At 43.4% G+C, this 59,469-nt stretch overlaps 1 protein-coding gene and 1 non-coding gene across 2 annotated transcripts; both read right to left on the bottom strand.

Moving 5' to 3' along the window:
- Positions 1 to 10,996: 10,996 nt before the first annotated feature.
- Positions 10,997 to 54,338, bottom strand: Elavl1 (ELAV like RNA binding protein 1). The gene is made up of 6 exons (XM_075970954.1): positions 54,210 to 54,338; positions 38,820 to 39,007; positions 28,294 to 28,397; positions 23,180 to 23,333; positions 18,016 to 18,241; positions 10,997 to 12,555 (listed from the first exon to the last, which is right to left on the bottom strand). Exons 2-6 carry the CDS (start codon positions 38,989 to 38,991, stop codon positions 12,231 to 12,233), a joined length of 981 nt encoding a protein of 326 aa, XP_075827069.1. The 5' UTR covers positions 38,992 to 39,007; positions 54,210 to 54,338; the 3' UTR covers positions 10,997 to 12,230.
- Positions 48,059 to 48,229, bottom strand: LOC142842870 (U1 spliceosomal RNA). Its single transcript, XR_012909524.1, has one exon. It is a non-coding gene; the product is annotated as a U1 spliceosomal RNA (small nuclear RNA).
- Positions 54,339 to 59,469: the final 5,131 nt, after the last annotated feature.

The following is a 59,469-nucleotide window of genomic DNA, read 5'->3' as shown; positions in this document are numbered from 1 at the left end:
ACCACCGCCCAGCTTGGAACTAGTTCTTGTAGACCAGGCCGGCCTCACACTCACAGAGATCTGCCTGCCTCTGCCTTCTGAGTGCTGGATATGTGTGAACATTTTACTGCCTGTATGTCTGTGCATGCCTGGTGCCAGAGGTCAGAAGAGGTATCAGTTCCTCTAGAACTAGAGTTATAGACAGTTGTGAGCTGCCATGTGGATGCAGGGAATTGAACCTAGGCTCTCTGCAAAAGCAGCCAGTGCTATTAACTGCTGAGCCATCTCTCTAGCCCTGACTCACATGTTTGAATATGTAGCCCCTAGTTAGTGAACTTATTTGAGGGAGAATCAGGAAGTGCGGTCTTGTTGGAGGTGTCACTAGGGGCTTGAGGCTTCAAAGCCTTCCATCTCCAGTGTGCTCTGTCTTGGTTTGTAGTTCAAGATGTAAGCTCTCAGCTATTCCTGCTATCATGCCATCATGGACTCTAACCCTTTGGAACCATAAGCCCAATTAAACACTTTTTCTTATAAGTTGCCTTAGTCATAGTAATAGAAAATTGGCTAAATATAGCTAGCCTGGGATACATGTAACACTGTCTCAAAAAACTAACAGAAAAGAACAAATAAAAGGGGGGAAAAGGCCACAAAATAGAAGAACGCCAGGAGACCGGACAAGACTGTTCAATGGACTGAAAGGGTACCTGGAAAATCTTGAAAAAGGCAAATATTTACCAAAGCCAGGTGAGAACTATAGCTGTTGCCTTTGCTTTGGCAGTTTAGAGTCCTTGGGGAGATGGCTACATTTATAAATAGTTGCCCTGAAAGTATGAGGATCTGACTTCAGATACCCAGCACCAATGTAAAAACCACACTGGGAAGTGAAAACAGCAGGATCCCTGGGGCTTGCTGGCCTGCCAGCACAGCTGGATTGTGGAGCTCCCAGCTCTGTCTGAAAATACAAAGTGAAGGCCTGGAGAGACGACAAGCACGTGCTCTTCCAGAGGACCTGAGTTGGATCCCCAGCACCCATATCAGGTGGCCCACAGCTGTGTTCCTAGGGATCTGACACCCTTTACTGGCCTCTGTGGGAACATGCGAGGCACATACATGGCATTCACTTATACATACACACAAATGACAAATAAACAAGTTTTAGACAGAGGTAAAAAGCAACTGAGAAAACATCAACACTGACCGCTGACCTCAACATGTTCACACACACTCACGCATGCGCACTTGTATGCACAAGTACACAAATTCTCCCCCTCCATAAAAAGAAAGAAAGAAAGAAAAAGAAGTGACAGCCAGGTATGGTAGTGCATGCCTTTAATCCCGGCACTCAGGAGATAAAGACAGGCAGATCTCCGTGAATTTTGGGCTAGCCTGGTCTACAAGGCAAGTTCTAGGACAACCAGGGCTACACAGAGAAACCCTGTATCAAAAACAAACAAGCAAAACACAAAGAAGTGCTTGGGGAGATGAACCTATAGGGTTTGGGTTGGATAGTGAGATAGATGTCAGACGGCAGTGTGTTGAGATTTCATTCCACATAAGGGGTCTGGATCCAGCTCGTGCTAACTCTTGAGTCAGAAGGCAAATGTTCCACAATTCTGAAGGCAGCTTTCAAACATAGCTGATATTGAATGATGAGTTACAGGGACAAATGGATTACATTAACACAAAATTAACATACAGCAAAGCCTCACTTCATTCTCTTACCACATTACTATTATTTTGCCCTTGAGGTTGTTGACATAGTCATGGGTTACAAAAAAACAACAGACCACAAATGAGATTCCATTTCCCACTCTCATAAAGGCTCACAGAACTTCATATATCATGTTTTCCTCCTTCCTTGATTGCAGGTTTTGTTTTTTTTTTTTTTTTGTTCATGAGATAGGACCTTACTATGAACTCCAGGCAGGCTCATCAACCAAGTTATTACTACCTGGGTGCAACTTTTCACAAGCTCTTTTCAAAAAATTTATTATGTAGATGGGTGTTTTGCCTGCATGCATATCTAGGCAACATGTGCATGCAGTACCCGAAGAGTCCTGAAGAGTTACAGGCAGCTGTGAGCCGCCCTGTGAGTGCCGGGAATTGAACCTGGGTCCTCTGAAAGAGCAACTAGTGCTCTTAACCACTAAGCAATCTCTCCAACCCAAAGAAATGGTGGATAGTTTTCTTTTCCTTCCTTCCTTCTTCTTCTTTATGCTTGCTTTGTGCATGTATGCTTTTATATCAGAAGAGGGCATCAGATTCCATCTGTTGTGAGGAATCATGTAGTTGCTGGGAATTGAACTCAGCCAGTGCTCTTAACTGCTGAGCCATCTCTTCAGACCCGATACACAAGCTTCTTGGCTTTGCATTCAGAGGCCAAGTAAATGACACTGTTTCACAGCATCTATGTTTGTTCTTTCTTTCTTTTTTAATGTGTGTGTCTGTAACATGAATGCAGAAGTCACCTGATGTAGAAATTGGGAACTGAACTCAGGTCTTCTGGAACAACAACCAAAAGTTCTTGACCACTTCCCCTCAGGTGCATTCCATTGATAAAGATGCTTAACAATGCAAGATGCATTTTCATCAGTCTATTGCATTGCTTCTTTTCTCCACCCCTCTCCATCCCTCCCTTTCTCTGTGAAGCAAGATCTCCTGCAGCTCAGATTGGCCTTGAATTTGCTACACAGCCAAGGCTCCACATATTGTACCTGCATTTTCGAAGTTCTATACTGTGTACTGTCCATCTCTTACCGATGCCAGCTTTGATGATGCCCTGTCAATAGCGACACCAGCTAAGGTGGGTGTGTTTACATCACAGGAAATAGCAACTACTACAAGTCAGGTGCTTTGGGGCTTATCTGAAGAGTCACTGATTGAATCTTTAATCAGAAAAGCAATGCGAGGGAAGAGGGAAAGTGAATACAGATCTTTAGAGGATGATGATGACAGCTGGGGAACCAGAGAGAGGAGTGTGTGGGTGCCATACCTTTTTACTCAACATTTTTTAGAAACAAAGTCAGATGGTGTAGCAGTGTAGCCCTGGCTGGCTTGGAATTCACTTTGTAGACCAGGGTGTCTAGAAATCCCCTAGTGTGGGGATTAAAGGCACGGTCCACCATGCCCAACATTTTTTTTTTTTTTTTGGTTTTTCGAGAGAGGGTTTCTCTGTAGCTTTAGAGGTTGTCCTGGAACTAGCTCTTGTAGACCAGGCTGGCCTCGAACCATGCCCAACATTTCCCCCTCAACTTTTAACTTTGTGCTTGCCTCTGCCTTAGGTAGCCTAGATTGGCCTTTCAATATATAAGAGGATGACCTTGAACTTGGACTGTCTTGCCTCTACCTCTTGGGTACTGGGTTTATAGGTTTACACCACTAAGACCAATGGAACCCAGGGCTTCATGCATGTCAGATGAACATACTACTGACTGAACTCCACCTCCAAATCCTAACTCCTATTTAAAATTTCTCTTACATTTATTTAGCCCCCTCCCCCCGCGCCTTCATTTGTGTAAAAGGCAAATGTTTCCCTCAGTGCACCTGTAGAGGATCAGAGGACAACCCAGGTGGTCAATGTTTGCTTGCTTGTGCCTTTTGTCCTGAGCCATTTCATATATGTATATATTATTTATAAGTTAGAGACTTAGAGAACTTGTTATTAGTCCAGGCTGGGCTTAAACTTGAAGCTATACCTCTGCCTCAGCCTCCAAAGTACTGCAATTACAGATGTGAGGCCCACCTTGGCTTTGCATAATTTCAAAACTGCAAGAACAATTTAATGACCACTAATCAAACCGTCTTAGCCTCTGGAGTGCCGCATTGTAAATAAGTGTGTGGAGATCAGTGGGCAGCCTTGTGGAGCTGGCTCTCTTCTACCATGTGGGTTCTGGGACTCAGGTTGTCATGCTTGGTAGCAGGTACTTTTACCCACTCAGACATCTTGCCAGCCCAGAATTTGTGTTGTGTGAAGCTATTCATAACAACTTTACAACTACTTGTTCCATCAGCAGGGAAACTAATCAGTGGGCTCCCAGACTCTCCCATTCATTCATGTCATCACAGCTGGCTGACCTCTCTAAGCATTGCAATAATCCCATGAGGTACTTAATATTATTATTCCCATTATACTTTTAAAACTAGGGCTGGAGATATGGATCAGTGGAAATAAGTCCCATTCCCAGCACCCACAAAGCAGTTCACCATTGTAACTTCAGGCCCAGGGGAATTTGACACTCTCTTCTGACCCCCATAGGCACCTGCAGGCAAAGTGCACATAAATAAATCTAAAAACCATTTTATTTTATTTTTTTAAAATTTATTTTATTTATTTATCATGCATACAATATTCTGTGTGTATGCCTGCAGGCCAGAAGAGGGCACCAGACCTCTTTACAGATGGTTGTGAGCCACCATGTGGTTGCCGGGAATTGAACTCAGGACCTTTGGAAGAGCAGGCAATGCTCTTAACCACTGAGCCATCTCTCCAGCCCCTAAAAACCATTTTAAAAAGCATTATATTTTCTCTGTGAGTGGAAGTCAGATGACAATTTACAGGGTTGGTTCATTCTTTGCACAACATGCCTCCCGGGGATTGAACTAAGGTCAGGAGGCTTGGCATCAAGTACTTTTACCCACTCAGACATCTTGCTGGAACAACAATTTAGGCTTACTGGGCAGAAGAGATGGATCAAAGGTTCAAGGGCACTTGGTCTTGTAGTAGGCTTGGGTTCAGTTCCCAGCACTCACAATCATCTTTAACTCCAGTCACAAGAGATCTGACACTCTCTTCTAGACTCCATGGGCACTGGGAATTCATTTGGCACAAAGACGTTCATATAGGTAAAACACTTCTAACACCAAAAATAATCTATGAAATTGAAAAAACCTGTTTACAATATATCAAATGCTGCATTCACTTTGTGTTAAATTATATTAGTCTTTTGAATTGTTTCACTCTGGAGCAGGGACCATGCTAACCTCTCCTCATTCTTGTTCTAATTTTAGTGTAGGTGCTGCTGAACCCAGCACCCAGCCAGACTTCTCACAGAATTCGGCATTGATAAATGGGTGTTGTTTTGAGCCACTAAAGACATGGTAATTGGTTACAAAGAAATAGAAAACAGGTTGGGGATGTAGTGACGTATTGGTTCAGGGCAGGAAGCCTTGGGTTCATCTCAGCATGGAACAGGCAAGAAAAATGTGTGGCAGTGTAGGAAGGCCACCTGAGTTCAATCTCAGGGCTCAGTCCCTGGGACCCACGTGGTGGAAGGAGAACCTAATTCATAAATTATCCTCTGATCTCCACCTCCCCACCTTAAAAAAAAAACGACTTCACAACATAAATCCTGGAGTCCTAATTTGGAACTGGTTTCAGGGTCATAAAACAAACATGTCAACTGGGACCATTGTTTCCACAGCCAGTTATTTTTTTTTTTTAAGATTTATTATGTATACAGTGTTCTGCCTGTATGTATCCCTGCATGCAGAAGAGGGCACCAGATCTCATTACAGATTGAACTCAGGACCTCTGGAAGGGCAGTCTATGCTCTTAACCTGAGTCATCTCTCCAGCCCCAGCCAGGTATTTTTTTTTTTATTATGTATACAATATTTTGTCTGTGTGTATGCTGCAGGCCAGAAGAGGGCACCAGATCCCATTACAGATGGTTGTGAGCCACCATGTGGTTGCTGGGAATTGAACTCAGGACCTTTGGAAGAGCAGGCAATGCTCTTAACCTCTGAGCCATCTCTCCAGCCCCCCAGCCCGGTATTCTTAAGAATTTAACTTTCCCACCCTTTTCAGTTTCTGTATCTCTGGATATCTTCAACTGACCATTTGTGTTTCCTTCTTGCTTACTAGGTATGTGGATTTCCTCTATACTTTTCTACATGACCAGAACCAAAGTTGTTGAGAATCTACCATCTGTACCTCAGAGTGGGCTTTTTTATTTTGAAGACAAAGTATTACTAAGTAACCCTGGTTGGCCTGGAACTATATAGACCAGACTGGCCTCTTCCCCCAGCCTTTTAATATATGTCTATATAACCCTGGATGTCTTAGAACGATGCCTGGCTTTTTTTTTTTATCTCAATTGTGTATGAGCATGTCTTTCATGGGAGCAGAGGCCAATTTGTGGGAGTGGGTTTTCCTTCCATGTGGATTCTAGGAATTGAGCTCAGGTTACCAGTCTTAGCAAGCACCTTTACACACTGTCGTCTCACCAGCTCAGAAAGTCCTCTTCCTTGAGTTTTGGGAGTCTGAACTGCAGAGGTACTTACTCTCAGGTGCCCTAGCATCTTCTTTGAGCCCATGCATTCTGTTTATCTAACCAAGTCCCCTGTGTGTGACAACCCTGCAGCCTTCCTGAATGTAGCCATGCTTTTTATGTGTATCTGAGTTTCTTGAGGCCTTTCAGTCCCTTGGTGGTTGTGGCATTTCCCTTTGGGTAAACTTGGGTTTCATCCCCCCTAGTCCAGCCCCTTCTAAACTTGCCTGTAGCCAACCCACAAGGTCTCTCTCCAGGAGGCCCACCCCGGCAAGAAACAACCTTCATGTGTATTCCACCAAACAAGCTTCCCACACCAACTCTCCACTCTTGAGTTTGTTCAACTGGGGAGGGTCTTCAACAGGCTTTTCTCAGTCTTCTTCCCAGTTCTCCAAGATACAATTTCTTTTTTGTTTTTTTTGAGACAGGGTTTCTCTGTGCAACAACCCTGGCTATCCTGGATTTTGCTTTGTAGACCAGGCTGGTCTCAAACTCCCAGAGATCCTCTTGCCTCTGCTCCACCCTCCATATTGAGTGCTGGGATTAACAGCATGCATAACCACCACCTGGCTACAATTTCTTTTCCAGACTTTAGATCCTTAACTCCAGAAAGCAGTACCCACCCCCAAACTCTGGAGGGCTTGGAGGTAATAAGGTCTCTCATATCCCAGCCTAGCGTTAAATCTGCTATGTAGTCAAGGTTGACCTTGTGCTACTGGTCCTCCTGTCTCTGCTTCTCAAGTATTTGGATTACAGCTCCACACTACCAGACTTGCTTTTTGTGGCACCAATCCAGAGGTCAGATCTTAGTGCAATCTAGACACTCTATCCAAAGAGCCACATCTCCAACCCACATGAGAGTCTGTGCTCCCAATCACATAGTAAGATGGAGAGTTACACTTGCTTTCCTGTCCCCAAAGGAAACCGAGTCCCACTCCATCCCATGGCTCAAACGTGGCCATGTTCAACCCAAAAGTACGGGGAAGAGGTATTGACCATCAGGGCCCTGGGGTTCCTCGTGAGGAAGAAACACCTGGGTAGAAATGAGAGGGTGACGAAGAGACAGATACACATCATACCTGAGGTGTCCATGGGCTCCCTCTCTGCTAGGTCAAGGCTGTGGCCTGGTGCTGTCTCACGAAGGGAAAAAGTCACCTGGCACTTTATCCAGCTTTGGAATGCTGACAAGTCACACATGATCACCCCTACACCGTCGCATCTCAACGATCCCACTTCATTTATTACCAAAATATCACAGAATTCCAGTCACTGGTAACATACAGTGTTTAACACAAACCTGACACCTGCGAAGAACTGAGTATTCGGACAAACTGATTTCATTTGGAATCATCAGTTAACGCCCCATACCTCCAAAATACGCTTTTGAAGAGCCTTGGAAACTGAATTAAAATGTCTACACAGCTATGAACAATTGTTTAATAAAACTTTTTTCATGTTTCCATTACATGTAAATATATCAATTTGGCATCTCTATAAAAACTCTGAAAATGGTGCAAAAGTTTCATTCTCTTTGAGAAAGCCATTGACAAAAAATATTCACACGTCACTAAAATTTCGAAAAATGGTTCTTTCAAAGCTTCATTAATCTGAAATCTTCTGGATTATCAAAATCTAGGTTTGCTTCTTCTTCCTAAAACACTGAAGAACATTTATTCACAAGGATTTAAAGTAGTGGGGAAAAAGGCAAACTGGGAGAAGGGAAACAGGTAAGGGCTTTGTCCCTACCTTTTTCTGAAAATTACTTTTAAAGGCTAGTTACATAAACATCCTCAAAAGAACACAATGGGATTCACTTTATTGTTGACTTTGGACAGCAGTGTCAGACTTTATTGAAAACAAACCCATTTAAAAACAAAGTTAAAATGAAAAAAAAAAGGTACCTGAAAAATAAATTATTTCATATAAAACAAATCAATAACTTAAAACATACTAATATACAAAAATGTCTAGCCATCTAGTGTACAACACGGGAATCAGCTGGTAGAAGCCCTCCCCTCCCCCAAAGCAAGCCACTGTGAGGGAAAACAGCATGTGGGAAGAAAGGTGGCCTCCACCAACCAACCAGCCTTCTCTTCTGGGGGAGGGGGAACAGAAAAGCACAGTCCTCTCAAAGTCTCCATCAGCCTAATGTGGATACTTGGCAGCTGGTGAATTACAAGTAATAAATAAATAAATAATAAATATTTTCATGACTGAGAAAAAGAAATTGAACCACATCAGCAAAAGGTTAGGGAAAAATGTAATACAATCATTATTAAAGGTCAAAGGCAGGTGTGGGAAGTGGGAAGTCCTTATCTAGGATGGAAATGCATACTCTATTGCTCCCCTAAGAATGTGTCAAATCATCAATGTCATTCAACAATATGCGTTCATGACTTTGGGGTGTTCTAGGGAAGTTGGAAAACAGAATTCCTGACCTCTTGAGTGTGATAAACCCCAGCTACCTCAGGTTCCAGTAGGTGAGGCAGTTCCTGGGAAGATGGGAAGGGATGGAGAAGGCAGAGGCCCCTTTCAACTTATTCATATTGTCTTTCATCCAATAGAGGAAAGCTGGCTGCACAAAGCATCAAGAGATAAAATTGAGCTGAATCATGCTAACTGGAAGAGCTGTTATTTCAACTTTGATTCCCAAATATAACACCAGACTGGAGTAGGTCACATCCTTTCAACATGTTATGTTATAGACAAATGGCTTTTGTTTGGAGGCAAAGCTGGGCAGATAACTGCCACTGTCTTGGAGGTTCATCTATTTCTCTGACCCAGCAGGATTCCCCTCAAATCTCAGCTGGGAGACTTATCATAGCCCCTTATAGCCAGGAGGTCCAGTACCCAGCTGTGTAAGGTTCCTGAACTGTTTACTGCCAAGCACAGACTCTTTAAAGGTTAAGGCAATTGCAAAGAAGACAGAACCCACTCATTACAGTGGCATCACCCCTTACCTCCCACCCCAGGGAAGTCTGCTTCTCAGTCAAGCAAGATGGTGAGCTGAGCAGAGCAACTAAGTATGGGGAGGAGGGACATACAGTCACAGTACTGCAACCAGAGGCACAGCCAAGATGGCTTGGTACATTACCTAGAAAAGTTTCAGTTAGGGGAGAGAATCACACCAGGAAGAAAACAGGTAACCCAACTAGAAGTAGGATGGCGGCTCAACAGATAGATAACCCACTACCAGGGTCAATCATACAGGTCAAGAGAACTCAGTCAAAGCCTCTTTGGTATTGGCTGAACCATATTTCTGGTGAATGAACATTACCTACTCTGTATTTTTTTTTAAACATCAGATTACCAAACAAAAGGAATGCCCTTATCCTGCTCAATAAAAACAGGATGGATTTCTGTGAAAAAGAAAAATTAAGAAGTTTCTTGGGTAGTAACTTTTTCTCCATTGCTGGGATGGAACTCAGAGTTTCCTTTATGCTCTGCAAGCACTTTAATCACATACACCTCTGGATTCTGGGATGTCCCCTTTCTAGAAAGCCTATACAAGCCATCATGAACTCTGAGATGAGGCCCAGCACCTAGTCCCTTCATACACTGAAAACTGCTTTCAGGAATGCCTTTTCAAAGCTAACTCCTTCTAGACACTGACAAAGAAAGCCTGTCAAGAAATGCACCGGCTTTTATCTAGAACGCTGTTCAGACAGTGGAGACTACACACAATTCCACTCAACTTGAGGCCACCTGCAGAAGCTGGTATGATTTTCCCCTTCCCTCTGCTTCCGGTCGGAATGATCACTATGGAGTAAACAGGTGTTTGTGGGGTGGAGATGGTAGTGACTGAGGTGCTGGCTCTGAGCACCAGGTGCTTTAAAGACACAGTCCCTTTCAGGCCTGGGACACCTGCTATGGCTGTAGGAGTGAGGACGAAGCAGGGAAGGGTCAGATGGGGAATCCCACCTTCACTCAGAAGAATGTTGGCCTGAGAAACTGGAAATGCTTATTTTACCAGAACATTTTGGTACTATGGGGAGGAGCACTCTGTAGCAACAGAGCAGGTGACCCCTCTCTTTTTTTGGTCAGATCTGGGCAAATGGGCCTTTGGTTCTTGGCTTCAGGTTCTACAGGCTGGGAATTCTGGGAAGGAGTGAGTAGCACTTGGCTCCTGTCAGGTGGGACAAAGCCCTGGTACATGAGGCAATGTCATCAATGGTGGGGAACACTATAGGGAAGACAGGGAAAGGAGGCACAGAGAGGGGATAGGCAGCCTCAAATTGTCCAAGGGTTTCTGACACGATGACATGCTTTAGAGATGGCTGTGCTTGTTGCTCAGTTTTTCACTTAAATAAATGAAACAAAATAGCTAAATACGCAAATAAGTAAACAAATATATAAATGATGCCGTCATATCATGATATGATATCAAAAACTAAGTACTAGCCTGCTGTTACACACTCCAGGCTCACATCAAAGTGAAGAGCTGCCAGTTAACCGGGCTAGCCTGTTCTCATTCTCTCCACATGCTATTAAAAATCAGACCACGGTTCTGAGGGGTGCAGGGGTCAGGCCTTATCTGCTCCGAAGGCCTTCCCTCTGACTTTTCCTACCAGCTCCCGAGTTAAGAACCATTGATCCGCAGCTGTGTTTCTACACCTTAGATCCAGAAATGCTTTTTAAATTTTCAGGCAAATGTTTAAGGTCTGACAGACTCCTCCCTGAATGCTGGGCTGTCTGTGCCTTCCCTAGCCAAAAAAGAAAGAAAAGGTAAAACAAAAAACAAAACAAAACTCGAGCAAAACAAAATCAAATTTAATGGTCTTAAATGCAAAAGTAAAAACAAACAAAAAACACAAAAAAGCAAAAGAAAATTAACAGAACAGAACCCCAAACGTCAAGGCAGTTATGAAGAGAACTTTGAGGGTTAATCCTTAAAACTACAAATCAAAGGTTTTTGTTAATAGATAACTGGCAAGAAGTACTTTTCTGCTGAGTGTCCATACAAAAGCAAAATTTCAAAACAAAATCTAAGATTGGAAAAAGTCTAGTGCTCACAAGGAGGGATGCGAAAAATACAATGCTCAAATGTTTCTGTGTCATTAAAAACAGAGCTGTCATTGTGCATTCAAGATAGGTTAAATGGTCTTGGAAACTCGAGAGGTTGCATGAACAACAGTATTTGATGTGTGGGCACCATGCATGCAATGTGTGGACAGACACTCAGGATGTCAGAGGAGTGGGACATCTTCAGGCATGCCTGGAGCTCAGGTCTGACTCTGGAATATACTGGAGCTGCCCTGAAACTCTTTGGTCCGTTCTCATTGGTGCCTGGGCTTATAAAACACCTTTGTGTCCTCTGGAGGGCCTGGCCAAGCCCAACATGTGGAACCCATTATCCTCCCTGGGGAGGGTCCATAGAGTATGGGCCCTGCTGCTGCTGCTCCCAACACCATAGAGCCAGGATTGAGTGGACAGGAGGCAGCAGTGGGACCTGCTGGGGAGGGCAAATTTTCTGTCAACTAAAGCAGAAATTGCTTAAAATGGTGAGGCAGTTGAGAAAACACACTCTCCATCTGTCTAACATCTTTAGGTTAAGAACTAAAACTAAGAAGAAGAAAAAAAGATTTTTGTTTCGTTTTAAATCTGGTCTGTGGAGACATCAAATGAAACAGGTGTTAGACAGTCTTAGAAGTTAAAGCATGCTTCAGTTCCACCACCATCCAGAGGGACTGGTTAGTCAATGCAGTCTATTTAGGTTTCGGTTTAATATATACTTTAAAGGAAATAACTTAAGGAACTTAAAATTGGTCTAACATTTGTGGGATTTCAAGCATTTGAACATGTTGGTTGCATCCCAGAGTATAAAAACCTTTTGCACTTCTCATTTAGACTAAGACAAACACTTGTGAAAATTGGCGCAAAATGAGTTGTACACTAACAAAAAAGTTTCAACTTCTTCACTCTTAATTATCTATTCCGTACAAAAAAAGAAAAAAAGAAAAGAAAAAAGAAAAGCATGAGCGAGTTATTTGTGGGACTTGTTGGTTTTGAAGGAAACCTGTAAAATTTTGTCCCCCAGGCGGTAGCCGTTCAGACTTGCTATGGCCATTGCAGCTTCTTCATAGTTTGTCATGGTCACAAAACCAAACCCTTTGCACTTGTTGGTGTTGAAATCACGAATCACTTTCACATTGGTGACTGCACCAAAGGGACCAAACATCTGCCAGAGGATCCCCTCATCAGCGTCTTGCCCAAGGTTGTAGATGAAGATGCACCAGCCCGAGGAAGCATTGCCGGGGACATTGACACCAGAAATCCCACTCATGTGATCTACACCCATAGGGGAGAACCTAGCAAACAGAGAGCACACGTTCAGGTCAAGGTTAAGGCCAATAGTGTATCTGCACAGGAGGGGTAAGAGGGAGAAAGGACGGGCAGGCCGGGATGATGGTGCATTGATGTAAGGATACTGGGCCTCTCACTGCTCTACACAGCCAGCTCTTCCTCTAAGTTACAGATGCTCAAGGCTGGGGTACCACGAGAGTCAAAATGACTTAAAAACTTATTAGCTGTGTAAGGTAACAATGTTCACTGTGATATTTTCTCCTTTATTATCTTCTTGTCCCATCTTCTCTCAGATCCCGCCTTCTTCCCAAATAGCTCCTTCTACTTTCATATAATTCATCTGAATTTGTGCACTTAAGAGAAAACATACACTGTCTGCACCTTTGGGTAACTCTCGAAAGGAATCTTGCAAAACAGTGGTGGGGCAGGACCCGTTCTGTTAGGGTCTGACTCTGAGGTACCCAGCTACTGCCATTTGACAGTAGCACCACTTCTCCTGCTATATGTGTGCAGCATATGTGGGGTGCCTTTAGTTGTTTCTGAGACTTTCCCCATTTTACTTTAGTTTTTGTGTGCTGGGAAAGGAACTGAAGGTGGGCACTGACCACAAGTCCAATCCCGTATCCCACATTGAAATTCTGTCAGTTTCTTCCACCTGCTCCAGTGCAGCGGACAGCACCCTTTGTGTATACAGTAGTCCATGTAGGGGAGAAAGGACACTCCCTGACTTCCCCAAGTTTAGTCCCTTTTCATTGCTTTCTTGTCCTTTGTTTTTTCTATTTTTTCTTTCTCCCCAAGACAGGTTTTCTGTGTGTAACTCCTGGTTGTCCTGGAACTTACTCTATAGACCAGGTTGGCCTTGAACTCAGATTTGCTTCTGCTTCCTGGGTGCTGGGATTAAAGGTATGTGTCACCACCTCCAGTTTTAGTTCCTTCTCATAGTGATACTTCTGCCTGAGGGGTCAAAGTCCTGTAGAGGACACAATAATTCCTTTCCCCTAGCTCTGAACTGGCTCAAACCACCCCACAAGGGTCAGGTCAAGCTACCGAGGCCTATGAACTCAGTAGATAGAGGAGTATCAGTAACTTGACAAACACAGTGAGTTTTTCCCACAGTGAAACATCCACCACCACACCCATTCACATACCTACCTCCTCCCTCATCTCCCCACCATGCCCTCTATTTTTCTATTTCATTTATGTATTTATGTATGTATGTATTTATTTATTTCAAGATAGGGTTTCTCTATAGTTTTGGAGCCTGTCCTGGAACTCTGCTCTGTAGAGCAGGATGGCCTCAAACTCACAGAGATCCACTTGCCTGTGAGTGCTGGGATTAAAGGCGTGTGCCACCTCCATCCCATCTATTTTTCCATTTCTTTTGGGCAACAGGTATCTTACTCTACAGCTCACACTGGCTCAGGATTCGTGGTCCTCTTGCCTCAGCCTGAGTGTTAGGACAACAGGCATGTACACTATTCCTGGCCATGGTGAACTGCTAAAAAATGTGGAGAACATGTAGCTGCAGTGATAAGATTAAGGAGAATAATAAAGAGTAAGCTCTGTTGCCCTCTGTAGGTATTTTTGGAAGAAATAAACAAACAAAAAAACCATCCCCACAAACAGCTGGAGGGAAAGCTTAGGAATGTTTGAGGACATAGATATCTCTGGAGCAGCATACAACCAAAGAATCATCACCTGCTCCAAAATGATACCAGACTCTGCGCTGTGGGACCCCATGTGATAAAAGAAGGCTTCAGAGCTAGTTTTAATGTGGTGAGAAAAAACCAAAATACAGTATTTGTTTCGGTTTTAAAAACTGTGAGAACTGGTTTCAATAGCCAGCAGTAGAATGTTGCAATGGTCAGATGGCCTTCTGTGGTTCAGAGGCAGTCTTAATGCAGAAAGACTATGGTATTGTTGATGTGGGTGGTAGGATGGTACCCAGGTGCCTCTAACACACTAAGTTGAGTTGGCTTTTAATGAGAACTAGAAAATTGCACTGACTGTGGTTCCAAGTCACCTAGATTTTCACGTGGCAACTACAGTGGGCCTTTTATATCTATCGGTTCTCCATATGCATTTCATTTTGTTGTTAATTTTGTTTTTTTGTTTTTCAAGACAGGGTTTCTCTGTAGCTTTGGAGCCTGTCCTGGAAACTAGATCTTATAGATCAGGCTGGCCTCAAACTTAAAAGAGATCTGCCTGCTTCTGTCTCCAGAGTGCTGGGATTAAAGGCATAGGCCACCACTGCCCAACTTGTTAATTTTGAGACAGGGTCTCACTATATGTAGATTTAGCTGACCTGGAACTCACCACTATGTAGAACAGGCCTGGTTCGAACTCACAGAAAGCTATCTGTTCTGTTTCCTGAGTACTGGAACTAAGTACATGCCAGCAAACATAGGGCCCCCCGCCCCAAGCATGGTCTAATGTAGCCCAAGCTGGCCTCTGACTCCCTAGGTAACTAAGGATAATCCTGAACTTCAGATCCTTTTGCCTCCACCTTCCAAGTGCTAGAATGACAGGTTTGTACTAAAACACCTAGTTTATGTGGTGCCGGGAATGGAACCCAGGGCTTCATACATACTGGGTAAGCATTCTTCCAATCAAATGATGTCTTTAGCATTCACATCTGCAACTCAACCAATTCTGAATCAAAAAAGATAATTGGAGCCGGGCGGTGGTGGCGCATGCCTTTAATCCCAGCATTCGGGCAGAGGGAGGCAGATCTCTGTGAGTTCAAGGCCAACCTGGTCTACTAGAGCTAGTTCCGGGACAGGCACCAAAGCTACACAGACACCGTGTCTAGAAAAACAAAACAAACAAACAAATAAACAAAAAAGACTTGAGAGGTCCTTGGGCTACAGAGATGGCTCAGAGGTTAAGAGCACTGACTGCTCTTCCAGAGGTCCTGAGTTCAATTCCCAGCAACCACATGGTGGCCCACAACCATCAGTACTGAGATCTGGCGCCCTCCTTTGGCGTGCAGGCATATATCAAGGCAGAATGCTGTATACATAATAAATAAATAAATCTTAACACCGCTCTATTTTATATCTTGGATGATTCTGAAATGTGAGATAGGGATGTGAGGTGGTGTCCTAGAACCAGTCCTCTAATGAACCCCAAAAAATGACTATATACTGAAAACACCTAGGGGACTAGTTTACTGTCTTAAGATTCTCCTGCCTCAGCATTCCCAGTCCTGGGATTTCAGATATGCATCTCTAGCTGAGAGCTTTTGGACACAAATACCCATCTTCCTCATTCTCAATTCTTAAGGAGATCACCCTCATCGTCTCTGATGGACAAAGAATCCTGTCCTGTCTGCCTGCTCTCTGTCCACCTGGGCCTGTCTTCCTTTCCTTATCTCTGTCCCATCCAAACCCTGTTCCTCTAGCATCCTCTGGTCTCGTCCCTGAGCAGCTCTTCATGTTACTGTCTTAGTAACATGTTACTTAGGTGGAACCGCTCCACTGGCTTTAGATTCCTGAAATGGCCTGATTCTTTCCACATGCCTCCCCAGCCTGCTTTTAAACCAGGAGGTAGAGGCAGGTCAGCTTTGGAACCAGAGCCAGGCTGAGGACTCTACATGGCTATACTATGAAAATAATCTTCTCCAAGACAGCTTCTGTAGAAAGAGCAGGATCTACTCAGCCCCAATGCTTAAAACAAAAATGAGAAATCTATAGAGTGAAGCAGAAAAAAAAAAACCAAAACACAACTTTATCCACCTAAGTCAAGCTTTTGACACCCTGACAAAAATGAAGAAAATGGCACTTAAATTTGATTTTTTTTCATTGCTCCTAACGCAGTATTAACACTCTGAACTGATTCTAAGCTGGTTTTGTTCTAGCTGAGTCTGGCAACTGACAATATTTTAGTAGAAGACAAAAGAATTGAGGAAAGCAGCCTTTCTTTAGGTCAGGGCCTTTAAGCAGCAGACACCTAATACTCAGCTATAAATATGACCAAGCAGCTTCAATATAGTACGGCAGCTCCTGCACATCACAAACAGGATGCAGCAGCAGCAGCAGATTCATTTGCCAGAATTCAAGAGGTGGAGGCAGAAGGATCAGAAGTTTAAGGCTATTCTTTTTCTCTCCCCCGCCCCCCAAGTTTCTGTGTAGCTACTGCAGTTATTGAACTCACTCAGTAGATCAGGCTAGCCTTCAACTCAGAGAGTGCTTGGAATTAATGGCATGCTCCACCAGGCCTGGCTCTAGGCCATTCTTATCCATTAGCTACATGGTGAGTTCTAGGCCATCTTGGCCTATATTAAACCCTGTCTAAAAAGGAAAGAAAAAATGGACAAGGAAGTCGCACAATAAAGGCTTGCCTTAAAGTCAGTGATCAAATGTATGAAACTTATAAATAGGTCTTGCCTAAGTACATGTTGACTGCCATCTTTTCTCACAGACACAGGCTTTTTTTTTTTAACATAGTTTTAAAATATATGCATTTATCTATTTTTATATGTGTGTGTGTTTTGCCTGCATGTATGTCTACACACTATGTGTGTGCCTGGTGTCCCCACAGACCAAAAGAAGGGATTGTATTCCCTGGTAATGGAGTGATACAACACCTGTGTGCTGGGAACTGAACCCACATCTTCTGGAAGAGTAGCAGTGTTCCTAACTGGTGAGCCATCTCTCCAGGTCCAAGATTAAAAAAAAAAAAAAAAGAAAAAGGAAAAAAAAAAAGAAAAGAAAAAGAAAAAAAGGCACACTAAGAATTGAAGGATTGCAATTCCTGCTGAACTATTCCAGTAATATGACTTCATATTACAGGAACCAAGTCCTGGAGCACTACCAGAAGCCAGTGGAGTTGGTGCCACCTTTTCAACTCCGATGACAGACAATGCCTCAGTGGATGTACAGTTGGCCCCCTGCAGCCATGGGCTATCTGTGGACATGACTCACTATAGTCTGGATATACCTGGGAAAAAAAGAATCCATATTGTCTGGGTACAGACTTGCCATTATCCCACAGTTAAGACATCACAGCAACTACTTTCACAGTACTTAGACTGAACTAGGTATTAAGAGTTATCCAGTCTATAGGAGGACATGTGTAGGTGATGTGCAAAGATCTTATAAGAGAGTTGAGCAACCTTGCACTTGGTGCCTACAGAGGACTTGGAACCCACTTTCTGACCACTGATATCAAGGGTCCATTGCAGTATTTTCCTTTCCTTTCAAAATGGTTTTGCTTTGTAGTCCAAGTGGTCTTTAATTCTTGATTCTTCTGCCTATGTCTCTCCAGTGATGGAACTGCAGGTGAGTCACCATGCCTAAGTGCAGACACACTTCTAATAGAGGTGAGGACAAAGCTAGAAAAATATGACTGGTAGGATAAGTCTAGCGTTCTCTGAGAAGTCCTCTCAACACAGGGCTATGTTTAGCTTGAAGGAGTTTAACAGGCTATGAATAGCCTACCAGGATGTCACCCTCTGGACCCACCTGAATCTTTGCGCCTGGTGGTGCACAGGGCCTCCAAACCGCCTAGCAGGCGAGTGGTACAGCTGCGAGAGGAGAGCCATGTTTTTGTTCTGGTTGGGATTGGCTGCAAACTTCACTGTGATGGGCTCGGAGGAACCTGGGGGTTTATGACCATTGAAACTGGTAATTGCCTCTTCTGCTTCCGACCGTTTGTCAAACCGGATAAACGCAACCCCTCTGGATAAACCTTTTTAACAAACCAACAAAAATGGAGTTAGGGGGAAAAACCTTAAGGACAGAAAAATAAAACTGAGAAGCAAAAGTCAAGTCTGTAGGCTGTGGTTCATTCAAACTAGGCACCTACATAATGAAATAAACGGAAAACAACTCCAAATATGTAAACAAATGAATAAAGAAAACAATGACTAATCAAAGATTAAGATTTCAGACTCTCTTTCTAGCTGAAGCAATGATTCCCTGGGAGGAGCAAAGGGGTAAACTTTGCTCTGAAGTACATTCAGAAATGGGTGATGGCTGCAAACACTGAAGAGTTTGTTAAGAAAGTATTAAAGTGCCTGCCCATCTTAGTGACATCTTTAAACTAGATTTCTGAATGTGGTCTAGAAGAGAAGGCTACTCCAATCTAACTAAATATTCTCATTCACATGACCAACTAAGGCTAACCTGGATGAGGGTGATCCTTTTCTAGGCAGACATTTTTCAGTTTGAGATAGGGCTGGCCTCAAACTCACAGGTTGCCTATGATCTTGAACTCCTACTAATATTGTTTCTACCTCTCAAGTGCTTCAATTTCAGGTATGTGTCACTACACCTACCATATGTGTGCTAAGGACTGAACTCAGATCCTTCTGCATGTCAGGCAACCACTCTACTAATGGCACTTTATTCCTGGTTTAGGCAAAGGCCCTTAGCGCACAATTAACGAGTAACAATGATGGCCTAGAGTCTTTGGTGACCTGTGAAGTGAGCATGCTGTCAAATGTTCTCAAGTCTCTTCCCATATCTTGGTACTTCCCCTAATCACTTCTTAGAAGAACCTGAAATGCCATATAATTCATGTGCACAGCAGCCAGGGATCTTATGGATTCTTTCTTCTGGGTTCAAAGGTAACATTGCAAACCCCAACAAAACGTAACCCCTACTTAAAATACATAGCACACACTGATTTAGTGATTTCAGACCTAGCAATATGCCATGCTGATTCTGATATTTGAGCTCATTGCTCAACACCTGAAGGAATACCTGAAGACCAATCTTTGTCAGCAGGTGTTGTCTGTATTACTCTTACACAGCAAAATTGACAGCTTGGCTGATCCTGGAAAGCTGAACCCTGACCTAACTTCAGGCCAGTATGATTCAAAGTTGTGGTGGGTTGGTACAACGTCACCTTTAGAATGACTGTCATTCTATTTCTTAGACCTGTGACCAAGCAGAGGAAAAGCCTGTGTCCAAGAATGGCTTCTTTAGTTTTATGCAATTGCTTTTAAATAAAAACTTTCTGAAAGAAAAAGGGGATAATATCTTATGAAGGAGGTAAAAAAATTCATGTCTGATGAATTCATACTGCTGAGATGACTGTGATTTGGGCTTTATTTTTAAATAAAAACAGATTTTTTTTCACACAATTAGTTTTATTATGGTTTCCCCTCCCTGTTCCCCTTATTCCCACTTGTAACTTCATGCTTGCTTTCTCTCATTTTAGAAAACAAACAGGGAAATAAAAACAAACAAACCAACAGGAAAAGAACAAGTATTATGAGACAAAAGTTTCAAAAATATCACTGAGTTAGTTTTCAGTTGGCTGTCTACTGTGAGGCATAGGGACTGCCCTTAATTGTGGTTTATACAATGAGACTCCATTAGAGAAAACTAATTTTTCTTTAGTGAGATGACTGCTTGGTTAGGGATGGGAGATAATGTCCACTTCTCTCTCTCAGTTCCAACATCAGCCAGATTGGATCTGTGCAAGCTGCTACTATCTCTGAGTTCATATGTGCCTAAGTCCTGCGTGTCTGGAAAGCAATGCTTCCTTGGTGTCTTCCATCTCCACTGGCTCTTACCGTGACTCTTCTTCAGAAAGTTTCCTGAATTGGGCTTTCTTTTTGCTAATGTTTTCAGGATTAACAATAGAAACCAAGAGCTGGCACAACTTCCAGATGTGTGAACTAATCACATTCACAATTATGAATAAAAAATCAAAAATAAACTAATTCTAATGACTATGGATGTAAATATTTTTAAAAGATTTATTCATTTTATTTTATATATGTGAATGCTTTGCCTATGTATATGTATGTGTATCACTGTGTGCTTGGTGCCTGTGGAGGTCAAATGAAGATATCCAATATCCTGAAAATGGCAGCTATGAACTGCCGTGTGGATGCTGGGAATTGAAATTGGTTCTTTGGATGAGTAGCAACTACTCTTTAACAATTAAGCCATCTCTCCAGCCCTACATGAAGATTCTTCTTTTAATTTCTCTGTGGAACAGCCCTGGCTGTCCTGGAACTTGCTCGGTAGACCAGGCTTCTGATTCCCTCTGAGACTAAAGGTGTGAGCTACCACTGTCTTTTACATGAAGATTCTTAAAAGACCCAGTTTTTCTTCTTCTTTAAAGGCAGGGAGGGTCCTACCACGCTGCCCTGAATGGCTTCAAACTCACTGAGTCCCATTTGCCTCGGCTTCCACAGTGTTGGGATTAAAAATTTGTGCTACCATCTTTGGTTTTTTTGTGTGCTGTTGTTGTTTTAAACATTGTTGTTGTTTTAAACATTGTATGCACACTGTGTGCATACACATTCAAGTAGACAACACTCATACACATAAAATAAAAATGTATTTAAAAATAATTGTGGTGGTTTGAATGAGAATGCCTTCACAGGTTCATATATTTGAATACTTAGTCCCTAGTTGTTTAAACTACCTGGGAAGGATTAGGAGGTATGACTTTCTTCAAGGAGGGGTGTCATTGGTAGAAGGCTCTTTGCCTTGTGGCTATGGATCACAATCTAAGCTCTCAACTATTCCTTTCCTCTGCCATCATGAGTTCTAACCCTTTGAAGTCATAAGTCAAATTACGTCAGAGGATAATATAAGGAAGCTGGTTCTCTTCTTCCACCACACAGAGCCCATGGATTGAATTTGTTTCTCAGACTTGTGGGCAGGTACCCTCACCTACTTAGTCACCACGCCAGCCCCAAATGCTATTCTGTTAAGTACTTTATTTTTTTCCCCCCAGTACTGGGAATGAGACCTGGGACCTTAATCATGGTATGCAGACTACCATTGGACCATGGTCCCACCCTTGCTTTTCTGAACTTTAAGTGCTTTTCATTCATAGAACATAACACAAGTCTTCCCTTTCCATACCCTTCTCTTCCCTGGGAATGTTGAACCTCATACAGTCTCATCAAGAGTAGCCTCTCTTTGCAGCAGAAGCCCTGAAGAGCAAGTCATTATCTTTTTACATGGCTTCATCTGTGGAAGGAGGGCTAGGGAAGGGAGGGGAGTCCTGCCACGTTCTTCTTGCTTAGATTGTAGTGTCCTTTGCTAAAGTGGCCGAGAAACAAAGTGAAGGCCAAGAGTAAAGTGCGAAATCATCCTGAGTTCATGGCTAATTAGGGAGAGGGGTGATATTGTGGTATATCTCTTGGACAAAGGAAAGAGACAAAGTCCCTACAAACAGATGAGGGAGCTGACTGTAGAGGTGACACTTTCTGCATGGTGGGGCCAACTATGCCAAAGAAGCAGAGGCGGAGCCTCTAGGAAAAGTGGTATGTTCTTGGGGATGGGGTTCTGTTCCAGTTTCCCACACCCAGCAATGCTGGGTCATGACTGATATAAGAGCCATATGCGATCTAGGGAGGAGGCTCAGGGAGAAGAACCTGTGTTGGCTCACTGCTTCTCTCAACAGGTACTTCAGGAACTACTGACAATGTTCAGTGCAAACTGGGGGTGGGAGTTCCTGCTAAATAAATACTTAGTTCGCTGATCACCCAGAGAAAGGAGCAAACCTGTGTGAGGGAAACTAGGCCTTTCTGCCACAGACTGCTCAGAGTAGTTGTTTATACCAGGCTATAGATCATACTCAGAGCTCCTGTGACATGTTCCTGGGAAGTCTGCAGTGAGCCTGAGCTTGAGACAAAGTGAAACATCAACCCTGTGCAGTCATAAAGAGTGCCACAAGTTGCTCAAACGACTGAGCCACCCAAAGCCAAGGCATGGGGCACAAAGTCTATGGAGAATGTGAAGGGGAGAAAGCAAGAAAACAAACAAGCAAATCCACACAGGCCTTGCTCAGTCTCGGAACAGACTCCTCCTTTCTGGTGCCAGCAAATTCCCATTCATACTGCGGTGATAATGGGTAATGATGCCCCCAGCTGGAGCTGTACTTATCTTTGGACTGGTAATGTTTTGGTTGGGTTGGGACACAGCATGAGTGTATGTGGTAGTGCTCAGCATTTTTATGTCCAGTTTCTCTACACACAGTTTGGGGTCCAAGATATAGCCTGGGAGGGACCTGCCAAGAGGTCAGGATGGCAGAGACAAGAATTTACTGCTTTCTCTGGAAAGGAGCATCACAATCATAAAGACTGAGGAAGTCCACCTGAAACAGCCAGTGGTGTTGGCTGCAGCTCACTACAAGGTGAGGTCTTGGGACTCTAAGAGGAGACACTGACACCATGTATTTGTAGTAAGAACTGCAGGTGACAGGTGAACAGCAACCTTTCCAACTATTCCCAGGGCAACGAAAGCTATCTGGGGTAGAGAGAAGACGCCAGAATTTTGATATTTCTCCTACAAATGCTAGCCTAATGCTGAGTGGCTTCTTCTTCCTTTTATTTCTTTTTCATTTTTTCTGAGAGAGGGTTTCACTATGTCACCATGGCTGGCTTGACACTTGCTATATAAACCAGGCAGATCCCGAACTCAGATCTACCTGCTTTTGCTTCTCCAGTGCTGGGATTAAAGGTATGCACCATTAGCCCTGTCCCCCAGGACTCTTTGAATGCTGGCTCACTCCCCTAGCCAAATCGAATGAAAACTAATGTCCAATTTGCCCCCTTTTGGAGGCTAACTAATAATATCTTTCTATCTATCCTAGAACACCTAGTTCTACACTCAGAGAGAAGCCTTTGCTGCCTATCCTAGCTCCTGTCTGTACCTGTGGTCTGATCCACAAGGACCCTGGAGTTGATGATTCGCCCAAACCGAGAGAACATGTCCTCCACATCCTTCTGAGTCATGGTCCTCGGGAGCCCGCTGATGTACAAGTTGGCATCTTTGATGACCTCTGAGCTTGGGCGGGCATAGGACACCTTAAAAACAAAACAAGTCAGAATTAGGGCTGGCATGTGGCCAAAGTACCATAGGAAGGAACCAAAATTTGGTGTTATGCAAAGCCAATGCTGTGGCATGTAATTGCACACAGGACAATATCATGCAATGGCATTTTCATGGCAGCTCACTACAGGCCAGCAGGGAGCTCAGACACCTTATAGCTGGTCCACAGCATCTCTAACAAGCAGAACATTATTTCTATTACACAAAGAAAAAGAGACCATAGGCCCACAGCAGTTGGGATTCAAGTTCATGTTATCTGCTGAAAACAGGATCTACGTCCCCACCTTCACGGAACTTGTGGTATGGCAGACAAAAGCTGAGACCCTCTTGGAAAGGCTGTATCAACCCTAGCCAACAAGGAAGGCACTACAAAAGCCTATATAAGAATGCTGTGCTGAGGGAGGCCCAGTGATCAGCATTTGAATGCTTGGTGCTGATGCTTGTGCTAGGAGAAAGAAAAGGAACCCTAAAGGCAAGCACCAAAAGGTTTTGGGCTTTTTCCCTGGCAGAGGCACTAGAGATAGTAGAGACCTCAAAGACCAGGGGCAGCCTTGATCTTCAGTGAGACAGTATGGTTAGCAGGAGACTTTTCTGCCAATAAAGGGCAGAATGGGACCTAAAGCTGAGTCAGGAATCTGGGTACAGAGTTGTGTTGTAAGACTTTTAAGACAATTCTGAAGCCATTTCTGACAATTCTGAATCCTCTCAGCCTCCGTGCCATAGTGCTTCCCCTCCTCCCCTGGGAACCAAGGACCTAACAGCTACACATGCACGTACTCAGTTCCTGAACAATTACCCATATACGTATGTTTTGGTTCGGTCCCCTGGGAAACGGGGTCAAAATGACCTCTTACCTCATCTGATCTGACAACAGCTCTCCAGTCAATTATTGGTAATAGCCCTTTCGAATAAGCCAATCAGAAAAGTCAAAGAACAACCCCCCTTGCTTCTGTGGCCTCTTTAAAAGTAGACTGTACCAGCTATTCGAGGTCTCTCAGCTTCCCGAATGCTGAGGGACCCTATCATGACAGAATTAATAAAATCCTCATGCTTTTGCATCGGCTGTGGTATGTGAGATGGTCTCTGGGGGTGACTCCTCAGTGTTTGGACGCTAGAGTCCCACACATACACTGTACACAACTTTATTTCCTCAGAGACTGCTGCCCAGCTTCCCCATTACCAGGGCTGCCAGCTCTTCTAGGCTTTCCCAGGATTAGGCTAGATCAGCAGGGAGTTGCCATCTAGGACCAGTCTACCTTGCTTAGGCTGCATACAGGATCATTTTCTCAGTTTCTGATGAAGAACACAAAGATACAGGCATTCTGAAATTGTGACTGAGTGCCACCAGTAGGGCTGAGTTCAAGACGAGCACTATCTGTACTTTTCAGAGCCAAATGCTAAGGAAAACTTCAATGCTAATGTCAGACATAACCACAAGTACTATTTGTCCTTTTTAGGCACTGTGAAGTTCAAAGTCAAAACTGAGTCAAATGGAGCAGCACTAGGGCATCTGGCACTGCTATGAGCACATGTCCCCTTTGAGTATATGGACACCACAAGGACCCTCTAAGTTCTCAGCAACACTTTTTCTTTAGTGTCAATCCAGTGCTTTCCTGTCCTCATCTTGAGAAATCTGTGGGTGAAATATATATACATACATGCATACATATATTTTTGCACATATATTTTTTTAGATTCATATGTTTAATCCCTAATCCTCAGGATCATAGAATGTGACCTGGTTTGCATACAAACTTAGTTAAGACAAGTCACACATGGGAGGCTGAAACCCTAGTCTGATATAATTGTCCTTATAAAAAGGGAAAATCTGGGCTGGGTGGTGGTGACGCACGCCTTTAATCCCAGCACTAGGGAGGCAGAGGCAGGCGGATCTCTGTGAGTTCGAGGCCAGCCTGGTCTAGAAGAGCTAGTTCCAGGACAGGAACCAAAAAAGCTACGGAGAAACCCTGTCTCGAAAAATCAAGAAAAAAAAAAAGGGAAAACCTGGACCCAGGCACATCCACAAAGGCACAATGTCATGTAGAGATGAAGGTAGTGAACAAGGGGATGCTTTTATAACCCAAGGAATGTCATGGATTGCCAACAACTGTTAGAATTTAGAGAAGCTTATGAAAGATTCTTTTCTAGAGCCCCTAGAAAAAAAGCCAACTCCACTAACCTTGTTCTAAGACTTCAGAGCAGTGAACCAGTTTCTGCTATTTAGGGTATCTGGTCTGGGGTACTATATAAGCAAACTTAAAACTCACCTGAGCAAGTGGTTGTCACAGAACTGTTATCTACTTAATGCACAGCTCTCTTTGTCCCTATACTATATGTACTACATTTACCACAGACTCAAACAAACTGTGATTTTATCCAATTAACTCCATGAGAGTAAAACTTAGATGATCACCGTTTCTCCTTCAGCACCTACAACAGTCAGGGGCAATAGTGGCATTCAATAAACACCTACTGAATGACTCAACCACAGTCACTGGTGATAAGAACACATATAATGAACGACAGTGCTCCAGAGATGGGGGCTGGGGATAACAAGTTCAAAGTCAGTACTGGTTATATAGTGAAATCCTGACTCAAAAAAACCTAAAAAACAAAAACACAAAATAACACAATGGGTGACCAAAATGAATGTTCCATTTCCTCAGAGCTCTGTGCTGTAACTTAAGTTTCAGGCACTTATCTTCCACCAAGTGCTGGGAAGGTGCTAAACTGGTGTTAAATGCCAGGTGCCAGAGCATCTAATTTCAAGCCTTGGCCTTCGTCCCTCCTCTCTCTCTCTCTCTGCCACATCCTAAGAAAACCATTTCACTTACTGGGGGGGGAGGGGAGGGAATGGGGGGCTGGAAAGGAAAAAGCCAGCTTCTCATACTCTATGGGGCTGTGGTGAAGACCCTGAGATACCATGTGGAAAAATCTGGCCTTCCATCATCCTGTTAAGTGTGAGTTGTATGACTCACACACCGCTGGCAGGCCTGTAGAGCTGCACCCAAGCCTGATCAGTCTGTTTCTTCACTATAGTTGCCAGGCTGTCACAGAGAAAAGGTGGTTAGGCATAGAGGAGCAGAACCCGTCACTTTGACCGCTACAACCAGAGTACAACATCAGGACCAATTAGGACACAAGAGACAATTTAGCCATAAAGAGCTGTTATCTGAGGCTGGTCAGATATAAGGTTTTTAGCTTTAGGGACAGAGTGTCTGGCTTCTGGTTTTCTTCGAGTACAGCTGCTTTTGCTTGGTGCCCCATCTATGAATGACACACCTAGCATCTATAGGTCCTGAGTCTGGAATACTTTTATCCCCCATTCTGGCTTGGTTAAGGCTTTTTCTCCAGATCAACATGGAAATCTTGGAGGATCTCCTATGGTACAGCCTGAGTAGCAGGTAGGAGCCTACTGGTACAGGCTCCCTCAGTCCAACCTGGGTGGTCACATGGGCTCTTGGGTTGGTGTTAATATGCAATCATGGACATATGTCCATCTGGGACAGGCCACAGAAGACCAGGCAATGAGTCTTGTTCTTCATCTTTATTTGTATAATGATTGGTCTGGTCTTTTTCTTGGGTTCCTCTTGAGAGATTTCTACAACTATTTAAATAGTTTGTTATTCAGAAGTCTATGGCTTACATCTGGATTTATGCTAAAAGATGGACAAGATGAAGGTCAAGGTATAAGAAAGACCATGTTAGTGGCTACAAGGTTGGGACTTTGAGTCAAAACAGTATCATGTCACATTTGTGTGCTGGGGCAGGTGGAGGGGGAATAAATGATGCTTATAATATTATATGACAAAAACTAAGTCAGCCCCATATATAGAATAAGACCTTAATAGAAACTTAAGACATGGGGCTGGAGAGATGTCTCAGTGGTTAAGAGCACTGGCTGCTCTTCCAGAGGTCCTGAGTTCAATTCCCAGCAACCACATGGTGGCTCACAACCATCTGTAATGAGATCTTGTGCCTTCCTCTGGCATGCAGGTATACACGGAGGCAGAATGTTGTATACATAATAAATAAATAAATCTAAAAAAAAAAAAAAAGAAAGAAACTTAAGACATGATGCATAATGGAATACCTTTCATGGCTAAAACATTGTTCTTTTCCTTGACTCTAGGGCAGGGACATGAGTGTTCTATGTACTGTGTCTCTCTGCTTAGTAAGTCCTGACTTTAGGCACAGCAGAACAGGAACTATAAATTCTGGGAACCATTTTAGTGGCTTAGGATCTGAAGGGGTCAAGGGGGCTCCAAAATTTCAGCCAACTGGGTTAGAACTGCAGGTGTAGTTGGTAACACAGAATTGCATCTGCCATGAAAGGACAGCCTTATTGGGAAGAGTGCTCTTAAATTTGTGGGGGTTGTGGTGACCATGGGTGGCTGTTAAGACAGAATTGTGAGACATCAGTTGGTATCATGCTGTGCGTGAGATGAACCACAACCATAATGGCCTTTATCATGCTGCATGGACATACCACCCTTGAACTCACAAGGACAGTAGGGCAGGAGATAGAAGTCACCCAGATCTTCATTCCTGACAGCTAGCCCTGACTGGAGGCTCAGGAAAGGTTTGCGTGGTAAAGAAGAATTCTCTGAAGACAAAGGGCTCCAGAGAACATTGAGGAGCTGTTATATGAATCTGGCAGTGCAGTCTCAAGGATGACAAAGGAATAATTTAGGCTGAAGGCCATCATATCTGCCTAAAAGGGGACCTAAGGGATGCCATAGGCAGGGGGTGAGGACTGACTTGGTATACACTCCTTTCCTACAACTTTTCATAGTGAGACTGAAGAGGTTACCAGTCACTTTGGGATAGTTACTGAAGTGTACATGGACTCCCCAAGATGCTCTAGAAGCACCAGGCCTCAGAATGACTCCGGTTCAGCACAGGAATGGATGAGGTGGGACCACACCTCTTTACCTTAATAGTTTTGGACTGCAGTCTCAAGCCATTCAGCGTGCTGATTGCTCTCTCTGCATCCTTTGCAGTCACATAGTTCACAAAGCCGTAACCCAAGCTGTGTCCTATGGAGAGAACATGACATTGGTAAACTAGCTGCCAATGAGAATGAAGGGGAGGTACAAGGGCAAGGTCAGAAAAAGAGAAGACAACATAGCACAGCAAAATTCCAAGTGAGGTACTCTGGGGAACTACTGTTGAGATGATGGCAAACCTTGTCACCTTTGCAATTAACAAAGGTAACCTGTAATTAAAAGGTACTTCAAAACTGAGCCAGTGAGAAGGCTCAGCCAGTAAACAGTCTGATGACTTGGGACCAATCCCTAAAACTCACACGGTAGAAGAATTGAATCAAAATATTCTCTGACTTCCTACTGTGAGCTATAAGTGCATGAGCATATACAAAACAGATATATAATGTTTCTCAAAAAAAAATAATAATGTGTTACTGACTGAATCCTGAGAAAGACTGTCCAGGAGTCCCAAAGGTGCTGGCTGCATTATGGGGCCTGACAAGAGGAGGTGATGATGTCCAGTGGCCAGAGCCTGTTGATTCTCTGAAACCTGAATTGCCGGAGTGTAAAGGCCTTCTGGGTTTTGGCACCATCTAGTACTAGTTCCCTTTCTTTCCTGAGTCTGGGGAAACTAAACTCAGTGAAAGGATGGGAGAAACTAAACTGAGAGAATCCTAGGCCTGCCAAGTGGTCCTGGCCATAGGTTCACAACCCTGGCCAAACTCCCTCAGGTTCTCCTGGCAGCAGAGTCCACTATAACAATGTAATCAGCACACATTTGGAAATGAGAGGTGAGAGGAATGACAACTAAGGCAGCAGCAAAGGATCCCAATGTCCTCTTTGTAAAATATTTAAGACATTTAGGAACACCTACCTGTCCACCTAGGAATGAATACAGCATGTAAGGAGAGGCCCAGGAAGATGAAGCTACTGGAGTGATAGTCAGGAAGGAGCCTTACCTAAGACCTCTTACTGAGGGAAATTTGAACTTGACTCACATATCGCTAGTTCATGCAAGCACTTTTTATTCTGGTTCCTGAGAGAACAGCTGTATGACAAGCCCATTGGATGCAGAGACGAGATCTCTGTGTTGTGAGTCTGATGCAATCACAACCCAGGAAGTCACCCCCTTTGCTGATAACAAGACCTGAACCAAGTAGAGAACCTAAAGTGTGCTTACTATTTTTTGTTTTATTGGCACTTTCCAATACTCAATTTTAAAAATTATTTTACTGTATTCGTGTGCATGTGTATTCCTGTGTACCCACGCCACAGCAAACATTTGGAAAATAAACACATTCCAAGAATCAGTTTTTTCCTTCCACCATGTTGATCACAGGTACAAAACTCAGGCTGTCACGGTTAGTGGCAAGCACTTTTACCTGCTGAGCTTACCAATCCAACCTCCTCAGATAATGCATTTTTTAATAGCCAATTTTAAATTTAAAAACTAAACAAAGTAAGAGTTCCCAGCTCACGCTTAGCCTTCTCTATCAGAAATATCTTCCATTACCATGGCATAATTTTGTACAGTAAGTGAACCAATACTTGTTCAATGTTAACCAAATATTCATACTTGATTCCCATGTCCTTAGTTTTCAATAAGCCCCCTCATTCTTCCTTTTAAAGTTAACATTTAAAATTTTATTTTATGAGGCTGGAGATGGCTCAGTGGTTAAGAGCACCAGCTGCACTGGATGCTTTTCTATAAGACTCGGGTTCAATTCCCAGCACCCACATGGCAGCTTACAACTGTCTGCAACTCCAGTTCCAGGGGATTCAACATCTTCACATAAATATAGATAGGCAAAACAAAATAAAACACCCCAAAAACCAAAACACACTAATGCACACGAAATAAACATACATGTGTTGACACCTCCCACTCATTCCCACACCTTCAATTCTTCCTCATCCCCTTTCCCTCCTATCTATATAGGCTCAATTAAAAACAAACAAAACCCACAAATCACTAAGTCCACTTAATGCTGCACAAATGAAGCTGCCATTTATTAGAGCAAGGTAGCCCCTCATCAGGAGCTGTACCCACAAAGGAAATTTACTTTCCTTTCCCCAGCAATAATCAATTGCTAAGACCTTCTTAGCTAGGGATAGAACCTCATGAGTCTCTCCTGTTATCTACCATCTATGCTGGGATTCAGACTGCTTTGATCTTGTGTATGTCTTGTGCACAAAGTCACAATTGTGCAACAGCAGCACAAGCACTATATAATAGACCACTTTCTGTTTGACTTAAAGCTTTGTTCACATCCTTGAAAACTCAAGCCTACTAACATTAACCAGGCATCAAACCTGTAGCTATGCCCTAGGTCTTAGAGATCTTAAAAACTGTTTCCTATTGTGTAAAATCACCCTTATATTATTATCTCATCAAACATCAAGAAGTTGAGCTAGTGCCTACCTGGAACCTTCAACCCTATTGACTTAGTATTCATGGTACCGGAGGGTACTCTGCATTGTACAACAGGAGAAAAGTAATCACCAATCTAGTTGTAAACCCAGTGATCTATAATGATGACCTGCTGCGAGATAGGCTGTACAATAGTGGCACAAATATCAGAGTAAACAACAACTCTTTGACTGGATTTAAGACACACTCCATGAGATGGAACCCATACCTGATATTGCTTGAGTCGCCAAGAACCCAACAGTGAAAAGGACATGGGCCCAGAAAAAACCAACTATACCATTGTTCTGCTAAAGGAACATTGCAATGCAATGACTCCTAATGATATTCTGTTAAATCCAGAGATCAGTGCTTCACTCAGACTTCATCAGAGAAGTTTCCTCTTGGAGTAACGAACTAACAGATCAACAAATAGACAATGTACAGAATGAGAGATTTTGGAGCACTCAATCCTAGATGGGATGTCTCCACCAAACTCCTTCCCTTGAGGCTTAGGAAGCAATTGCAGAAGAGGAGGTGGAAAGATTAAGAGCCAAAGGGGATGGAAAACTACAAGGAAGCAGGGTTCTCCAGACACAACAGGACTGATGAACATATGAACTCACAGAGACTATAGCAGCACACACAGAGCCTGTGCAGATTCAAGCCAGATTTGGGGAGGAGTGTCTCAGTATTTAGAGTGGGAAGTGTACATGGGATCCCGCCCCTAATAAACAAACTATCTGTAACTGATACTTGCAAAGGAAAAAATTAGCTTTCTCTAATGGAGTCTCACTGAATGTATTAACAACACTTCCGTGCCAGCCTCATGCTCAGGACTAGTTGGCCAACACAAAATGAACTTTTTGTCTCTTCGCTTGTTTGGGCATTTGTCATATTGATCTTTTGCCTGTATATTTGGATTTCCATTTTTTTTTTGTGGGCCTTTTGTGCTTGTTTGTTCTCTCTTTGTTTTTAAAAAGGAAGAGAGAGAAACAACATGGAGTTAGGTGGGTGGGTAGGACCTAGGAGGAGTTGAAGTAGGGGAAAAAAGTGTAATCAAAATTAAAACAAAAGAAAACAAAAACAATCCCCCTTAAACTCTGCTCCCTAAGTTCCTATCTTTCTATCCATAGATCAGTATGTCTCTCAACCCTCATCAGAGAAGCTTTTTTGCAGTAGATGATGATCAATGCAAAAACCCATAACTGGTTGACACACAGAGAATAAGAGAATGAAATGGTCAACATCTTATTCTTTGAGACAATCTCTCTCACTTCAGCTAGAGTGTACTGATTTAGATAGGCAGACCAGCTGGCCAAAGAGCTTCAGTGATCCACCTATCTCCCCCTCCCATTCCATGTCCCAATAATGAAATTCAGAGACTTAAAAAAAGATGTATTATGCATTTATTCATTTATTTATAGTGCTCTGCCTGCATATATGCCTGCATGCCAGAAGAGGACACCAGTTCTCATCATGTTGTGAGTCACCATGTGGTTTCTGGGAATTGAACTGAGGACCTCTAGAAGAGCAGCAAGTGCTCTTAACCTCTGAGCCATCTTTCCAGTTTGATTACAGAGACTTTTTATGTGGAGAGTCTGACTTTTTCCCAACTCAGGTCCTTAAGCCTGCATAGTAGGCACTTAAAAAAAAAAAGCTATTTCTAGTTTGTTTCCCATTTCTAACAAAGAACTCCTAGAGACTTGGCATTATAGCTCTAGACAAAGTGAGCATCCGCACAGCAGGGCTGTAGGGCTAAAACTATCATATAGTAGTCATACTACAGAATACCACCAAGAGTGCTAAATTGGGGACATAAAAGGTCTCAACTGCAATATATATCTGGGCTACACATCTCTACCTATCTCTTCAGAGTGGCTAGGCTATTTGTACCTCTCTCAACAACTACCGTTTAATGCATCTCTACCAATCCCCTACCATGCTCAAGCAACACAGCCCATCTGATTTACCCTGACCCCAGGAATGGAGCACTTCTTTTTCTCTTGTAGGCACCACTGCTTTGAGGCTTGTGTTTCTTCCATACTCATGAGGCTGGACCACCTGTCTCTTTTACCATCAGCTCTTCTGATACACTATTTGTGGCATAGGGGTAGTAAGATTGCAGAAGAACTTTAGTATGGGCAGCTGAGTAGACAGCTGGTAGGAGGCTTAAAGATGAGGCAAGGGCAGTAGTCCCCAAATGACTGTGTATATCGCAGTGGAACACCTAGACTCTTAAGATCTTTCTTCAGCCTGGGACTCAAGACACTGCAAGTCTCATTCCTGTTGCTTCTGTTGACAAGGACCAAAGAGCCTTATAGGGTTCTGTCTTTTTTTTTTTTAGAGAAAGGAAACATCAGTCTGAGAGAGGCCTGAGGACTGGGGAACAGTAGTGGGGACAAAGATTCTAGATAGGCTGTTGAGAACTTGGGTAGGAAGACTAGCCTAGAGTCAAGGTCAGGTGGCCAAAGCTCTGGAGATAGGATAAATAGTACAGGCAAGAGGGGAAGAGAATAGGAAAGGAATAGATATGGAGAATAAACAAATCATGGCTCTAAAGTCTGAGAATGTCCCAGAGGCTGGTTGTATCCCCTTCCATCTATTTTCTGGCTGATTCAGTATTACTATCACTCTCCAAAAAGTTAAAACGCAGATAGTATAGTTTTCAGAATAGCTGATCTGGTGTGTCTGGTGGTTTGCGTTTCTCCAAGTTCTTAGACACTACTGGTGGTCAGAAGACAGACATTGGGAAGTCTGCTTAACTGGAGGAACCCCCACATGGAGCACCATGTATGTCACCTTATTAAATGCTCCCTGGAGCATGTGGGCCAATATCTTGCATTTCCAAACATAGTTCTCTGTTCAGATAAGAGTTACAACTGAAAAGATGATGCCTCAGCTTTTTGCCTCGCCTTGTCTTTTGTGCTTCTAGGAACAGGGAGATGAAGGTATGCATAAGTAAGGTGAGGACTCCTGTGCAGTGTGACAAGGTGGGCACTGTGAACTCTTTCTTTAAAGAGGGACTCCAGAGAAGACTTCACTGAGAGACACAGGGTGTGGGTGACAGAGAGAAGAAACCTGGCAGTTAAGAAAGAAATAATAAAGGACCAAAGGAAAGGTAAGAGGCAAAGGACAAGGAAGGTGTTTTATGGGAAATAGAAAGGTGATCAGCAAGAAGGTGGAGATGATGGGCTCCACTTAAAATACAGGTCAGCTGGCAGAGGAGGAACCTTGCAGGGCCCAGGGCATTGATTGCAAGCAAACATTGGTGGAAGGGAGGGCCAGCTGGCTACTGGAACCATGGGGGTTCTTAGAAGGAACATTCTTATTTGCTGATTTACTACTTCCAGGAAGGTTCTATGGAAATAGCAAGTGAGCAGAGTGATGCAAGGTATCATCTCTGTGGGGCTTATAAACATGGGATACAAAATTCTAGACAACCACTGTGATGATGGGATAATACGATGTCCAGCAGGGTGGAACATGTCCAGATAGGAAGAACAGTTTGCTATATAGCTCACAGTACCACAATTACTTATAGTGGATATATTAATAGGGTTTGAAAGAAAATGTATCTAACGGCAAATTATGCGTAATTTGAGTTTTATTTTCTACTTGTAATGTCTATTGTTTCTGTTGCTTTTTGTTGTTGTTGTTGTTTATTTGTTTTTGAGAGAGGGTCTTACTATGTAGCCTGATTCAAGGTATGTGCCATCACATCTGGTCAGTTTTTTTTTCTTTTTTAATGAAAAACAAAGATGAATCATGTCAACGGAAAAGTTGGCAAAGTGTAGAAAGGCATTCTTGTAGAAGGAACATTGTTCAGCAGTCCTGAGAGCCAGATTAGGCATGTTGTGGAAATAAGCAACTCAGTCCAGGCTGAAGGTGGGTGTTGGGCACAAGCAGATGATGAAGGCTATGGATTCAATCCTGAGTACATGGCAACAAGATGACAGAGAGACAGGAAACCATGAGGGTTGAGGGCTGACTCTGATACCTCAAGGGTCATACAAAACAGCTACAGGTGGCACGGTAAACTATGATATCAGATAGATGCTGTGATGACACCCTGCATGTAGCGTTTGTTGATAGAAATACCAACAGTAAACACAGTGTCTTCAACAAATGGACCTATACTTGGCTGGCCAGAAACACCGGAAGCTTCCTAGTCAACAAAGTGAGCATTCTTTTCATCCTAGTCACCCTGTCCCTTTTTCTGCTGTCATTAGTGCCTAGTTGACCCATAGTAAAAAATTGTAAAATGAATGTATCAGATTTGAAAGTGTCCACCTCAGTGCAGTATAGGTTGCTATAAAAACCCACAAGCCAGGATCTTACGATGACTAGCTAGAGCCAGGGAAGGTATTCTTAAACCAACAGAGACCAGAACCTGAAGAGTTTAGGAGGAAGGGAGTAATTGGGCCTCATGGAAACTAAAGAAGTCCCTTTGCTGTACTGAGGAAGTCTGGAAGAAGGAAAGGCTTGGGTGACCAGTGAAGAGGTCACAGAAACAAAGCAGATAATTGTGTCCTAGTCTAGGATGACTCTCGGGGTAAAAGGCAAACAGGGGAAGTCTACAGAAACACTGAGGAGAATGAATTCTGAGACCTGGTACTTCTGAGTGGAGCTACTTTGTAGACAGTGGTTCCATCAGCTAAGACAAAGACAGGATACACTGGTTGTAGTGCAGAAGTGCCTAAAGCTCAGGAGAGCTGTTTGGTAAGGAGAGGTAGCAAACTAAACTCACCCTGATTATCAGCTCTGGAAAAGAAAGAGGGCCATGGAATAATCTGAACTGCAAGGCTGGGGAAAAGAAAAGTTGTAACAGACAAGAGTGTGGCCTTGAAGGCACCCAGCCAGCCAGCCAGAGGAAGAGGTTATTTCTAGAAGTACAGAGAGGGAATTTGATATTGACAGCCTATACAAGGGAAGACAACATACAGAGCGCTCCCATTCTCACGCCAGAATCTCATCTTTTTTGCCTCCTACAATCACTCAGAACAATGTCTAGAGACATATAGTAATGTTCACAACTCAGAAGGTGCTACCAGTTTCAAGTGGGTAGAGGAATGACGCTCAAAATCCCTCAGCGTGTAATCAAGCTTCAGGCTGCAGCATCTAGCTCCAAATTTCAGAGTGCTAGAGGACATCAGAGAACTCAGGAAGGACTCTGTGGAGCCCTGGCTGGCTGATCTTCAAGAAACCCAAGTAAAAGTGCATGCTTGGATAGCTCGTAAGTAGCCAGAGAGGGAAGGGGCCCATGGAAGAGAGAGGGCAGATGTTAGTTCTACATTGAAATAGTAGGTGACCATCTGCTCCAACTGAGGACCAGTTGAGGGCTGGAGGAGAAAGAGCACACATAAAGGCTATGAAGGATGAGGCTATCCACCATGCCAATCAGCAGGTCTGGGACTGGCCCTAGCAGCATGCCTAGCTAGAGAGATATAAAGGACTCTCTTGCTGGGGTGGGCAGGCTGAGCTCCAGCTGGAGGAAAAGGAGACATGGGACTAGGCAGAGTGAGGTCACCAAATAACAGATAAACAGCAAAATTTAAGGCCACAGTCCCAGAATCAGTAAGCAAAAACGTTTTGACAGCAGGAGTAAAATAAGGGTAGAGCGAGTGTCTCAAATGTGCCATTCATTGAATAGGAATGAAAGGCTGCTAGCTAAGAAGTTGCTGAGCTAACCAAACAGGTTCCTTCTCCACAACACCCAACACTGCCTACAGTTCAGAGAGAAGCCTTATATCTGGAAACCCAACTCACTTTTTAATTCCACTTCCGCTGCCTCTAATGTTTCCAATTCCCCAAGACTAGTTCTTTCAGGACTAACCCTACATAATCTAGGTGTTCCTAAATATAGCCCACATTCCTCTGAAGTCCAGAGAAAGAAATCAGGGTATGAGAACCAAGAGCTAGACTCCAAAGCCCAGAACCGAAGATACTGCTGAGAACCCCTTCCAGCAAAACACAGGCCAGAGAAAGGGATCCAAAAGCCCTTTGGGAATGACTCTTATGCAGAACAAAGTCCTGAACAATCTAAAATATTAAATCTGTGTTTGGCTTTTTTGTTGTTGTCGTGTGCATGTTTTTTCGAGATAGGGTTTCTCTGTTTAACAGTCCTAGCTGTCCTGGAACTTGTTGTGTAGACCAAGCTGGCCTCAAACTCACAGAGATCCACCTGTCTCTGCCTTCTAAGTGCTGAGATTAAAAGGAATACACCACCACTGCCTGGCTTCAATTTGTGTATTATCTAAAGTTCTTTTTAGATGGCAGTAAACCAGACTTGGGATTGAAAGGAGAAAGGGGCTTTTAGTTTAAGAACCTCATCTGATGAGTGATTTCTCTGGACAGTGATCAGACAGGCTGTACAGGGTTATACAGGGATCAGTATATTTGGGTTACTGGAAACATGTTGAAGGTTGAGGAAGCAAGACAATGAATATACCAGATGTAACATACATTTTTTTGTTCAAACATACTTGAAGTTTTCCATAAAAAAATCTTTTAAATTAGTTTCCAAGATGAATCCAGATGCCTAGAAACTAAATAGCTGGATGCCTCAAAGTACTACTTGTTTCACAGTCAGGCAAAATAGAGAAGGGGAGGGGGGCAGGGAGGGCAGAAAGGAGGAGGAAAAGGGCGGTGACTCCTAAGAACAACACTGCACCCAAAAGGGAAAGAAATGAAGCAGGACTTTGCAGCACTGAGTTCCTGAAGCCACATTCTCAGAACTATGAGGCCAAACCTGAGGAGGCTGTAACAGGAACCTGGCCTTTTACAAACACCTATGAGGTAGGTATAATCAGGACTTACAAGTACCACTGGCTACTGAATAGATGGGTGCCTAAAGGTCTGGAGTCACACTAAGAGAGTATACAAGGCTTTCAGGCATCTTGCTCCTAACTCAGAGATCCAGCTGAAGGGTTCATTTATTGATGTGGGAGTGTCATATATCAATCTGTTGATTTCATTGGTTAATAAACAAACTGCTTGGCCTCATAGCTTAGACATAGGTGGGTGGAATAAACAGAACAGAATGCTGGGAGGAAGAGGAAGTGAGCTCAGAGACTCCACAGCTCTCCTCTCAGGGGGCAGACGCCGCAGAGAGTCGCCATGCCCTGCTCCTGGGCAGGCATACGCGATGAAGCTCCGACCCAGGATGGACGTAGGCTAGAATCTTCCCGGTAAGACCGGTGCTCACAGATTATTAGAGATGGGTTGATCGGGATATCAGAATTAGCCAGTAAGGGCTAGAGCTAAAGGGCCAAGCAGCGTTTAAATGAATACAGTTTGTGTGTTGTTATTTCGGGCATAAGCTAGCAGGCGGCTGGGGTGCTGGGGACGCAGCCCCGCCACCCTTATTACTACAATTTATGCATGAAGGTTTGCATTCACAGAAACGGACTTGTCAGTGCTTGGCCCAACAGGGTCTCTAAGTTATCCATCTGTGCAGAATTATTTGGCGCCACACAGTTTTCAGAGCATTCCATTTCTTGTGCCCCATTTTTTTCCTTTCATGTCTTATTTTGTACATGTGGATTTTGTTGTTAAGTGAGGGTTTCTCTACCTAGCACTGGCTGTCCTGGAATTCACTACATAAAACAGATTGTTCTGGAACTCACAGAGATCCACCTGTCTCTGTCTTCTGAGTACTGGGATTAAAAGTGTTTACCACTACACCTGGCATGAATGTTCCATCTCACAAAATACCCAAGCTCTTTCTGGGGTAACTTACTTTCAGATTTTATCAAGATGTACTTGATTTTTAATTATGGGATCTGTGTGTGCGGTGTGGTGGTGGTGTTATGTGCATATGAATGTGTGTCTGTGGAGGTCAGCAGAGAGCATAAGCTACCTTAGAGCTGGAATTACCAATGCAGACAACTTCCTGAAGGGGATGCAGGAACCAAACTCTGCCCTTTTGCAAGAGTGGAAAGTGCTCTTAACTGCTGAACCATCTCTCCGCAGTTACTCTGTACTAACGAAGTTAGCAGAAGGGGAGCCAGCGCTTAACTGGACAGCAACCATGACCCCTTGCAGAAATCTCTCAGGTTCTTTACCTGCTACTTTATCCCGAATAAGTTTTGCAGATTCAACCTCGCCAATGCTGCTGAATAGACTCCGCAATTCCTCCTGGGTCATGTTCTGAGGGAGGTAGTTGACAATTAAATTCGTTCTCCCAATATCATCCCTGCAGTCTTCGGCCATGTGGTCTTCATAACCATTAGACATTGTATTATTTAAAAACCTGCAAAGAAAAATAGGATCAGGTAAATTCTAAATGTTTATCTGCGTATGTGAAGGCAAAGATAAATGATAACATTTGCACTTTCTGCACTAGAAGATCAATTACTGGGGAGATGGTTCAGTTTGTAAAGAGCCTACTGGCACAAACATGGAGACTTGAGTTCATATCCCTGGTACCCATATAAAAGTTGGATAAATTGGCACATACCTGTAATCCCAGTTTAGGGAGCTGGGAACATGACAGAAAGACCCGTGGAACTCTTTGGCCAGCCTAGCTGAATCAATGAGCTTCAGGTTCAGTGAGAGACCCTGTCTCAAAAAATAAGGTGAAAAGTGTATGGTGGACACTACCATACACCTCTCCTCACCACAGCCAATGTGTTCCACAATGATCTTTTCCTGTCTTACTGATAGTACTGCCATTTACAGAGTAGCTCTTCTTAGTAGTACCCAGGTCTCAGAGAATGAGAACAAGAAACATTTTTCACATGTTCAAGCATTTGAATACTTGGTTCCCAGATATGGTACTGTTTGGGGAGGTGTGGAACCTTTAGGAGGTGAAGCTTTGCTAGAGGAAGCTGCTGGGGGTAAGCTTTGCATTTGCATTTACTCTTGCCCCATATCCACTTTGTTCTCTGTGCTTTCTGAGTGTCGACAGAGATGTGATTTCACACCTTACTACTCCTGGCTGCCTGCTGCCACATCTCCTTCACCATTATTAGTGTCTCTCTCTCGAACTGTAAGCTCAAACAAACTTCCTTCTGTAAGCTATCTCTGGTCATGGCATTTTAATACAATGTGATAGAATTCACTCACTATTGACCTCTTGCCTCCACATAAACTTGTAACCCCATACACACATAAGCAAGTACCCATATGAACACACACCATATCCACCCACCTATACCCATACCTCATTGTCCACTATGTTCAGCAAGTCCGGTTTTATCCCATGCTTTTTCAGACCCAGGCCAGCTGGCCTTGGTGAGTTCCCTATAGAACATCCCCAAAAATAAACGCACTGATAACTTTCTGTTATCTTAAACAGGATCCAAGTTTGGTTCCCAGAACCCACATGGTAGCTCACAATAATTTGTAACTCCAGATTCAGGAGACCTGACTTCTTTTAATCTCTGTGGGCAGCAGGCATGTGCACACATGTGCGTGTACCACACACACATACATTAACTGCAACAAAAGTATCCAACTGTAAGATGTGGACAACAGAGAAAAGGTTGTTGGCCTATACCCATACAAAGAGATCAACTGTGGTTACAAACAGCTGCTTTCTCAATAATGACCTAAAAAGAAATGAGCTATTGCCTTAGTTAAGGTTTCTATTGCTGTGAAGAGACACTATGACCATGGCAACTCTTATAAAGGAAAACGTTTAATTTGTACTGGCTTACATACAGGTCAGAGGTTTAGTATGTTATCATCATGGTGGGAAGTATGACAGCATGCAGGAAGACATGACACTACAGAAGGAGCTGAGAGTTTTACATCTTGATCCACAGGCAGCAAAAGACTGTGCCACACTGACCTCTATTTCAAGAGAAAATAAAAACAAAGAAAAGCAGCAGAACATGTGCCCAGTACACAGGAGGCACTAGGTTCCATGTCTAGCACCTTAAGAAAAAAAAGGGCTTTGCCGGAGTCTACATAAAATTGAACACAACTCTCACAGACATTTTTCTCTTACTCTTTGAATCACTTAGAAAAGGGGAATTAATGAGGCCTGGTTCCTATAAATGTTCAGGTTCTCTCCTAACTTTCAACCATGTAAACAGTAAAAACTCCTCAGTGTTTGTTACTCACTTAAAACTGTGCAAGTTTGGGCTGGAGAGATGGCTCAGAGGTTAAGAGCATTGCCTGCTCTTCCAAAGGTCCTGCATTCAATTCCCAGCAACCACATGGTGGCTCACAACCATCTGTAATGGAGTCTGGTGCCCTCTTCTGGCCTGACAGAATATTGTATTCATAATAAATAAAAAAAAAACTGCAAGTTTCTTCCTCTCTGTAAGGTATGTTAACACACACACACACACACACACACACACACACACACACACACACACACAAAGAGAAGCCTGGCAAACCAAGTATCATAAAATTAAAAAGCTGTATGGCTAAAATCACAAGAAACAAAGACAAGCAGTAAGAGACTGGAAGAATGCATCTGCTATGTATCATTTTGATCAGTGATTGTCATGCTAGGAAATTCACCCATCAGGGAGGGGACAGGATGTGATGATGTGTGCAGGCATTCTTGGTTAGCACCAGTGTGTACTTGCCCACATACTACCAGTGTCTAGTGAGCAGATTCCAGGATGCTGTTAATTAAATACTCTGCAAGGCACAGGATGATGCCAATCAAGATGTACCTAGCCTAAATGTCAACATTGCTAAGGCTAAGTAAGTTGATTCAATGCATCTACAAATTAATAATTAAAATCCAAAACATTATCAACAGAAAGGCAGAAAATCATATAAATTACAACTTCATGACGACAGCCATTCAGAGATGAGAAACTCATGAAAAAAAGCTCAACCTCATGAATAACGGAAAAAATGCAAATAAGGCTGGGGAAGTTAACTCAGCTGGGAGAGCACTTGCCTAGCATGTACTAAGTCCTAGCCTAACCCTGACACCATGCAAGTTGGGCACAATGGCACATTGATATCATTCTGGCATCTGGGAGGTAGATAGAAGCATAACCACGTTCGCCTTCACAGTTTGAAATCATCTGGGACAATGGTTCCCAATCTTCCTAATACTGTGACCCTTTAAGACAGTTCCTCATGTAGTAACACCCAACCATAAAATTATTTTCGTTGCTGTTATAAATATCTGATATGTAACCCCTGTGAAAGGGTCATTTGTTCCCCCAAAGGGGTTGTGACCCACAGGTTGAGAACCACTGGTCTAGGCTACTATGAGACACTCCACCATCCCCCCTAAAAAGCCGGCAGGATGAAATGACAGACCATTTTTACTGGTCTTTTTTTTTTAGATTTATTTATTTATTATATATACAGTGTTCTGTCTGTCTATATGTCTGCAGGCCTGAAGATGGCACCAGATCTCATTATAGATGGTTGTGAGCCACCATATGGTTGCTGGGAATTGAACTCAGGACCTCAGGAAGAGCAGTCAGTGCTCTTAACCTCTGAGCCATCTCTCCAGCCCTTTACTGGTCTTATAGGAGGGATAAAATCCTTTAAGTAGGGAGAAGAGACTGACATGTATATAAGACAGCATCACCTTTTTGGAGAAGTTTAGAGCTCCTACCAATCCCAAGACTCAGGACATGTGAAACCAACCTCCAAAAACAGAATATAGGAATCTGTCCTGCAGCAATGACCATACAGATGCAGGTTAGTAATCAGGAGACACACACTATCCTTTTGCTTGTAAAAAGTACAAAACAGGGACAACATTTACATGTGTATTAATAGAAGATAGCTCAGCATCAATTTTTAATAGAAAACATTAAAGTTTAATCACAAAAAAACTGTGGTCAATTTGCTAAACTGTCTGTGGTCATGAGAGTTTTAAATAGATCATTTAGCTCAAAACAAACAAAAGAACAAAAGCATCTGCTGAAGATAAGAGCACAGAGGTTAACGCTAATAAATTAGTATGTGTTGGGCCAGTGGTGGCACATGCCTTTAATCCCAAGAAGGCAGAGGCAGGCAGATCTCTGAATTTGAGGTCAGCCTCATCTATAGAACTAGTTCCAGGACAGGCAGGACTGGCTACACAGGGAAACCCTGCCTTGAAAAAAACAAAATTACTATGCAAGTTCAAGCTTGCTGAAGATGACATTCAAAACAAACATTTCTTTTTCCTTTCCCTTTTATTTCCTTTTTTCTCTTTCTCTTCCCTCCCCTACTCCTCCTTCCTTTTCACATGCTGGTGATGGAATCTACTGTCTTGCACACACTAGGCCAGTGGTCTACCACTGAGTTACATCCCAAGCCTTTCTTCTCTTCACTCCTTCTCTAAGGGTTGTGCATCTACTCTTTTCTATTCATTCTGCTTTTATAGCTAATGAACTGATAGTGATTACCTTCTTACAAGATGAGCACAGCTCACCACCTTTTATAAAGTTTTACTAGAACATAATCATTTTCTTTGTGCTATCTACTGTCTAAGGTTGATTAAAAAAAAGAAACTACAATGACAATAGTAGCAGCAAACTAGTAACAAACACATGACCCATAGAGCCTAAAAGATTCACCATCTGGCTTTTTGCAGAAAAATTTTTTTATCATTATTTCCTTCTTCTCTCCTCCCCCTCCTTTATCCACTCTGAAGTTTCCAAAGATCCTTCACAGGGTCTCCCTATGTAGCTCAGGCCAGTAACAAATTAGGAACATAGCTCAGTGATTGCCTCACATGTGTGGTGAAAGCCCTGGGTTTGATTCCTAAAACTGCTGGTAGTCAAATTCCATGTAGTCCAGGTTGAATTCAAACCTGAGATTCTTCTTTCTGTCTCAGCTTCTCCCAAGTGCTGGGATTATGACATGTGCCACCATGCTAGTTTTTTTTTTTAATTTTTATTTTATGAGCACTGGTGTTTTGCCATGGGTGTTGGAAATTGAACCCTGTGGAAGAGCAGTCAGTGCTCTTAACTGCTGAGCCATCTCTCCAGCCTTGTCAGTCTTTTTTTATGAACATAAACATTTTTTAACATTGGGCTAGACAAAGATTTTAGATATACCACCAAAAGCTGTTTTCATTAAAAAATGAATAAATGTCATTAAAATGTAATACTGATGCTTTGCAAGACAATGCTGGAAAAACTAACACCCCAACACTGAGGAAAGTATTTGCAAAGAAGTGAAAACACTTAAAAATATTCTTTTGTTATTCTTTAAAAAAAATGTATAGTGCCTGGTGTCTGTGGAAGTCAGAAGAGAGCATCAAATCCCTTGGAATTAGAGTTACAGATGACTCTCAGGTAGGCGTTGGGAATTGAACCCAGGTCCTTTGGAAGAGCAGCAAGTGCTCTTAACCACCAAGCCATCTCTCCAGCTCCTAGAACACATTTTTTAAAAAGCTCTCAAGACAAGAACAAGTTATTTTGTTACTCACTTGCCCACTGCTTTTTCAGTGTACTAAGTATATGGTTCTTTTTACTCTGGTCCACCATTTTAGCCTCCCCATCTCCCCTATTCTTAATTAACTACTGGGAAATGGACTGGTGGTATACATAAATTGTGTTTATTAGAAGTAAGTATATGTTCACAGTTTGATGTGAACAATTACAAACACGTACAGACACATTTTACTTAAAGGGAAAAACGGGGGAAGGGGCAATAGGTTGAAGCAATGGCTTAATGAGAATCTAAATTCAAATCCCAAGAACATGCATAAAAAGACATACATGGCTAGGATTATCTGTATAATCCCAGCACTGTAAAGAAGACAGGAAGACTGATGGGGCTTGATGTCTTCCAAACTAGCTTCAGGTCTGGTGAGACCCTTTCTCAAAGAATAAGGGAAAAAGTGACAGAACACACCTACCTTAAAACATGAGCAAGTGTACATAAATAAATAAATCTGAGTATGGCGGTATACTTTTGATATCCAAGTACTTAATAGGTACTTGCAGATCAGGAGTTCTAAGTCATCTTCAACAAAATCGTATTGTCTCAAAAACAAACAGGAACTGGGGAGATGGCTTAGAGAATACAAATATTTGGCTATTTGGACATGTAAGCTTGACAACTTGAGTTTGATACCCAGAACTCAAGAATGAATCTAGATGTCATGGTCAGCTGTGTAGCAAACACAAAAGAAATCTTTGGAATGGAAAGACCCCTAGACATGGAGGCCAAAGATCAATCAATCCATTCTCATTTTCACAGGTTGTCCTTTGACATCCACACATGTACAGTGGCATGCCAGACCACTCAAATACAAAAATACACAAATAACTCAATTTTCAAAATAAGCCAATTCCCAAACTTTAAAACAAAACAAAGACTTTGGAGGTACACCAAAGCAAATATGTACATGACAAATGAACATATGGAAAGAGGCTCAACATCATTAGCTAGGCAGAGGCCATGTCCACCTACTAAACGGCCAAAACAAAACATAACAAGACAATGTCAAACGCTGAGGAGGACGTGAAAGAAGTCAGGCTTTCTGCACACAGCAATGGTAGAAATGCTAAAATGTAATGGCTACTTGATAAACAAACTGACAGCCTCTGAGCTGAACACACATAGTTAGTATGTGACCTGGCGATCACAATCCTACTACTGTTTTGTTCTTTTCTTTCATTTCACCCTTTCTTTCTTAGAGAGATACCCTGTTAGTCTAACCCTGAAATTCACCATGTAGCCCAAACAAGCCTCAAACTTAACGGCAACACCTGCCTTAGCCTCTGAAATGCTGAGATTATAGGTATAAACCATATCAGTGCAGGAGAAATGAAAATCCATGTTCATATAAAAAAATATACACAACTGAGTGGTGGTGATACACACCTTTAATCCCAGCACTCAGGAGGCACAGGCAGGATGTCTTTGAGTTCAAGGCTAGCCTGGTCTAAAGGGTGAGTTCCAGGACAGGCTCCAAACGACGCAGAAAAGAAACCCTGTCCCGAAAAACAAAAATCCAAAATCAAACCAAAACAAACAAACAAAAAAACAAAAAACAAAAAAACCCCAAAAACCTATATACAAATGCATACAGCATCCTTTATTCACAAGCACTGTAAGTCTGAACAACTGAAACAAGTCATTCACAGGGAAATTAAGGTATGATCTATAACAAAAACACTACTAGGACATTCTGGAAAGGATCAAACTACAGACAGCCTCCAAAAGATGATTCATCTTAAAACTTTTCCCCGTGGTGTTTGCAACAGGACCAGTGTGTGTAACCCAGGCTGACCCTCTAACTCATGACTTTAAATAAATAAATAAATTTTAAAAAGCTCTACTTAGTTTTATGTGTATGGATGTTTTGCTTGTATGTATATATGTATGTATGTGCAGAATGTGTGCCTGGTACCCTCAGAGGTCAGAGAGCATTGGATCCCCTGGAACTGAAGTTAGGATGATTATGAGTCACCACATGGGATCTGGGAATCAAATCTGAGTTCTCTGTAAGAGTAATGAAAGCCTCTAAAGCACTGAGCCATCAGCTATCTCTCCAGCTCCTGACTCTAATTACTAAGATTATAGGTATGTGTCACCAAATGTAGAAACGCACAACTTTTTGAAGGTTCAGGAGCAATGCCATTTCACAGAAATTATATGTCAAAATTTAGACCTTTTCCTAATAATGTGGTATGATAGTCTTATGATGTTAAACATCATCAGCTCCCAGGTACCCCACAAACATGAGATAGCAAACCACTGAGATTGTATAGTATATCATGGTCTGCAAAATGGCTCAATGGAAAAAGATGTTTGCTATGCAAGCCTGGAGACCTGAGTTTGATCTCTCAAATCCACATAAAAGGGGAGGACCAACTCCACAAAGTAGATCTCTGATGGCCATACTGTGGGATGTGGTAGCACATGCCTTTAATCCCAGTACTCAAGATGCACAGATAGGTAGACTTCTGTGAGCTTGAGGCCAGCCTGGTCCACAGAGTTCTAGGCCAACCAGGGTTACACAGTGAGACCTTTTAAATCAAAACAAAACAAGCCTCAAATAATGGGGCTAGGATGTAGCTCAGTTAGAATTCTTGCCTAGCATGCATGAGGCCCTGGGTTCCATCCCCAGCACCACATGCAAGTGGTGGTGGACAACTATAATCCCAGAACTTGGGAGGTGGAGGCAAGGGTTCAGAAATTCAAAATCATCTTCAGATATACAGCAAGTCTGAAGGCCAACCTGAGCTACTCAGACCCTTTCTCAAAACAAAACAGAAAACAAAACTCTTCTTTAAACAATCCTACAAACGATGAGGAAAGTTTTCTATAAGGCAAATTAAAAACTAAATTCAAATTAAGATTTAAACAAAGAACATGTCACACTGCTCCACAGCATGGTCACCGACAGCCAGGGCTGAGCACCTCTTGGAGGTCAAGTCTGTAGCCAACAAGCAACAATGGAGCCAGTTTCACGGTACATTAGAAACTAGCTGCTCAATCTTCTAGTATGGCTCCCGTGACACTTTCCAAATCTGTGTGGACCAACCTGGGCACAATTGGTCCTATGTCCACAAGCTCTAACCATAATAGGTCTTGTGACTATACAATTATTAATGACCACTATCAAGCCACTGCCACTTCCTGCTACCTCTAAGTCAATTCCCTTCACTTCCAGGCTTTCCCTGTCATCACCACTAAAGCTCAGTGGTCACACTATTTTTATTTTGCTAATGGTCAGTCAGGCTGTTAATAAATGACAAGGCTTGACCTTGAGTTGTCACTAAATAGTGATGCTCCAGCATGAATCCTAATACCTTTGTGATGGTGCCCTATTGAATTTTCCAGCTGGTGTCCCCAACCTGGCTTTGCTCTATGCAGGAAAACAAGTTGCTTTATTTTCTCAATTCTTCTCCACCATCGACATAGCCTTTATTAGCTCCTCAATTATTCTGACTTAAAATTTACTTTTTTGAGATAATGGCTGGGAAGATGGCTCAAAGGGTGAATGCTGTGGGAGCTCCTTCAGCCAATAGCCTTTAAGATACCAGCCCACTTGGGCGTGGTCTCTTTTGCTTTAAAAAAGCAGTGGTAGCCCTGCTCTCTCTCTCTCTTGCTTCCAGTTCCTCTTCCGCCTACTAGACTATGTTCCTGGTTGCACAGAGGGCTATTGTCTAGGACAGTGATCTGTAAGTTTTCCCCTTAAATAAATAATCCTTTTATTAATCATAATTCCAAACTGGTGTGGGATTGTTTTGTGATTTACGTCTACAGGTGAAGAAATTTATTTTGCTAGTCTGAAAATCTGAGTTTGATACCCAAAACATACATAAAAGTGGAAAGAACCACCTCCAACAAGTTGTATTCTGAACTCCGCATGTGCCCCACATCAAAATAAATAACAAATACAGCAAGGACTTTGAGAGTCAAGGTTAGACCTACACACATACATGGCCAAAGTCCCAACTATCATAAATTATGCAGTCAAATTTCTAGCATTTGGGGAAATTCACAGGAGTTAACACATCCCAAGGGCAATGGATGAGTCTCATCCTGGAAAAATGACCTTTTGATCATGGCATTTCCCCTATCAGTTAAGGACAGGCCATTGTTATCTAAGGGCCCCCAAACTCAGGGTTTCAGGCAACCCTGGTGTCTTACATAGTAGCAAAGGGTTACTGGCTTTCAAACTTCACCTAGAGTATTACATGTGTGGAACATTTCTTTGATGTTAAAGAACAGCAGTCAGAAGCTGTTCTGTCATCTTATCAACCTATTCAGTTCCTTCCTCTTAAAAGTATAAAAAAAAGTATCTAAGATTGATTTTTAATTAAGTTTATGTATCTACATGTGGCTATGTACATGAGAGAGGAGGCCAGAAGTGTTGGATCCTCTGGAAATGGAGTTACTGGTTGTTGTAAGTTGTCTGATGTGGAATATTGTGTGCAAACTCAGGACCTCAGCAAGAGCAGAACACACGTTTAACAGTTGAACCATCTCTTCAGCCCTAAAATAATTTTTAAGTTAACATACAAAATAATGGGTATCATAATGGCATTTTCATGTCCACCCCCCCCCCCCCCGCCCAAGGTGGTAAGGACAGAACCTGGAGTCTTGAAGGCAACAATTCTACCACTCAGCCACATACAACACAGTATCTTATTTTCTCAAGATCATTATTAATAAGCACCACCCCAAAGAATAAGAGCCAACTGCAAGGAGCAATAGATGGAAACTTCAAATGTGACAAAATGATCTTCCTATTATTTGGAACCACTTCAAGTACTGGATATACCAAGGAGAAACCTTGTTTAAAAGGATCTTGGAATTTTTGATCCTATTGCACCTTTCAAACTGTCTTATCTACCATGGTGTTCTCACCAGCAGCATATGTACTGCATATGCGGGAGAGCAATGTAGACGCCTTTATATATGACATAAAAACATCCACAGATGGTGTTATCAGTGCAGCTAGTATTCATTAGGCATATATGAGAGCCAAACTTTTCAATGGTAGGGCGGGCCTTTGTAAAGGACAAATGCTAAATTGAAGACAAACAGTCAAAACTCTTCATCAGGCCTGACCAGCACTACTACCACTTCTTCTAATGAGGCTTATACTCAAATATTTCTATTTTAAAATTTTGTTTTATGTGTATGAGTGTTTTGCCTGCATACGTCTGTGCATTGGTGCCCATAGAGGTCAAAAGAGGGTGTCAGATCCCCTGGAACTGGAGCTACAGGTATTTGTGAGTCACCATGTGGGTGCTGGGAACAGAACCCAAGTCCTTTGCAAGAGCAGCAAGTGTTCTAACTGCCTTCTCTCCAGTCCCTTAATTATTTCCGCGGTTCTTTCTAAATATAAAACTCTTGAGTGTTCAAGGTGGGTGGTGGGGGTGGGGAACAAATCACCCAGGAAATGCTTTCCTGCTAGAAAAAACTGAAGCTGCCACTTGACCCCATTAGAACTGCTACCCATTGAGGGTTCAGGTAGATGGGGCACATAGAGATCCTTAATGGTCCCTGTCTACAGTCAAGAAGGCCACTTGGCTGGGACAGCTCTAGTCAGCAAGTTCACAGTAGGTCAGGTGCAGAGAGCTGGGTGCCCAGTCCAAGTGCTCTACAGGCCCTAGGGACTTGGCCAGCTCCAGAGTCCTGCTAAAAGTGCCAGAGACTTGAAGCTGGTGAAGCTCTTGCACAGTCATGCACAGCAACACAATAAGGCACGAAAGCCTGTGGTTCTACTTCACTTCCAAAATGAATCTGTCAGCAACATCTGAAAGAGAGTGGGGGTTAGCCACTTCATTTTCTCACTGTGGATGTTACCAACTGCTACACAACACCTGTCAGCTGATAAATGTGGAACCAAGGTGTAACTCAGCCTGTCTCTTGTCTCACTCTTATCCAAACTTTTCCCTAACCTTGACTTACTTCCTACATTAGAACTACCACACCTCTCCTCCAATTCATCTCTTTCTATTCCTTCTACTAAATGAAACTGCAAGTTCTGCCTGAGTAACACCTGAAGACATCTCTAACTCTCCCTCCTTTCTCAATCAGGGCCCTGACCCCTCGATCCTAGCCCAACTTCTAAACATGTCTCTAAACACAATTTAACCTTTCCCTCTAAATGACTCATTTTCCAAAGTCTCCAGGCCTCTGTCTATGGTGACATGAGCCTTGCCACCAAGTTGCTATGCACTATTCTCCTGTTAATCTTTCCTCTGGCATAAAGGTTTCTTTGATGTGTGGCTGAATCCAGTCACTTTTGAGCTTGCCATTAACTCTTTTTTCTCCAGGCATGGATGCCAACCATGTGCCAGGCACAGGAACACAAAACAGAAGCAATCCCAATATCAACAGATCGGGATAATAGTTCTTGAACTAGTTGGTCCTCTTCTCTCCACAATCAATCTTCTGGAACCCCCTTGACAAGGCCCAGAAACCTAAGCCCAGCATAATTTTCTAGTTTTTATCTCCACGCTGACCCTGATTGACTCTTTTGGTCTGGCTTAACTGTGGCCATTTGCTGATTCGGGAAAGCCCTGTTTCTTTTATTGCAATCTGGTTAAATAAAAACAAACTCTCAGTAACCAATAATCATTCCATTCAATATACTGTATGTAAAGACTAACCCTCTTTTTTTGTCTCATACATTGAGTACTCTTCTCAAATCAGATTGACTTTCATTTTGAGAGTTTCAGTGTAGCCTAGGCTAGCTTCAACCTCCATAGATAGCCAATATGTGCCCATAATACCTGAGCACTAGGATTATAAGCACGAGACTATTCCTGGTTTATGTGGTGCTGGGTGTTAAAATTAGGTTTCATGAATATAAGGCAAGCATCCTACCAACTGACCTACCCTCAGCTCTGGAAAGGTCATTTCTTCCCAGTAATAGAGAATAGATCCTGGTAATTCACACCAACTTTCTTGAAGATAGAAAGGGGGTTTTAAACCACTGAGCACTGGAATAAGTACCCCCATGTGTGGACATGGATATTCTGTCACCATCCTATTTCCTGCATTTTGCTTCAGCCATGTGCTTGCTCTCTTGTCTCCAGTTATACATTAAACTGCTCTCTCTTCCTTCTCAGGTTCTCTGTGGTCACTCATTTTTGTAGCACTCAAGTGTTGGGCAGGATCAGCCACCACTGCTCTTTCTCATGTCCAAATTCCAAGCCATGGGACTTTTGACCCTCTAATTGCGTTTCAATGCTCCCTGTCTCTACAACTGATATTCTGGGTCATATTAGCAATACTTCTAAATTGAAGGAAAGCCCGTAACTGGTTTTCTGGCTGCCAGTCAGCTCCTCCTGTGCAAATGTGACTCCCTCTGTCAATTAACATGGATCTGGAGAGGGTCCTCATAATAGCTGAGCTCTCTTCCCGAAGGATCTGCTACTCACTTCATTCTCCTTTTCCAGAGTTCCATACCTGCATGGTTTCCCAAACAAATGGATGACCTGACCTCTTCTGCTCACCAAGTTCTTGAGGAGCCTTTCCCACTTGGTCTTTTACCTAGCTACTTCCTCCCAGTCCTCCTGCATCAACAACTCCAGGGAACATTCTGAGGTTCCCTGAGTTGAGTAACAGTTTCCTTTTCTGTGTTTCTACATCAGTTATGTTACTATTGCTCACCAGCCAGGCTGAAATCATCTACACACAAGTCATTTACACCATGGTCTCTCCAGAGGCTAGCCTCTGGGCTAGAACACAGCTTGGGGGAGAGGGATGCAAAGGCTCACTTCCCTCTTGTTGACCAATTTCCTTAGGGCTTCTCTTAGCCAGTACCACTGTTGAGCTACTGCCACCTAGGGACAAAAGGCTGGCATTGCATCTCTCACCGCTGGGTATTTAACTAGATTGAACACACTGAATGCGATTGGAACACAAACCAGGGAACAGTTGATTCTGGAGGTGGAGAAGCCTTGGCAGTTGGAGGCAGCTTCAAGCGATGTTTGTGTTCTGAATCAGGCCACACAATACAAGAAAGAGATCTTCTTCCAAGAAAAGAACAGACAGGGTTAGAGATGGTGTGTGGGGGGTGTCACCCAATGCTAAGGGCTTCTGACTTAAATCTTTAGAGCTATTCAAAAAGCCCAGCACAACTGTTGTCTCCCTGCCCAAAGACGTCTAATGAGGAGAAACACTATCAGATCTGCATCTTCAAAAGTCAACTCCTGCTGGCGTGCAAAGGCAGAAAGAAAAGCAGTGAGTGTGGGAAGCAACTGAGTAAGCACAGGAAAAAGTATGTTCTTTCATCTTGCCCTTTCTACTATTGCCCGGTGACCTGAACACATCCAAATTTGTTTCCCTCAAACCAGTGCTAACTGAAACAGAAACATTTCCTATTTCTTTCAGCTTCTTCACAGACTTCAAAGTCACAGCATTAAAATTATTTTTAGATTTGTGTTTTGTCTGTACATATATGAGAACCACATGCCTGTTTGGTGCCTGCAAGGTCAGAAGGCGTCATAGGATCCCTTAGAATGGGAGTTATTGACGGTTGTGTGCCATCGTTCAGGTGCTAAGCACTGAACACACAGGTCCTCTGCAAGAGCAACAAGTGCTCTTGTCTGCCGAGCCATCATCTCTCTAGCCCCACAGCATTTTAAAAATCAGATCTCAGCAGTTTTGTACACACATGTTCAGCGGCAATCCACTGGGGTTAGCTCGGACCTGCGCTCAAATCCTGCACTGGCCACTTCAATGCATGAGACTATCCTAAGTTTCACTTTCTTCTCTAAAATGGATATTGTAACACCTAGCTTAGGGGTTGGAGACATTGCCTGCTGGGTATTAAACACATGGAACACTGCTGATAAATGCGGGTGTTTATTTGTAACATCATGTACCCCACGGGTGGCATGCACAACACTGAGGTTTTCCTCACACATTCCCATCTGCACAATACTTTCACCCTGCTCTTCTGCAGGTAATTCAACACCGCTTACTCAAAATCTTAAGAGCTTCCCACAGAACATCAGAACCAGGCTGGAAGAACTTTCCAGAAAGATTATTTAAGGAGTTCTCACCTCTGTGTGTGTGTTTGGTGGTGGGGAGAGTGAGAAAGACCCCTAGCAACACTTGAATTTATTTTTGGTCCTTACAACTGGGAAAGTGGGAGGCAGAGATGCTAATACTTAGTGGGCAGAGAAGCCAGGCATGCCATCCAACTTCCTACCATGCACAGAGCAGCCAGGCCCCCACAACCAACCATTATCTGACCTTAACTGTCTGTAGCAAGGAGGTTAGAAAAACTTTCTCATCCGATCTTGCCCCCTTCTAGAGCACTGGCCATCGGTATCCCACATGAACGCTTTCGACAACGGAAGTTCTGTCCAGTGAAACAAAGTTCATTCAGCTGTCCTGCACACAGTAGGTGTCAAAACCCATTTTGACAGGCTTTAGCAGCAGAAGACAACAGAAAAGGGAGACTCTCCTTCACTCCCCATTGTTCAACTGCGTGCTATTAGATTTTCACTATTTATACATTATTTTACAAATGCAAACGTCCCGAGAACAGCTTTGTTAGAGATGGCGATCAATTTTTTTTCCTTTTATTTTCTAGGACTTCCATACATACAGAAGAAAGGTCTGCACACTTCTAAACGGACCTCACGATCCGTCGCGCTGTATCCTGAAAATCGGTCACAAAAGAAATTTGTGGGATTTCCCGAGGGAGCGAGTCCGTGGGCCGTGACCTCTGGGCGCCCAAGGCCCTCGCTCCTCTCTTCCGCCCCCGGATCACCGGGCTTCCGAGACTTACTATGCAGGGCCCCCCGAAGCCTCGGAGCCCGGCCCCCCAAAGCGCGTGCCCACGCCGTGTCCTTCTCCCGCCTCTCTCGCGGGAGCCCAGAGAGGAATCTGGACCGGGGGAGGCTTGTCGCCGACCAGAATCAAACAGAGTCGGTTTCCCTCCGCCTAGCCACGGCCTACACGCGCGTCTCCGTACCCAGGCCTTGCGCGGCCTGGGGCCTTCGGCCGGTGCAGGCCCGGCGGGAGCCCGCGGGACTAGGCGAGCTCAGGCTCTAGCGCGGCCTACTCTTTCGGAAGTCACCGGAGCCACCCGGCCTCACCTGAACAAGGGCGGGAAGGCCCGGGGCTCTGCTCCGGGGCGGGCGGCGCGGCGATAACGGCTCCGCACGGCCTCGGTAGCGGTGGTGGTGGCGGCAGAGCGGCTACGGCGGCGGCGACGGCGGCGGCTCCTCCTCAGCGCGCACGACCCGCTCCCTGGCCCCGCGGCCAGACACGCCCCCTTCTCAGCGCGCTCGTCTATTGGTCGGCGTCTTCGAAGAAGCGGCTCTCATTGGTTGGTATGGCTGTCGCGGTACGCTGGTGCGTGCGGCGGAGGCAGGACTTCCTGTCGGCGCCGCCTGCGAAGGGCTAAAGCGGCCGGTGGAGACGCGGAGTGGCTAACGCTGGCCGTGGAGGGCTCTAGCTGGGGCTTGGCCAGCTGCAGACGCCGATTGAGCGCGGAGGCCGAGGACTGGCTCTCTTTGTACCACGCACACCATGTGGTCCGCACCTGACGGGCTGTGCAAAGTAAGAAGTGTGGTCACCGGGAGCCCAGGCTAGGAGCTAGGATCACTAGTTCGAATCCCGGTTCCGACGGACGTTTCCGCTCTGGCTGCGGTTGAGCACCAGCTGACGTCACTACACCTGGCCTCAGTTTTCTTATCTAGTGAAGTGAATTAAGGGATGTGGTCAGCATGGCATTTCCAGAGGCTCTCACGTCAAAATTTTTGGTTTTAAGATTTTTTTTTAAAAAATGTGTTTGGGATGGTTTTCTGCCTGTTCACCACATGCGTGCAGTGCTTACGGAAGTCGTAAAAGAATGTCGTAGGCTCTGGAACTGGAGTTACAGGCTATTGTTAGTTGCCTTGGGGGTACTGGGAACCGAACCCAGGCCCTCTGCAAGAGCAGCCAGTGCTCTTAATTACTGAATTACCTTTCCAGCCCCTCTTCCTTTGAGATTTTAAGTGCATGCTCTGTGCCAGCCAGCCAGGCACTGACTGGAAAACAACTGCCTGTCCCTTTGGGGACTGCTGTTCTGGGCTAGTGCGATCAGAAAAGAATATGCAAATTGCATGATTTAGAAAATCCTGTTTCTCTGTTTTTAGCGTGTTTGTTTTCTTTTAGTCAGGGTCTTCCTAAGTAGAACTGGCTTGGAATTGTAGATCAGACCGACTTTGCCTCACAGAGATCTGCCTGTCTTTGCTTCCTGAGTGCTGAGTTTAAAGATGATATGTATGTTTTTGAGACAGAGTCTCATGTGGTCCAGGTTGGCCTTAAACTCTCTATGGCACTAAGGATGTTGGGGAAATGATCCTTCTTCCATTTCTCAAATTCTAACTTTACAGGCCTGCAACTCCACAACTGGTTATGTGGTCTTTTAAAGATAGTTTTATGGAATTTGAAAATACATTATATTTTAACATATTCTGTATGTATGTGTTTATATGAATATGTAGGTAGCAATCAAATGAAAGCTTGCAGGAGTCAGTTCTCTCCTTCAGTCTTGCGGGGTCTGGGGATTGAACTCAGGTTGTCACATTCAGCAGCCAGTGTCTATCAGCTGAGCCATCTCTACAGCCCTGTGACATTCTTAACCAGTTCTGCATAGTAAAAAGTTATTTTAATATTATGTATAAGTAGAGGCTTGTTAAATTATGGCCCATGTAGTTTAATGGTAAAATACTTTCGTAGCTCATCCAAGGTGTCTCACAAAAGAAAGGCTAAAAGGGTTGCCAGGTGGTGGTGGTGGCGCACGCCTTTAATCCCAGCACTCAGGAGGCAGGCAGATCTCTGGGAGTTCAAGGCCGGCCTGGTCTACAGGAGCTAGTCCCAGGACAGGCTCCAAAGCCACAGAGAAACCCTGTCTCAAAAAAACTAAAAAACTAAAAAAAAAAAAATAAAAGGAAAAGAAAGAAGTTCACTCTTAGCTAGGTGGTGGTGGCACACACCTTTAACCCCAGCACTCGGGAGGCAGAAACAGGTGAATCTCTGTTGAGTTCAAGGCCAACCTCGTCTACAGAACTAGTTCCAGGACAGCTAGGTCTGTTACACAAAGAAACACTGTCTAGGGAAAAAAAAAAGTTCATTCTTGACTACATAGCAAATTTCAAGACCAACCTCAGCTACATGGGACCATATTTCAAAAAAAGTAAGTTATTAGTTGTTTTTGTTTTTTTTTTGTTTTTTTTTTTTGTTTTGGTTTTTCGAGACAGGGTTTCTCTGTAGCTTTGGAGCCCATCCTGGAACTCCCTTGGTAGACCAGGCTGGCCTCGAACTCACAGAGATCCGCCTGTCTCTGCCTCCCTATTAGTTGTATTATAAAGGTAAAAACTAGGAGTCTGCAAGATGGCTCAACAGGATGAAGCACCACCTAAATTCAATCTCCAGAACCCACATGGAGAGAACAGACTCCTGCAAGTTGTCCTCTGACTTTCATATCCACACGTGAGCACACACAGTACCTTTTAGAAAATATAAAAACCAGATATTTTAATAATTTTACTTAACCAACTATATACAAAATATTTCAATATATAATCAAAGTTAAAAGTTTGATCTTCTGGGCAGTGGTTGTGCACACCTATAATCCCAGCACTTGGGAAGAAGGGGCAGGTGGATCTCCATGAGTCTGAGGCCAGCCTGGTCTGCAAAGTGAGTTCTAGGACAGCCAGGGATACATAGAGAAACCTTGTCTTAAAAAAAAAAAATGAGCCGTGTGTGTGTGTGTGTGTGTGTGTGTGTGTGTGTGTGTGTGTGTGTGTGTGATGGTGGTGCACGCCTTTAATCCCAGCACTCGGAAGGCAGAGGCAGGCGGATCTCTGGGAGTTCGAGGCCAGCCTGGTCTACAAGAGCTAGTTCCAGGACAGGCACCAAAGCTACAGAGAAACACTGTCTTGGAAAAAAAAAAATGAGATCTTTTTCTGGGTGGTGGTGACACACACCTTTAATCCCAGCACTGTGGAGGCAGAGGCAGGCAGATCTTTGTGAGATCAAGGCCAGCCTGGTCTACAGAACTAGTTCTAGGCCAGCCAGGACTATTCAGAAAAACTCCCATCTCAGGGGAAAAAATTAAAAATGTTATGAGATCTTTTACATTCTGATTTTTTCTTCCTTTTGCTTTTGAAACTTAGTGTATATTTTACATATCAAATTAGACTAATTCCATTTCAAGAACTCAGAAGTCCCACATTACCAGTGGATCATGAGGTATTGTAGGAAGAAACAGAAATCAAATGGGTTCTATATGAAGTAGTTTTTAAAGGGGTAAGAAGAAAAGTAAACTGGGAAAAGGGTACAGGGAAGGTAGGGACTGAAATTCAAAGAGGGTAGCCAGGGAGATGGAATATGAAAAAGAATCAGAAGAGTTGAAAAAATTATGTAAGCAGAGTTTTTCTGTCTCTACTGCCTATTCCCATATAACTGGCAGTTCCTTTCCAAATGTAAATGCTCAGCCAATAGCTCAGGCTTATTACTAACTAGCTCTTACATTTTAAGTTAACCCATATTCCTTATTTATGTTCTGCCACATGGCAGTACCTTTATTAATTAGCATGGCATGTTCATCTCCTGCATCTGGCTGGTGACTCTGCCCTTCTCTTTTTCAGCATTCTCAGTTTGGCTCGCCTACTTAACCTTATTCTGTTCAACTATTGGCCAGTCAGCTTGTTTATTAAACCAGTCACAGCTACTTTTAAACTGATAAGCAGTGTGGCTTCTGCTTTGGCAGCTGGCTTCGTGCTGCTTTGTTCCCCAAGAGCCTAGCTTCATGGTGGAGGTGCCAGTGGGAGCCACATTTACCTCCCCAACTTTGGGGGAGTTTTTGGGTCCATGCTGCCACTGTTAGGCTTATTAGTAACTAGCTCTTACATTTTAAGTCAACTCAGATTCCTTATTTATGGTCTGCCATGTGACAATACCTTTATTAGTATGGCATGTTCATCTCTTGTTCCCTCTGCATCTAGCTGGTAACTCCTGACTCTGCCCTTCTCTTTCCCAGCATTCTCAGTTTGACTCTTCCACCTAATCTTATTTTGTTCAACTTTTGGCCAGTCAGCTTGTTTATTAAGCCAATTATAGCTGCAAGTCTTCACCTTGTACAAAGGGATTATTCCATAACAAAATCACATTCTTTATTGTTTAGTATTATCCTGTCGACAATGTAGAAATTATGGGTGTGGGACTGGGAGATAACTTAATAGGTAAGAGGTTTGCTGTGCAAGCATGAGGACGTGTGTTGAAGGACCTGCGGGCCGCTTCCCGAAACCCAGCTCCCGGCTGCCTGGCTTATGCCCCGAAATAATTACACAGACACTGTATTCATTTAAACACTGCTCTGGCCCATTCCTATCTAGCCTCTTCTAGGCTATCTCTCGCACCTGGACTAGCTCATTTCTTATCATCTGTGTAGCACCGGTCTTACCGGGAAGATTCTAGCCTAAGTCCATCCTGGGTCGGAGCTTCATAGCGTGCGTCTTCCCTGGAGCAGGTAGCATGGCGTCTCTCCTGCGTCTGCTCCGGAGAGGAGAGCTGTCTGACCTCACTTCCTCTTCCTCCCAGCGTTCTGTGCTGTCTACTCCTCCCACCTATCTCCTAACCAATGAGAGCCAAGCAGCTTCTTTTATTTTAACCAATGACCTTCCTCCATCAGACGTGAGTCTAGAAGCTGGTGCACACATCAAAAGCCACCTGTTGAGGCTGGAGAGATGGCTCAGTGGTTAAGAGCATTGCCTGCTCTTCCAAAGGTCCTGAGTTCAATTCCCAGCAACCACATGGTGGCTCACAACTATCTGTAATAAGGTCTGGTGCCCTCTTCTGGCCTGCAGGCATACACACAGATAGGCCATTGTATACATAACAAATAAATAAATATTTTAAAAAAGTAAAAAAAAAAAGCCACCTGTTGTTGGAGACAGAGATGGAAAAATTGATGGGGTCTTGCTGTCTGCCAATATAACTTAAGGTTTGGGGAGACTCAGCTTCAAATGAATAAATAAGTTAGCCAGTGATAGAGAACAAGATATCCATTGCCCTCCTCTGGCCTCTACATTTGTGCACACATGTGGGTATACACTATACTTGCACACAAAAATTAATGTGTCCCCTATCAACACTTCCCTATTGAAACTTGATGTTGGACACTTGACAGTAACTAGTTAACTGAAGGTCTGAATTTTTAATTATATTTATGTATATATGCAGGTGTGTATAGGTGGAGTCTTCCTGTGTTGTAGTCGCTCCCAAATAATCACTCAGAAACTTAATTTTAAATGCTTGACTGATAGCTCAGGCTTATTATAGCTAACTCTTCTAACTTAGCCCATT

The sequence above is a fragment of the Microtus pennsylvanicus genome, chromosome 1, assembly GCF_037038515.1.
Source record: "Microtus pennsylvanicus isolate mMicPen1 chromosome 1, mMicPen1.hap1, whole genome shotgun sequence".
NCBI classification, from domain to species: domain Eukaryota; kingdom Metazoa; phylum Chordata; class Mammalia; order Rodentia; family Cricetidae; genus Microtus; species Microtus pennsylvanicus.
Note: the sequence above shows the minus strand (reverse complement) of the source record. Positions and strands in the feature narration are given on the sequence as shown.

Excerpts from the sequence above, each read along its gene's own strand:
- Elavl1 (XM_075970954.1), bottom strand. The coding sequence starts at position 38,991 with ATGTCTAATGGTTATGAAGACCACATGGCCGAAGACTGCAGGGATGAT. Across the intron at positions 23,334-28,293 it reads TGCAGTCCAAAACTATTAAG|GTGTCCTATGCCCGCCCAAG; the intron begins GTAAAGAGGTGT and ends TTTGTTTTTAAG. Across the intron at positions 18,242-23,179 it reads CCTTGTGGATCAGACCACAG|GTTTATCCAGAGGGGTTGCG; the intron begins GTACAGACAGGA and ends TTTGTTAAAAAG.